General features: G+C 41.2%; 3 protein-coding genes across 6 annotated transcripts in view; 2 read left to right on the top strand and 1 right to left on the bottom strand.

Annotated features, from left to right (window-relative positions):
• The window catches only part of SAMD8 (sterile alpha motif domain containing 8), a 13596-nt gene extending 11533 nt beyond the window's left edge, over positions 1-2063 (top strand). For all 4 annotated transcript variants that reach the window (XM_041404849.1, XM_041404851.1, XM_041404848.1 and 1 more), the window contains exons 6-7: positions 668-818; positions 1726-2063. In XM_041404849.1, coding sequence (XP_041260783.1) covers positions 668-818; positions 1726-2030 — 456 coding nt within the window. In that variant the 3' untranslated portion in view covers positions 2031-2063. The remainder of the gene's footprint in view (positions 1-667; positions 819-1725) is intronic.
• Positions 2064-22963: 20900 nt separating this feature from the next.
• On the top strand, positions 22964-34997 carry VDAC2 (voltage dependent anion channel 2). Its single transcript, XM_041404713.1, has 9 exons — positions 22964-22985; positions 26658-26729; positions 27701-27750; positions 29965-30117; positions 30207-30259; positions 30700-30927; positions 32062-32212; positions 33102-33159; positions 33970-34997. Exons 1-9 carry the CDS (start codon positions 22979-22981, stop codon positions 34059-34061), a joined length of 864 nt encoding a protein of 287 aa, XP_041260647.1. The 5' UTR covers positions 22964-22978; the 3' UTR covers positions 34062-34997.
• Positions 34998-50672: 15675 nt separating this feature from the next.
• COMTD1 (catechol-O-methyltransferase domain containing 1) lies at positions 50673-57012 on the bottom strand. Its single transcript, XM_041404947.1, has 7 exons — positions 56876-57012; positions 55491-55615; positions 54368-54473; positions 53493-53611; positions 53173-53227; positions 51634-51767; positions 50673-51052 (listed from the first exon to the last, which is right to left on the bottom strand). The coding sequence occupies exons 1-7, from the start codon at positions 56955-56957 to the stop codon at positions 50900-50902; spliced, it is 774 nt and encodes a 257-aa protein (XP_041260881.1). The 5' UTR covers positions 56958-57012; the 3' UTR covers positions 50673-50899.
• Positions 57013-71228: the final 14216 nt, after the last annotated feature.

The following is a 71228-nucleotide window of genomic DNA, read 5'->3' as shown; positions in this document are numbered from 1 at the left end:
GTTTCCTTGTCCTTGCACTAATTGCCATAGGCAGGCAAACATTCCTAGGGGTCTCAGAAGCACTTGCCACTCTGGAGAGTATATGGTTATTTGGGGAAGGGTGTTCAGAATGTTTCATACTGTAAAACAGAGATAGAGGTGTGTGCACTTAAGCTACTAACTTCATGAAGAGAGACTGAAAGGGAAGTAATAGTTTCTTTGTCTTGTTGGTTGCATGGTTTTGAAAAAAAACCCCAACAAACTATTACTATTTGACGCCTTCTCATAAGGGGTATTCTTAGAACATGGGATTTTATGGTTTCATCCTAACTTTTAGTTAGGAGAGGTTTGAGCTGAACAAATGGAAAGCTTGATAATGATACCTTTGGGAGACTGAACACATTAAAAAAAACGTGACAGGCTCTGTGGGTAAATCACTTGGAACAAAATACTTGCTCTAATTTCCAGTATTCATAAAAGGTATGATGAATACAATTAGTAATTGCAGTTACTAATGTGACTCAGTGCCACAGTGAAATCCAAAGGTGTGCTAACCTGCATTTTAATAAAAGGCACAACTTGATAAATGGTATTAAATCAAACATAGTGCAATACAGCTAACTTTAGGGATATACTATTTGGGCAGTGGAGTTGGAACTTAGTAAAGGTTAATATCACTGTTTTTCAGTTGTATGGCAATGTTTGGGCCAAACTCCAGCGGGCATTTGCAATATGGAGTGGCTTTGGAATGACTCTGACTGGAGTGCATACATGTGGAGATTATATGTTCAGTGGTCACACTGTCGTCCTGACCATGCTCAACTTCTTTGTCACAGAATGTGAGTACAGCGTGTCAATACTCAAATGTCCTTAAGAGTATGTACAGAGGTGTGAGAGTGTAAACATTTGAATGTCCTTAAGTATTACGAGTATCTGCCTCTTGACCTCCTCAAAAAGTTCAAAGTGTAACATTTAAGCAAACAAATACAATTTCAGATTGCTGTGCTCTTTCTCAGGTTTGTGACAGCCAAGTCCCAGCGAGGAAAGGAACACCACCTCCTTGCATGGTGGGGATGAATAAGGCACTTTTCAATGAGCATGTGAGCCAAGAAGTTAGAAAGGCTTCCTGGCTTGCTGCTGGGAGAATACTTTGAAGATACTTAGGATTGTCTGTTACTATTCCCTTCCCTAGGTATCTGCCACTGACTCCTGTTGGCCAAAACACCTGGCGAGGTTTCTGTACATTTAGAATAATCCATAAAGCCAAACACCAAACCCCATAGCAAGTGAGAATAGATGAAACAGCAGAACCCTTCTGTAAACACCAACAGTGATTTGATACATGTTATAGCAAGCAGAGATAATTAGTTTGAGTTCAGCTGTAATGTAATGACTGCAATCAGGGTAATGTAGCTTTTGTTATGTCTTCCTCCTTGTAACATGGGAAAGACATGATTTTCATTAAAAGAAGTAGGTTGAACAAAGAATTCTGATTTGTAGGGTGCTAAACCATTTAAGGATGCTCTTGTTAATCCAGAAGTGCATTTGTAAATGAAGTAATGAACTGATAGACATATGTAACTTGTGTGGTTGCTTTTGTTGGATTTATTGGACCTGTATACAACATTTTCGAATGAAGAGAGTAACTTCGTCTCATTTTTGGTTGAAAAAACTATACAGAAACTTGGAATGTCTAGGCCTGCATCTTGAGACAGTCAAGGTTAATCATGTTCTGTTTTCTCCTAGATACGCCAAGGAGCTGGAACTTCTTGCACACCTTGTCCTGGGTCCTGAACCTCTTTGGAATCTTCTTCATTTTGGCTGCACATGAACATTATTCTATAGATGTCTTCATTGCCTTTTACATCACGACAAGGCTCTTTTTGTATTACCATACATTGGCTAATACTAGAGCATATCATCAGAGTAGGAGGGCAAGAATATGGTTTCCAATGTTTTCTTTTTTTGAATGCAATGTTAATGGTACTGTCCCCAATGAGTATTGCTGGCCCTTTTCAAAACCTACTATACTAAAAAGATTAATTGGTTGAAGACTGTGTGGGTCAGTTCAGATTTTTATGAAGCACTATGACTAAGATTCTACAAGGCTAGCTACAAGGGGGAAGTCAAGTAACATTTTTCACTCCATGATCTCCTCCTTGCCTTGTTTCTTGGATTCTTAGCCATAAAATGGGGTTTCCATGCTTTACAGGGACGTGTTTTGTTTTCTCCTTGAGAAAACAGAAAACAATGCAGGGATGGGTGAAGGCTATCAGTGAAGCACGAATATAAACCAGAATACTGTTACCCTTGGTAAGGTTCTGTGTGAATGTTTATGGACCATTAACCTGAAATATGTATTGAATATAACACACTCTCTACAGGTCCAGATAGTCTTTGTTTCCCGAGTGCCAGCTTTTACATATACTGACAAAAAAATTAGAACTTTATAAAGCCTTTCTTTGAAAGCAGTCATAAATTTAATTTTTAAAACAAACTGTGTATATTTAAAGACTGAGGAGATCTGTGTCATAATGAAAAAAAACAGTATAGTTCCATGCTGAGAGGGTCTCTTAATTGTTAAATCACAAGTTTGACAATATAAATGGTCTGTATACAGGTTGCCAAAAATGAAAGTCTGCCTTGTGGTTTTGCAGTGATGATATTTTTTTAAATGAGAACTTATTTAGTCTAGTCTATCAGTTGTCTGTATGGTTGTTTTAGCACTTGAAAGTTTTCCCTTTTGTGTTTAAATGAGTTACAGTAAGTGGAACATCCACTGAAAGTAAACTTAGCTTTAGTGAGTTTAAAGCCACAAAGTAACTTCTGTGTGGTCTTAATTGCTTTATACCAAACTCATGCATGCTTTTCAGGAGCAGTTCTTTAATGTTGGCAAAACAGAACAGTTGTTTTGTGTATCTTACTGTCCTGTAAATGGATGGGAAAAATGCATGTAGTAACTCTTTCAGGAATAGTGATAATAGTGAGTATTGGAAATAGTGCTTATTTTGATGTATGTTTTAGCACTCTGGTGTCAACAATATGGTGAATATCTCTGGATATATATATGCACAGTATATTTGGTTATATATATAAACACACAGTATATGTTTTTCTAACAACTATGAAAAGAGGCTAGTTCTTAATTTAAGTTGCTCATTTACTACCTTGAAAGATACCATAAACAGCTGAGTTTTGCTTGTTGATAAAAACCAAACCATAACCCACAACAAAACATCCCCCAAAACCCCAAACCAACACTCTCAGTCCATAATGCATGAGCAGGGTCACACAAGGGATGGTGATCTCTTAGGCAGTGGATTGTAAGGGGACAATACTAATGTTGTCTGTAGAGCCTTGAAATTAGATTTGTGGTAAGTGAAAACTGATAGGTACAAGGTACAAAATCATAAAAATGGCCTAGACCTTTTAATTTGATTATTGCAACTTCTGATGTGCAAATGTAGTGTAAGTCAGTTTCAGAAAGTTACACAAATAATTCCCAGCTTGGTACCAGCTGACCTAATGGGCACTATGTACTTGTGTGTGCATAGAATCCACTTGGAATTTGCAAGCTTTTTGTTTGGGGGCTTGTAACCTGAGAAAGTTACACAAATAATTCCCAGCTTGGTACCAGCTGACCTAATGGGCACTATGTACTTGTGTGTGCATAGAAATGAATCCACTTGGAATTTGCAAGGTTTTTTGTTTGGGGGCTTGTAACCTACTGTGGGCTACTCCTTGCTGTATTGTGTTCCTTTTATAAACCTTGATTGTACTAACTTGACTACCTAACACTCTTCATAGTATATTACTTTTCTAAGTTAATTTAGCTCCTATTCCACAGAAGAATTATGCATCTTGGAGTATCTCTGCCAACTTTAATGAGCACATGTACACTGCACTATTACAGAGATTTTTATATTTGTAACATTCCAATTTTTTTAGCAAAATTGCAGGTTTAATAATATATTGTTCAATCTACCATAGCCTGATGGCTTTTGCCATCCAAATTGGGGAAGTATACTTACACTTAAAAAAAAGGAGAAAATATTCTGAAAGATTTAAAGACTTGCCATTTGCTGCTCTTAACTTTCTGATTTCAGAAAGGCAATTTGAACATTCCTCTTGAGACTTTATAATGAAAAAGTTCTATTTCTTAACTTATATTTGCCTTTGCAATGCACACAGTTATGAATGCTGTTTTTCTAAACTCTAGGAAACATCTGTTCTCAGGATATGCAGGGATTGTAATCTGAGCTATTTGGAGAGGTATGCAATTAAACCTGCAAAGCTGTTGATTATGAAAATAACCATTTGAGTAGTAACTGGCATAACTGCATCTAAACTGAAATACTATTCTGCAACTCAGACGTGCAGGAGAATTTTCAAGTACAGCCCAGTGTAACAATGTTTACAGAAAGTAAAGCTGTCATTTCAATAATTTTTTTTGTAGTGAAGTTCATATACATTGAAACGTAAATTCTTTGTTCTAATTTAATTTTTAAATTCTGTTAAGTAAATTGTGTTTTAAATCAGCCTTGTCTATCATTGTTTTTTAAAAGAAGCTTTTTGTTTTGTGGTGTTTCCCTTGATGCTAGATACCTAAGTCCAGGATAAGTAATAGAAAATGGTTGGTATTGTTAGCTTTGGAGTGGATTGAAGCATGATCAGGGTAATTGTCCTCTGCTGTTTTGGAAGTTCATTGTGTCTGTCTGTAAACATGCAAGAGGAAAGCTTGAAGTTGATAGAAGACATAAAAATGTGATCTTGCTTCCAAGAGAGCACAGGTCAGTCTGTAAAGTTAGGAATGTGAGCTTTATTGTTAATTAGATGGAAACAAGTTGATGGTTACTGATAGGCTTAACATTTTGTACGTCATTTGGAGTCAGTGTTTTAAAAGAATTTTGCAGCTTCTGTTGCTGACAAGCACTTTTAAGTAAAGGTAGCAGAGCACCTTGGGCCTTGGATTTAATGCTTAGTATGTTCAGGGATGTCTTTATGTTCACATGCCACCACATACCCATCCTTTAACATGTTGCACCTCTTTTATGCTAAGTTGTTTTCTGTGGTCTGTGTGAGTACCCACATAATCTGAACCCAGAATAATGAATTTCTTACTCTGTAATGCCAGCAAGTGCAACAACATTAGTACTACAAAGTGCACAAATGAATCAAGTAGCAAAGTCTGAAATTAGTAACCATATATCTATAAAAGAAGGGGAGGGTCACTTTTTTTTGCTAGCTTAGCAGATTTAGTAATATTTGAGACTTGGCAATAGGGTTGAGCTCTTCCTAATAAGTTTGGGGATATGTGTGCACACACCTGCAAGTGATAGACACACAGGCTCTTCCCCCATCATTTTTCTTTGTTTTTTTTTCTACCTTATGACACAGTTTCTTATAATAGTTTTCCTAAACTTTTTGCCTTTAGTTTTTAATTTCTGAAAGATCCCTGAAGTGTCTTATGACATTACACCTGCACAGAATTAGACCTTCATAGATGTGGTTTTTAACAAATTCTGATTACACTGACAAAAACTTATGAAAGGGTCTTTAAGCAAGGTTCTCCAACTGATCTTGAACAATGCTATAGAAAACTTCCATATATGCAGTTTATCTTCATGTCCAGTGGCAAACATGGTAACAGACCAAGTGTCAGTACAGAAATGTAGATAGGCTTTTTTTGTAGATAGGAAGTATTTAAATATCCAAGATTAGCAAGAATTGGATCCCATAAGTGCACTGTTTGACTTGTATGCTTAACTTCAAGAAAATTACTAAATACTCTTGACTTCAGTGAGTGTTACCATTTTAATTTAAACATTTTTTTGGATAAGGCCCAGTGCATACTGTGTGGTATCCTGCTACAGTAATGTGAACAGGTAATGTCACTTTCTTTTTTTATTTTCTCCCCTCCTATCTACTGCAGAAGAAAACATTCCAGTAGAATTTCAAAGAAATTTCTACTTAACTGGGTTCTGAAAGAAGAAATCTGTCAAAAACCAAAAGACTAAATAAAACCTTGATAATTGCCTGTGTTAAGAAGCAAGGGTCAGTTAAATTATTTGGGGGAAAAAGTTATTTTTGATGCAATCATGTTAAATCATTTAGAATTACTGAAACCCTCTAAGGAGGATAAAAGCACAGGTTCCTATAATCTTTTCTATACAGCTGTATCTTGTGTAGTGCCAAAAAGAGAGGAAAGAGCTGGGCTCAGACACCAGTAAGTCTTTTGCAGCAATTAATACCTCCTTGCTTTTTAACCATTGCCTGCATGCTTAGTGCTATACTTGTCGATTACTGTTAGTTTTCTGATGTATGAAAGCCCATTTTGTTTTCAAACATCAGTCACAGAAAAAAAAAAATCCCAAAGAGTAGATTTTATGGACCTGGAGTGTAACAAAAAGAACGTAAAACAACTGTGATAGTTTTTCATCATGTCCATGTAGTTCCTACTGAAAAGTTAGGGAGAATTTGCAGTAATCTACAGACAGTACCGATTTTTTTTTTTTTATAACCATGGGTATCTTTTTAGAAATCTGACCTGTAACTTCAACTACCACCATAGTCTTTTCAAGATAGAAGTATATTTGACAGAAGTCCTAGCAGTGAGAGAGCTTACCCTTTGAATTATTTTGTGCATTAGACTTCAACAATAAGGGTTAATTGATAGACCACTGGTTTATAAAATTATAAAATACAAAATATTTCTGATCTGAATTTGACCTTGTCACTATTCTAATTGAAGCAGTATTCCTGGGGGAGAAAAAGTTCTTTGGAGTGAACCTACTGATGTCTCGTTCATTATATGAAGAAAACCACAAAAAACCCTCACAACTCCTCCAACACTATGGTATTGTGAACACTGAACCTTCCATATAGCAGAATCCTGCAGATGTACCACTTGTGTCCTAACAGATTTGCAGTGAGTATTATGTACGTAATTCAGTGATAGGCACATTTTAAAAGCCAGTTTGTAATAATTGTGTAAGAACTTAAGGTGATAAATGTGGAGCACAATAACCTGACCTATTGGCCCTGACTGTGTAGTTAGAAAGACTAACTGTAACTTAGTTTTGCTCTTTCAGTTCAGTTTCGTCAAAAAATGAGAAATTTTGTCAAATTTGAGAAACCACAAACTGCATTGTACATGGTATTAATAAGGATGTAGAAACATGGCTTTTCACACGGAACTTCAGTTTTGTCCTGACTGACAAATAGTGTTATCTAATGGCTAGAAGGTATGCCAGTGAAGTGTAGAATACTGTAAATAAGTAAATATTGTTTTGATTCTAAACGCAGATTGAATTAATATATTGTTTTATATCTTCGTTGTGTTAAACATATTTAAAAATACTAAAATAAAATATTTGAAAGATGACAAATGTGTGATTTATTTTATATGAAAAATAATGGCTCATTGTCTCAGTACTGTGACTGTGACAGTATTCCTGAGCACAGGTATGATGGTGTTATGAGGTCTTGCTTCAGTATGGAAGTAAGTAATGCTGACAAAATATAATTGGCACATGCTGTGGGAATTTGCTACAAGTGCATATACTTCAAATCATTTCTGGAGAACCAGCTGTTGTGGGTGATACAGGTTTACAGCTATGGTTTTAAGTTTTCAGCTACCTATAAGAGGTTTGCTTTTTCTTTTGGCACTGATCTGTGACAGATTCTGGTAAAATTACTGGTAAAATTTCTGGTAAAATTACAGGGAAACAGCTGTCAAATGCTAAGTTCCTGTTGCTGTCAAAATTGTACTGAAGTTTGATACTAGTATAGGATAGGTACTCACTGGACTGCTCATAGAAATCATTTGACTTGGACAAAATATTGACAGCCGACTTGGTAACAGTTCTGTTTTTTTCTAATAGTGTCATTGGTTTATCAAAAGGTTCTTTTCAATTTCTAATGCCACAGAATGCAAGATTGATTTGAAAGAGGCAATGCTTTCCAAATAAGGATTCGATTTAAATATTAAAAAATTCACTTTTTCCCCCCCTCACTCTGCTACATGTAGTCATCAAAACTGAGACTGTGTCTCTTGACCACTGATAGATTCTCAAGTACTATAATTGGAGGTTAATAGCCCTAAAAAGAAATGGGCAGAAGGAAGGAAGAGGAGACAACAGCAGGCAGCAAGTTTGCTTTTCTTACAGTAATACTGAAGAAGGGTCTTTAGGCAATGTAGGGAATAGCAATTCATAAATACTGTGAGGTAGAGTGGAGAATGAAGCTCATGTGGAGTACAAAAAATATTCAAGAGGTGACTGTCCACTAAGGAATCTCTCTGATGTGCAAATGGAAGCTCCAGAAAGGGGCTGATAACATTAACCTGCAATTTTGCTGGATTTTGCAACTCTGTTAAAAGTCTCATTACAAAGACCCAGAGTTTTTTGATTCAAATTGTTTCCTGATGTTAGGGGTTTGTGGGCTATTTTTGCCAAAGTTAAACAGATAAGACTTCTGTATCCTAATGACACTTCAAAAGATTCCTTGGTGAGTTTTTTTAGGATTGCAGGGAAGTTTGTAATACTGAATCTGTACAGAACAGATGCCTATGTTGTTTACATAGGCATGAAACCTGTGACACCTCATAAACTGTACAGAACAGATGCCTATGTTGTTTACCTGTGACACCTCATAACAACATTTGTGCATGATTCTGCCAGAAATGCAATGAGTGATGTTGTGCCCATCCTCCCCTGCTCCAAGCAAGGAACCAAGCTGCATTTCATGTTACAGCAGAAGGAAAAAGGAGTCCTTTTCCTTCCTGTCCTTCCCTTCCTTCCTGTCCTGCTGCCGTGGAGGAGCAGGGTTGTGGCAGTGCTGTGCTCCAAGGGGCCTTTCAGAGGCACACTTGAATTCCGTTTGCTCCAAGTGGCAGTTTGACCTACCAATGAGCCCAGGTTGCGGAGAGAGAAGACAGCAGTAACAACATAAAGCACAAGCTTCATCTGTAAAAACACAAATGTTCTTTTGCTTCAGGCTCCAGCCAAACTAGTCAGTGCCCAGATTAGGCCTGGGTTCTTGCAGTCCTTATTTTGCTTCCCAGTGAGTCCCAGTGTATCTTAGCAAGCTCTGCCTTCTTTTGTGAGACACTGACTAGGCTGTGGAGGATGTTGCCTTAGCTCAGTTTCCTGGTGAGTGATTTGAAGGCGTGCTCTCCTGCTCCCACACCAGCAAACAGCACTGCAGGGCGCCGTGGGGCACTGCTCAGTACCCGTGCTCCTCAAGAGGACAGCAAAGTTTGTTAACGAGTGCTTTAACGAGGGTGCCAAAAAGTGATTCAATCTGTGAGTAACAGGGTTGCAACACTTGGCCAAAGGCTCTACTTCTTGTTTCTGTCCTCCCAATTAAAAATAGCCCCCTGGCTAATGCCAGGGAATGTTAACAGCCCTACATGGGACAGGTGCAAGCTGCCAGTCAGGAGGCTGGAAATACCTAGAAAAGCACTTGCTCTCCTGTAGGATCTATGAGATGATCATGAGGAGAGAGCAGAGGAAAAAGGAGAGAGGTTTGCAGCAGATTCTGCTGAAGGTGGCCCTTGCTGAAGGCCTCTGGCTGCTCTGGAGACGTCTCCTGCCCAAAGGTGCTCTTCTGTTTTGTTCTGGTTTCCTCTTAATCGGGCTGTTTCCCCAAGCTGTGGGTTACCACAACTGAAAACCAGAGCTTTAGTTAAAGGCTGGTGTCTGCTTCTGGCAAGCTGGAACATGGAATGCCACTCAGGCGCTCTCTCTGTCCCAGCACTGCAGAAATGCTGTGTTGATGATTTGGACTGGGATTTGGGCAGCGGGGACAGGCTGGTGTGAAGGCATGACCAAGTGAGGGCTGTACTGATGTGTGCACATTGACAGGAATGAGGTTTATATGCCAGAATTCTTTTATTATCTTCCAGGAGCAGTCTCCTACAGGAAAGTTACACCAGTAGCCAAATCCACAGACAGGCTCCGTCTCAGGCATTATCTCTACCACATGCAAACGCACCTGCCCTGGCTGGTGTGGTTCACAGATGGTTCACAGCCTGTGTCATTTTCACTTTGGCTTTCCAGGGGTATGTGGACTTTATCATCTGATGGCTGTTGATTTGCCCTTGGTGTTCCACATACTATTCATAAATACAAATCCCTGCTCTGCTTTTCCTATGGTGTGGGAGAGCTGGCAATGAATGACTGAATAGCCCAGACTACTGCAGCACCACGGGAAGCCACAGGATCTTCCCTGCCAGCACATGGTGTGGTGAGCATGTCATCCAGAGGAAGACCATAGCCTGAGCTTACCTTTATTCACATTTTGCCGAGATGTTCAGTTTCAGCTGATCCAATGCTGCCATGTGAGATGTAGGAAGAATTTACACCTAGAGCTGCACAAAGATTAAGGACCTGTCTCTGCTGTTTGAGTTAATCTGAAGAAATCCCCCACATAAGGCTAAATGCATATATCATTGTCATTGTTATTCTTGTTTCAGCTCTTAAGAGGCACTGGTCACCAGATGCAGCTGTGCAAGATGTGGGAGTATAAACCCATTTGGATCCTGGGGCAGTAGGTGGTTGGGATGCGGGTCCCTGGTATCTCAAATGCCAGTCTGGCCACTGAAGAACTTTGAGAATTCATTCTCAGAAAGCTAAGAAATTTGCTGGCTTATAAAGGAGGATTTCTTACTTCCCTTTGTAAGACATGAGGGAGCTTAACTGAGTGTGGAGTGACAGATACATAAATTCATTCAGTGTTTCTGAAGACATTTATCAGGAGTAAAATACAAGTATTTTGGTCTCTTTAATCAAGAATGTTGACTTTCTTAAAGATTTTATCTTAATGGTTAATAATATGTGTTGTCCTTGAAAGGTTTTTTCTGTTTTAGATCACTAAGAGGAGTTTAGTTTTCTCTAAAGGTTTTTGTACATTGAAGTTTCCAAGTGGAGAAAAGAAAAGGCTGACGTTTACTTGGATTCAGACCCATATTTTCTTGATTCCCTTTCCTCCTTTTCTTCCCTCAACACAAAAGTCTTAGGAAAAAGCCTGTATGGCATTATCCATCTTCTAATCATCTTCCCTGGGATACTGTCCTGCTAGATCTGTGCTAGGCATGAACTAACTTGTCAGCTTGCTACAAACACAGGCAGGGTAACTGAGGACTACAATCCTATTTAGATAAAGAAACCTAAGACGGGGTGTGGCTGACAAGATTGCTGAGTCTTCCAGGACAGACCTGTGGGGAATCTCGTGGCAAAAACCTCAGAATTGTGCTCTCAGGTTGAGGATCCTGTCTGGCACAAACCTTGTGTGCTGCTACATCCTTTTTGCTGCCTGACTATAGGTCAAAGGTGAAAGATTTTTGGAAGGCCTTTTCTTCTGCCAGAAGTGATTAATGGAAAGCAGACGGCCAGCAGATCAGAATAACAGCTTGAGTGCCAGGATCCTGCCAAAAGAAGTATCCTTGTGCATTAGGATTACTGAGCACTGCCTTTTGTCATTTGAACATCTGTATCCTGCTCTGAGGATTTCAAAGCACATCTGAGATTCATCCTCTTGGAAAATGAAAGGACAGTAGTCCCAGGCAGGCCAAAGATTGCAGTGGGCTAAATCAGACAAGCCTATTATACCGCCCTGGCTTCTCAGAGAGCTTATTTAAAACAGTGAGAATATTTTCAAATAAGTCTCCTATATATAAATTCCCTGAGCTGTAAGAAATCAGGACTACAATAAAAGAAAACAAACACATTACTAATAAAGCTGTCTATTTGTGCCTGCAATGAAGAACTGAGTAAAACTAAAAAAAAAATCACAAACAAAAATCCCCAAAACAAAACCCAACCTCCTCTCCCTCTACCCCCCAAAAAAATCAAACCCCAAAAAACCAAGAGAGAGAAAAACAACGTGTGTGCAGTTGTTCTTGGTCCCACGCACGGTGCAGCGTAAGCCAGCTGACAGAAGCCTGATGAGCTGTGAGCTGCTGGCAGTGCCAGCTGCAGAGGGAGAAGACGAGGCTGTGGATGGATTGGCAGGCTGGATGCTGCAGAGAAAGGCCAGGGAGGCAGAGGTATCAGAAAGCATCCACAGCAACACTTCACACTACTTGCACTGCAACTTGTGTCAGAAGAAAGCTGCCAACTATATTGAAAATGGTGCTGGAGGCATGAAAGCCTGGAACAGAATGTTCCCCTCCTGGGAATGACCACAGCTCAGCTGAGACACCCCAGGATGAAGTCCTACACAATATGACTCGTGTTATATTTGGCACTTGGTGCAGCTAATCTTATGCTATATTACTGAACAAATGTTAACAGCCATATAATGGCACAAAGTTCAGAAGTCCACTGTATCTGAATCAGCCTGGGCTGGGCTTGTGGATATACAGCCTGGAACTGCATTTGATTAATGCAAACCCCATCTTTATTTCAGGATTTTTGGTTTTGTTTTTGTTACTTCTTTTTCATAACCTGAGAAATTGTCAAAAATATTGGATATCACAGGGTTTGATTTCCAAAGGGTAGATTCTTCAGCCCTTCCTGGCTTGCAAGTGTTTGAAAAAAACTGCTTTGTTCACACTTGCAAAGTGCATTTACTGCTGCTGGGTGAATTTTCAGTGATGGCAGGACTCTGGATGATGATGCCATCAAGCTGAGGCATGTTAGGCTGCTGCTTGATGGAGCTGTTCCCTGTGTCTAAACAGAACTGAGATCTCCATGTAAAGCATTTTGCAAGCTTTATCTTTGTCATTCTCTAGCTTCTATTTTAGTATTCTGTACAATAAATCTTATATTGTTATCTTCTGATCTTATTACAGCCTTTTCCTGTGAATATCTAATCTTGGTGGATGGATCTAGCACATTGAAGGATGATTTTTAGGTAGCTGCTGATTTAATAGTACTGGAAATGCAGGATTGCTAACACCAACCATGAGATTCCCTGCATAGCTGAATCTCTATTACTTCTATTACTTGCCACCTTGGTACAGAATAAACTTTTTTTTCTCTTTTTTTTTTCTCTCTGAAAGAATTAATATATCTAGGTTATTCTAATTAGTAGCTTTCTATTACAGTCATAAAAAGTTATAAATTTTGTCCCTCTTACCAGGAGAAATAGGGAGAAGCTATATTACCAAGAAAGCACAGCAGTTCAAACCTGATTCAGAACTATAATTACTGTGGTTTGGTTGAATCTCCAAGCCTGTCTGCAGGAAAAATAGAAGCATTGAAGTAAAATAAGATTTTTTTTTTTCCACAGGAATATCTGGGGTGGGATTACTTAAAGCAGTTTGGCACGTGGGACTGAAGAACTGAGAAGTCAGATTTAGTGCAAATAAGACAACAGAAAGAAAAGCTTCTGAGTTTCTTAATTCCTGAAATGTACAAAGTCAAATATCCATTAACTGAAGCATACCAAAACCATTTCTGTTTCTCAGTTTCATGGGCCCTGTCAGACAAAAATGCCTGGATTCACACAAGGAGACCCTTGGATGTGCTGGATGACTGTAATATTCCAATGTCAGTGTCTCTTAGGAAGCACTTAAGCTGTTGATGTTCACATGGAAAATACATTTGTAGACAACCACTACAGAACAGCAGGGTTTATAATATGTTCAGTAATTTTCTAAAATGTTGGAAGCTATTTCAGAAAAAAATGCTCAACTTGTTTCAAAATATATATTTTCACTACATTAATGAACTTAATATGTAGAGTGTACCTAAGTTTTAATCAAAATGCAGCTGGAAATGTGAAGTTAAAATGTATAGATAATAATTTGTTGAATTAAATTGTAGTTCTTTGTTATATTCTATTTCTTAAGGTTATGTTTTCTGTTTGAATCATGTGAGTTGCCTGGAACCTTTCATCCTGGATCTGAAAACATCCTACCAGAAAACTTTATCTCTACATGACAAAAATGGAGCAAAGGCTCTCTGAAAGGACTTCTTCCTTGTGACCACTCCTTATGATCAATGAACCATGTGCTATTTCTCTATATATGTCCTGGCTAGCCTCTTAATGTTTATTACTTCCTTAATCTGCTGCTGGGTTAATTGAATCATTGGCCCATGTCCTGCTGCGAATGCCCATGGAGAGACAGAGGTCTGTTTGGTTGATAGCCCTCAGTGACATTTTTTAGAAATATGTATTTTGTGGATCATTACTTGCAGATCTTTGTCCTAAAGATCTGTCTTGCGTTCTGGTGATGGCACAGATGACGTGAGTGACACTGAAATTTTCCACAACCTGCACCTGTGAGCCCATCTGCAACCACACACTATCCATTTTCCACAGCAAGGGCTTTTCAGGTCTCTGCAGCATATTGTATCTGAAAGCCAGAAATTTTTAGCAATAACTACTTCCACTAGTAGGCAGTAGCATCAGACAAGTTTCTCTCCAAACCATAGCATAGGAGAAATTTTTTAAATGCCTGAATTCTAAAAATGTGGTGAATGTGTTCTGAGGGTGTGAAACAGGTATACCTAGACATGTATTCCTTCCAAGCAGGAAAGGGACAGCTAGGAAGTAGTTTAGTGTTATTTTAGAATGGTGCATGATTTCTCCTCGTGGTTTGGTTGTATACGATAAAATGGCCTCTTTAGACTGTGACATGTCATATTGTTGTACCTGTCTTGTTACCTTTGAATGTGGAGGATTTTAGTGTGTGTAGATTTTTAAGCAATATCTTATCTGTCTTTCTATTACATGCTGTGTTAGTTTTACACCTGGGTATGCAAGTTTTTCAATGTGACATTAAAAAATAAAAGTTATAGTTATGTAAGGGTTGGAAAGCAGGACAATTTTTTCAATGTTCACTTTGTGCTGGGCTGTACAAAAGAGGTCAATGTCATTACTCCCTTTTTGCAGAAGGACGAAGAGTCTTAAAGAGAAGTGAAATTAATTGCTAGAGGTAAACGTGTAGTAAAGCCCTGATTTCTTCATCCTTGTCAGCAGACACCTTTGCCCTCATTCCTGTCACAGTTCATTATCCCCTTGTATTTGTACTTACTCGTGCTTCTGTCTGTCTGCCTTTGGATTTCACACCCTTCTCTCTTTCCTCCTGAACACAGAAGGCATTTAGGGTTCTTATGCTCCTGAATGATTACATGTAGGGACTTTCCATTCTGCTCAGAAGCACAGCCCAATTTACAATACAGGGTTAAATTGCAGAAATCTCATTTCCCTGTTTCAGCTGTGGGATGCAGTATGCGCAGGTGCTCTGGGGAGATGGCTTAGACCAATTACATTAAGTGCAGAGATTAAGCCTGTGCCTCCAACAGCACACCCTTAACAGAAATCAATTGCCAGACTGTACCAGGGGAGATCCTTCTGAAATTTATAGGTTGAGTGGGTGAGTTTTACTAGACAGCAAAAGGGCAATTTTTTCATGTGATGTCTGAATACCCACCTCAACATGTAATACACAGAGCTGTCTCAAATCATTGTAGGAACTATTTCAATTGGGCAAACAGCATTTTTCCTTATAAAGCACTGAACATTTTAGTTAAAACGTCTGCAAATATGTTCTGACTTACACAAATTTCTGGACTAGAACCTCCAACATGATTAAATAAAAATGAATCAATGAAATAAGGTATTGCTAAAATAAGACATTTTACTGGTGGTGATTAGGCAGATCTAATTATAAGAACCACTATCATAAGCTCTGCTGCCCTGAGTCCAGCACTGAGCACCTGGACACTAACTAGAACATGATTGTACATATGCACTCAAATTTCTGTGAAAGAGGAAAAATTCACCACAGGTCCTTTTTTTTTTTTTTTTTTTTTTTTTTTTTTGTGTGTGCGTGTGTGCGTGAGTGAGAGGGTGTGTGTTCTATTATCTAATATTCAAATGAAAATGCAACCATTAAAGGAGTGGATGAATCACAATTGCTGGCAAAGTTTGCTTAGGTTCCATGTGCCATGGAAGGGTGTGGACTACACAATTTTTCAAGAAAATCATGCAGGCAGAAAAAGTAATAAATTCACTACTTTTATATTTGGTAGCATGCTTGCTGTCAGAATATAGCTGCAGATAAATGACTTCTTGTAGGTTTGTCCTATCAAGACAAGCCTCTCCTCCCAGGTAAGCAGCTGTGTCAGCTCGTTCCGGGTAAGCTCCAGCTGATCACACACCGATGGGTTTTCCCTCATCTCCATCTGCGTTGTCCGCTTCCCCACGGGAGGCGCTGCCGGGTGTGCAGGAGCACTCGGTGTACTCCGGCATGTCACAGAAAGAGGCTGCCAAGAGCCTGAGCTCCCTCTCTGTCGCTGTCTCCTTTTCCAAAGCCTGGGCTGTCTCTCAGCGCTCCCAGCTCCGTCTCGGTGGCGCAGCCGGCCGGGAAAGCCTGCGCTCCGCTGCCGCGCTCCCGCAAGGCAGCGCCCAGGGAATGTCAGGGAATGACAGGGAATGAAGCGCACAGGGAAGTGCCGGCCCTGCCGGGGTGCAGCACAGAGCGGCAGCGTTCGGCCGGCACTTCACCCTTCACTCCCTCAGGACAGAACTGGGGCCGCCCCTCGCTCGCTGGGGCTGTGCGGTGGCTGCTCCCGCTCGCTCGGGTCCGGGCACCGCACCCGGGAGCCGAACGCGACAGCCGCCGCCGGCAGCTCCGCCTCGTCCTGTCACACAGCACCACATCCTTCCCGCAGCACATCTGCTTCCAAGAATCTCCTGCTTTCCCCTTGTTAACGACCCATCGATCTTCCTTCCCACTCGGAGGGGCTGGTGCCTTTCGGCCTCCGGAGCCAAGGCACGTTCCGTGTCACAGCTCAGCCAGCCTGGCCCGGCTGAAGCTTCCTCGAAGTCCGAGCCCATCTGGGGCAGGAGCTCAGGTTCCAGCAGCCTGAAGCTCCCCCAGCCTGGCTGTTGCAAATGGCCTGCCATCACCTGCTGTGCTTGTAAAGCCTGCTACAAACAGGCACCTTAGAAAGAGAGGTGACCTCAAGAAAGACCTGCTTTCGGGGAGAAATTGATTGAAGTGTGATTGGTAGGACAACAAATATTCTTAGGATTTTAGCATTGTTAATTTTTTAAGAAGGAAACTTAGTCGTTCAAAAGCAAATGGCCAACAACACGTTCTGTTACTGCAGAGATGCTCTCAGGTTTATCAAATATTCTTAGGATTTTAGCATTGTTAATTTTTTAAGAAGGAAACTTAGTCGTTCAAAAGCAAATGGCCAACAACACGTGCTGTAGAGATGCTCTCAGGTTTAGAGCTGTGCATCAGAGTAGTTTACAATAAAGACCACCATCAGAATACTCTGAGCACAATAAGGACACCCTGTAAATAATGTGAAACGTTGTGAAGAGTTGCACTTTTTTTTCTCAGAGAGGGATTTGCCTGTTTTCCATTCCCCCTCTCCAAGCCCCCTTCTGAACACAGTACAAACCTCTTGGGCACAGTCCTGCGCATGTTCCTCCTCCATGGCTCAGTTTTGTTTTGTTTCCACCAAGGTGTTATTTACAACATTGAGGTTTAACCCTGGAGTGGCTTCAGTGAGAGACAAGGCCATAAAAACATTGCTCAACATCTCATGCATCTGTGTCCCTCACTGGGTCAAGCTATACAAGGAGAAAAGCAGTGTCCTGGAGGCAACCAAATTCTTTTCAGCAAGGCAAGTGCAGTCTTGGAGGCCTGTTGCTCTGAGTGTAATTCCTTTGGTGTAAAGTGCCCTGTGTTTTCTAAGACCTGTAATCCTCAGTCAACTTCTTACAAAAAACTTGAGATAACAGAACCATCTGTAACCTCTAAAACTAAGTGCCATGCATCCATCTGACACAGTAACTGCTACAGCCTTCACCATGAGCTGAAATGTCATCCATACAGTAGCTGAGTAGTTGGTCTCATATTTATTTCAGGTGAAAACTGTTGCGCCAATCTCTCAAACCTATTGTGATTTGGAACACTGGGCATGTCTCTCTGAGCTTCTCTGTGTGATGTGCGTTAATTGTTGTGTTTTGCTTGCAGGTCAGCGCTTGACTGTGTGATTGCCCCACCCTTTCTTGAATTTATCCCCTGTAAGGAATGAAGCCTATTAATTAACTTATTTCAGGGTGACAGGACACCTGATGGTTTGTAAATCTATCAGGAAGATACAAAATGTCTTATTCCTTGAAGATAAAAAAAACCCCCAACAACAAGAAGGCAGTGAAAACTGCAAGAAAAAGAAAAATTAAGGAAAATGTTATTATTAATCAAATTAAAATACAGAATGAATGAGTACAGGCTCTTCTGCATGGGGTTGTTTTCTATTTCAGTTACTTCTTGCCCTTCAACAGAACCTTTTCTACATCCCTCTTGTTATTTATTTGGGAATAAGATGCTTTAGTATTGAACATGTACTAGAAGAGCATGCAGAGTCTACACAGGCTATAGTGTCTCCACAGGAAGGATTGGATTTTTAGATTGCTTTGCTTACAGAGCTATGGGCAACCACCTTTCATTCGTTATGTAGCTGTAAGGTGCTCTGTGTCTCCATTAACCTTAGTAGGTACTGCAAACAAGTTGGTTCCCTTCTTGACTTCCTCAAATTTGGTTTGTTTACTTTCTATAGTGGGTCTAATGCTGGCTAAATCCCCATGCATTCATTAGAAATTATTAACTCATTTCCTGCTGTGAGATATGGATTAGGAGGAGGAGGGCAAAACAGTCTCAAAACTTTAAAGGGTACAAAGAAAACTTTATTAACAGAATTAAAAGAAGAATTATAAGAAAATCAGAATAAACCTTCAGAACACTTCTCCTCCCTCCACACCCTCTTTTCTTTCCCAATGATGTGAAGAGAGAAAACTTGGGACTTTCAGTCAGTTTACCACCTCTAAAACAGTTTTTCTTAATTTTTTCTTAGGGAGGGGAGTCTCTCTTGCAATGCCATGGAGACTTCTCCACAGTAAACAATTCTCTCCTGGCTTTTAATTTCCATGAATACCAGCTGCCTGGAAATCTGCAATTGTGAAGTCCCTCCCATCTTTTCTGCAGCCTTCCCACAGCTGCATTCATGGGCCATGTCAATTATTGGGGTGCTATTTTTAAGGATGAGCTGTTCTAGCATAAAAACAAAAGTTCTTTTAATCCATCTCTGGGAACAGAGATTTTCTTCTTCTATTCCTAGGGCAAGATTTCTCATTTCTCTCTGTTCAAACTTTTCATTGGACCACAGCTACAGCAACATCTGCTTATTTCAACACTGATGGTTCTGCTCATGGCTGTAGTTAGAATATTACATCTCCCCAATGCATTCCATGAATTACAGGGAAAAAACAAAGTTTGATATATCAAATATACCTTCACCATAGCCTTACAAAAAAAATTTCAGCCCAAGACTGAGGTATCTCCTCAATCCCCTCCCATCTAGAATTTGACTCCTTCTTTACTGTCAACAACAGCATCCCATGTTATTTTCTCTACGTGTCTTCACCCCTTCCTTTTCCTGACTCAGGAGAGAATTAGTGATCGTAGGTTCATTTGTTCTCAAGCTTTATCAATTAAAACAGTAGAGAGTCCTGCAACATTTAAAGGCTGATTTTGTTCAGGCTCCACAGTTCAGGAATGGCTGTGTCTGTTGCTGCTGATCACACGGTACCTGCCAGCACTGCCCAAGCTGCGCTGGCTACCGGCATCACCACAGCGCCTTTCTTTCATGTGGGGCACTGGAAGAAAGAAATAACCTGCTGTCACTGCTTTTGTCCTTCTGTCTGCAGTGCAGCTGGTTAAAAGCAGCTAAGCAAACAAAGTCCACTGCGAGTCATGCTGAGACAGCCGTGGGCGCACGGCACCGCTGCAGTTGCGCTGATTTCGGCCACACAGTCCCGGCCATGTGGCCGCTCCTGGTCTGGGATGGCGGTGTCCGCTCCTGGGCCCAGCAGCTCTTGGCCTCGGGGCTGCCCTCAGCGCCAGCCATGGGGCCACTCCCAGCACTGGCCCCCGGTAAACCAAGTTCATTTGCGAGCCATGCTGAAATAGCCGTGGCCACGCGGTGTGGCTCTGGCTGCACGACACTGCCAAGGCCGCATGGATCCCGGCTGAGCAGTCCCGGCCTCAGGGCCGCTCCATGCCGTGTGGTTGCCCACGGTGCTGGGACAGTCTGGGTGGCATGGCCCGGCAGCGGCAGAAGTCACAGCCGAGCTGCATGCCGACCTGGCCATGGGGGCCCGGCCTAGTCTGGCCTGTTCCAAAGCCAGAAGCCAAAAGCTTTTCCCGGGCTTTGTTCATTTTTAAAAGGCGCATTTCCACAGAGGCGTGTTCACCTCTTTTAACTGGGTGTCAATCTTCAAAGCCCGGCAGCTGATTGGCTCTTCAAAGCCCAGCAGCTAATTGGCTCTTCAAAGCCCGGCAGCTGATTGGCTAGGCCGCACAGGGCCCCACCCCCGCGGCCTGCGGGCTGGCCCTAACGGAAAGCACGGCTTTGTTAAACCACGGCGCTTTCCCAGCCCTAGCGTCACTTGTTAATGTTAGCTGCTGTTCCTCTGAGCTAAGATGTCATCTTTGTCAGCTTATTTAAATGTGTTAGCTCTGTTTGGACCTGTTTAAAGTGGGTCTTAGAATCTGGTTTAAGTTAAACTTCTTCCTAGTAGTTTAAGCTAAAATGAAAGAAGGTTACCTAAAACTGCAGAGGAAAAAATGGAAAGGCATTAAGTGTGTCAGTCTAGTGTGGGACTCTGCTGGTTGCACTCTTAGGGCATTCCAGAGGCCTAGGTTGCATATAAAGGCAGTTGTAGGGTATCAAACAAAAGGTTTAGAATATTAGATTAGACAATCTAATATCCCTGCCTCCGGGACGATGAAGTAAGCAATTATTTAGTCAGCACACCCCTATAAGAAACAGTCTAAGAACAGGATAAACTTAAATGATACTTCCATTTGCAACTCAGGGATTTTCTGACTCCAAACAGGCCATACAGCCATATGTAATTCTTGAATGGATTGGTAATTAGTAATCCTTGCTGGATTTCTCTTCCACAAGCCTGTCTAGTTTGCCCTGGAGCCCATATAAACATTTAACTTCTTGTGTCAGGTAATCCCACTGGATTGCACTCCTTCATGGAAAAAACCCTTGGCTTTGTTTGTTCTGAATTTGTTTCTTGGTAGCTTCAGCTATTTTCCACCCTTTCCCTGCTGGTTACACTTTCTTACACTTTCTTAATCTCTGCTATATGCCCTAAATCAGCTTGTTTCAGAATGAGGCAGCTGTTCATTGCTAGGCCTTTTGTAAGGTGTCTCCACTGAATCATCAACTGAAGATCTGCATCAGAGGGGAGAGCAAACCATGACTTCAGGCTCGTGTCAGAAGTGAACGTAAGTTACCTGAACTGTGTGGTGGACACTGGTACATACTGTAGGCACTTCCTCTCTTTTTGTTGCTCACACACACTACTTGTGTGAGTAATAGTAATATAACTGTGATGATAAACTGTGGAGAGAGTAGCAGTTTGTGTTCAAATGGCAGTAAACTTACAGCCAGTGACCTGTGGGTTGTTTTTCTCCAAGCGGTACCAGTAAAACACGTGACTCTGATGTCAGTTATACATAAATACAGCTGTATTCATACAAAATGGTAACAGTTCAACTGCAACTGGCCCCAAAACCAGAGAGCTGCTGAATTTCAATAGAAAGCCAGCCCATTCAGAGGAAGTGCACCTACACAGGAGGTGTGTGCACTAAATGGTATGAGGAAATTACTAAGAAGAAAGGTCCAGAGTAATTCAGAAGGCTCACTATTGCAGGCCTGAAGCTGTACCTTTTTGGTGCTCTGAGCTTTAGCAGATATACTGAGAGGAATAAGGCATGGTTGTATGAGGCAGGGGCAGGGCAAGAGTGAGTAAAAAACACTGGCAGGCAGAGGCTGCTGCTACAGAAGCCTGTAATGCAGAGGAGTTTGTGTGCTGTTGTCTGTCTCAGATTATTGCTTCTGCCTTGTCTCACACAGCAAGTGATTCATTGCTTTTTTTGCTCAGGGCGGGGCAGTAATTGCTTTCCTAGACTGCTAAAAATAAAGCCAAACCATTACTAAAATATTAATCTTTAAAGTGGGAAAATAAAAGGCAGAATGCTGATGTGTCCTATAAGCAACTGAACTTGTATTCAGAATAGATTTATAGTACTGGTATGAATAATAAATGCATGTATTTAAATAATGAGCAACCTATTCCACAATCTATTTTTACTTAATCAGATCTCTGTTTATTCCTAATGTGTTTCATGTACAGTAAGACACACTGAGTTTCTTTTCCTACTGTTATTTATGTTCTTAGTGTGGCTTTCGTTCTTGATTCATCAGCACGTATTTATCTGTGCAATGCCAAACTGTCTTACTTAAAACTGTCAGAATGAAACATCTCTTGGGTCTTTTGATGTGAAAGCATTGGACTTGCACACACACCAAAAAAATCTGTTGCTTGTCTTTTGCTATAACAAGCAGGTACTGACTGGCATTATGTTGGATCTTGCTGCTAATCTGCTCTCTTCTTAATATCCTGGAGAATTACTGTTGTACCAGGTGTTCTGGAAAATGAATTGTGCTATTATGTATTTTTCATATCACACAAATATATTTTTTATTTGTAAATGAATTTTACTTTATTGAGGAATTTGAGATCATGTCATAATCCAAGCAAGGACAGAATATGAATTTTAGAAATGGCTATCTGCAGTTCCTTGGCCTTGCAGGGGTCTGCATTGGTGACTCGGTGATTGCTCCTGCAGAGCTGTGCAGCGGCTGCGGCACAATAGTCGTGTGACTGTTCTCCAGCCATGATTTATGGTCACACAGCACTATCTAGGAAAGGTTTCTGAGGGTTATTGCTTCTCTTGGCCTGAGACACGCTGTGCTATTATGGGGGGGTATCTGTGCGTGTGACTGGAGGAGGTAAAAATGGAGCTTAGGCAATAGGAAAGCCTGTGGCAACTTGTCTGCAGCAGGCACGAAACCTTGTTAGATGGAGCACAACTGCCAGAGCAGTGGGACAGCCACCCTGCGGGTGTCCCGGTGTGTCTGTGCCCTTCGGGCAGCAGCAGCAGAGCATGGGAGGTGTGCTGTGTTCAGTGGCACTGGACAGCAAGGGCAGCCCTGCGGAGCGATGCTGGGCACTGCGCCATCGCCATGAGCTCCGCGGGCGCCGTTCCCTGAAGGAAAGGGCTCCCGAGGGCTGTAAGGAGCAGGGGCTGTGCCCGGCCAGCTCCACCTGCACAAAGACCCGCGGCTGTCGGCGCTGGCCGCAGCTGAAGGCTTCTCCCGTCCGTGTGCCGGGCGGGAGGCGGGTGGGCCCCGAGAGGGTGACCGGTAGTTTCCCAGGAAGGGCAGCGGCGCGTGGATCCCCGTGTATGTACCGCCGAGGGCCGCCCGTCGCCATGGAGAGAAGAACGTTGCCCGGCAGGCCGCAGGGCGGACGGCTCCCGGGCGCGGCTGCTGCGGCCACCGTGCAGCTCCTCCTGCCCCGCGGGCGGCCCCGACCCCGGCCCCGGCCCCCCGGCCCGGCCCGGCCCGGCCTGCGGCCGCATCCCCGCTCTCCCGCCGCTGCCCTTCCCCTCCGGGAGGCGCTGCTTTACCACCCTCGCCTCGCTTCCTGAGCCCGTAGTCCGTTTCCAGATCTTGTCCTTAAAGTTTGTGCATTGGCCTGGCCAATATTAGGCGTGCGTGTCCACTTCCTGTCTGAGAGTCGGGAGAGCGTTAATGCAAGGGAAAGGAGGTGGCTTTTTTTTAAGCTCTCTGTAGTATCAGTGTAAGCCTGAAGGTCACCGTGTGTCCGATGTATTTTAACAAACTAATTTTTAAATAACTTCAATTCTTCTGTTGCTATTTATTGGGATACTGGGATAATTTCGGCGTAGTTGTTGCTTTTTTAAACTGGTGAGTACACTTTTTAAAAATCTATTATAGGCTGATGTGATTTATAGTTTGATCTTGAATATCTTGAGATCTTAAAATTGTTAGAAATCCTCATTGAGGTCTGTGGCATTGTTTAATTGTAGAGCATGAGAGTTTTGAAATACTACCTCCAAGGAGAACTGTGATGTAGTAATTCCAATAACGTTAATACATTTTTCTGTTCTTGGGGTGATTTATTTTTTCCTATTATCGCAGAAGAAAGCATGGCTCCTGAGTAACAGAGTAATTAAACTTTGTTCATCACGGTGGCGTGAAACAAAGATTAGGGTGGAGCTCTCACTGGGCTGAAGTATATTCTTTACTTCACGTCAATTATTTTTCAGTTTTTACAGCAAACCTCTAGTTGCTAAATGATGCTTATTGTGTAGTGACTTCTAATTAGTAGTTTTTAAGTGAGAGTTGCTTCAAAATAGGGTTGAAAAAATTACTTGTGATTCTAAGAATTTATAATCAAACCTATCGAACATTGAAGGACACAGGACTGATTTTTTATGGCCCTGTTCTCATTTAATGAGTGTTCTGATAGTGATACTGGTTTATCAGACTTTTCCTATATCCAGAATTGACTCTTGGTCTCCTGTTTTGTCCTCATCCGTCCCTGTCAGTATTATAGTATTGTATTAGAACAGTTGTACTCTTTTCCAGCATTTAATCACAAAACTTGCATCTGTAGACTGGAATGTCTGACAAATAGTGGTCGGTTTCCCTGAAGTGGTAAGGATGCTTAACTAGGCCAGATAAAATGGCAACATCATTTTTACTGTAATAATCCTCTGAATTTTGCCACAGCTACAAATTTGTTAATTTCTCAGGACATTTCTGCTTAGCATAAATCTCTTGTCTGTACTGGCTGTCTAGTCAGTTTGGAAACACTGAAAAGGGAAAAGCTCTTTTATTTATCCTGTAAAAGCATGTCTGTGGTAAAGGCTGATATAAAGCTCCAAAACTAGAAATAATTAATTTTCTGGCAGTGCTAGTTAGAGGTGAGATCTATTCATTAGAGCTAAACCTTCTCTATAAGATGTTAGGCTGCTGAATTGTACGGGTGCTGCACAGCAGAACTCTGCAGGCGAGGGTTCTCACACTCCCTTGTAATTGGTCTATCAGCTGCTTCCTATGGGATAGATAATAGGAACCATTCAGTGGCCTGTCACTGGGATTAGGGTCTGTTCTTCTATGTACTTGAACTTGGGCTAAGCTTCTTTAAACCTCAGATGCTTTAAGCCATTTTCATGTCTCTTTTTAAAAGAATGTTTAGTGTAACTCCATGGAAAACCAGACTTGTTCTTAAGCAAGTGATAGATATCTTGATATAGTGACCTGGTTGTAGAGTTTAGACATCTTTGCTAAAGGAGTTTTTTCTGAATTTGTGTGTATGTGTGTAAATATTGTTTCTCAGAAGAAGTTGAAATTATCCCCTTTGGGCAATAGGGAGCTGAAGCAGGGTACTCTGGAAACCTGCATTATGAATTGTAGAAAAATAAGGAATGGTTTTCTGCCTTCCCATTGATTGCTAAAGTAATTTTTTTTTTTTAAATTAGTAGCAGTTCATACAGTTTGGGTGTATATGAAATATTTGGGTGTAATTAGGGTTTGGAAGTTAACATGTGAGAGCACTGCCATTGTTATTTTTCAAACTCTAAAGATAGATGTTTTTTCATTTACGTAAAAAGAAAAAAATCAATCCACCACAAAAGGAAGATAAAAAGTCAATTATGTTAATCTGAGTCTCTCAGCTAAATAAATGTGACCAATGAGTTTGAGAAGATAAGATTTTTTTGTTTGCATGTGTTTAGCCTTTTCATGGCCTTGTCTAGTTAGTTTCATTTTCCCCCCTTTCACAGTGTGGGGGCAGTTATTAATATGCTCAGTTTCCTATATTTCACAACTTTAAAATACAGGGCCTCTGTAACAGCAGCCTCTTGCTGTTGAAATCATGGGAAAACAGTCTTTGAAGGAAGTGCAGATAAGAGTGCGCGTTCCCAGGGAGGAGGGCGATAGGGCCTGCGTGAGACCTTAGCCTGCTGTCTGTCCGTGACAGAGCTGGCCCACAGCTCATCTGCAGTGGCAGGTTCTTTAACAGCAGGGCTGCCCGAGGCTCCCTGTCTGAGAAAGGCACTGGTAAAGAGACCTCCCAGACCCCACGCTCCTCCTACTTGGATGTTTTAAACTAACAGGACAACTTCCCAAACCTAAACTCTGGTATGTTACTCGACTGATTGCTGGTTAATGGCATTAGATCTTCTTGTTAAAATTGTATGTCTGCCATGTAAAATATGGGGCAAAAATGATGTTGGAGAGCACGTATGCTCTCTAGTTACGTTTTCAAAACTAAAACCTTGTGGGTACTTTCAGGTGGTTTTCATAAGCACGTGTCAGCTTTGACTTTGTGGAACTTCAGGGAATAACTGTTTGCATTACAAGTTTTTAGATTTCTAGTGTCCAGCTTTTTGGCAGTAGCTATGCCAACTCTGGAAATGTGAGTTATTGGTTAATTTCTGGTAATGAAAGACATGGAGGAATCTACCTGAAAAATTAAGAACTGGGTGGTCTTGTAGTGCCTTTTCTCTGCAGTGTCTCTTCTCTGCATAAGCTGAGAAAACATCTCGTGTTCACAGTGGCCTTCAGTGAAAATTGGTGTTTCACAGAATACTGTAGTATCATATCAATTAATTTAAAGTATATAATTATATTTATTAATTGTCTTTATGTAGATGAATCTGCCTTAAAGACTATCTTGAAAGAATTGTGGTAGCATTTTTTCATGTGTGCAGTGGCAGAAGGTTCATTATTAATTAGCCCTTTACCTTTCAGCTCCAATGGCGATTCCTCCATCGTATGTAGACCTTGGCAAACCTGCCAGAGATATCTTCAATAAAGGATATGGTAAGAAGAGTACCTTTTATAAGTGGTGTTTGAGGTGCAACAATGAATTGCCTTTTTAAGTCTGTATGGAAAACTGAATGATCAAATGCCTGTGTTTTTGGGGAGGAGGAGGGTGTGCTGTGTTTTTTATCTTTACCACCAACCAACAGATCGTGTAAGCCTTTTTGTGGGTTGTTTTGATGTGAAGGCTGTTAAGTCTTACTGCTTGAGCCACATAAATGTCAGGGGTGCACAAGTATGCAAGAATGCCAGCAGCAAGTGTAGTTTAACTTAGGAGCACTTTGTTTACTGGGCTGTCTGTGCCACAACATTTATATAGCAACTGGTTATATACCAGTCTAATGTAGCCTTTTTTGGACTAGAAAGAGGAATGGCTATTGGGGTAAAGAATCCTTACACATCTTAAAATGCTTTAATACTAGATAGCGTGGTTAAATCATTCTTTGTCACAGTGCTGTTTCTTTCTGGTCTTTGGAAATGTGAGGTTTTTTTCACTAAGACTGTTGCTTGCCTCTCTGGATAACAATGTGAATGACACTCTCATAAAACCTACTTATATTACAGTTCCATTGGTTGTGTATTTCCCAGTGACTTTGATTTTACAGTTTTTTACTTTGAGATATTTTGTCTTGGTGCAGAAAGAGGTGTTTTATGGGTTGGGATAGCTCTTTGAAGGGCGTTGACTATGATATGAAAACTGTTCCATTCCAGGAACAGAAAAGAATGTATTTTCTTTTGGAAGCATCATTTGGTAGTTAAATATACTCATGTAGAATTGAGAGACACTTCCCTACCTTGTTTTGGAGAGTCCTTCTTTACCTGCTGTGGCATCTGTAAGTTGAATGTGGCTGAAGTCACTCTATTAGCTGTTTTTATATATATGTGGGACACTGCTGAGCCTGAAAGACCAGCTTATTGAAAAATGTGCAGGGCCTTAGTTAATCATGTAACTTTGACTTCTGTTTATTAAGGCTTTGGGTTGGTGAAACTGGATGTGAAAACAAAATCTGCAAGTGGAGTGGTGAGTTTAAGTAACTTTTATTCATTATATTTTTTTTCTAGCTATGTTCTGATACTTAGTTAAAAGGGGCACATTTCAGATGCTGTTAAGTATTTTATAGGTTCTATAAATGACAAATATCTGGTGTTAAATAATTTCAGAAGCCCCTGAAGTTCTGAATGTATCAGGAATATTGCCGTGTTTAGTAATCTTTTTATAATAAAAGGGCTTATTAATTATTCCTGGCCTTACATGTGAAGGTGAACAAATAAAGGATTTTAATATACCAATTATAGTATACAGATTTTATTTCTGAAGTACCTTGTGGTACTGTTTGGAGATTTCTGGCATCTTTGTTCTCGTATGAAGTTGTTGGCATTGAATAAGCATGTTGAATCTTTGGCTCCTCTAGGTACTTAAGTGCTGCAGTAGTGTTCCATGCAAGATGTCTTATCATGCAAGCAGTGCCCCCTGTAACTTTTATCTATTTCTAGAGCAGACTTTGTGAAATACAATGGTAGATCTTTTTCTCCCCACAACTGGAGCCTGAGCACTGTAACTTACTGCTAGAAACAAGGTCTGTCCGTTATGTGCTCTGTTTTTTCTAGAAGTCTGTATGCCAACTGAAACAGAGTTTGCAAGAGCCCTATTACAGAACTAGTTGTTCTTACTGTATTTTGTTTCTTTGGAGGACTACCATTTATGCTGGTAAAACTCTGAAAAATCCAAGTCCTGATGTGAATCCTGGAGCAGTGCAAGCCATCCTTCCCAGGAGGAGAAACTGCTGACATATATGTATTACAGATGTTTTAAAGCAGAGATAAGAAGAAAATATAATAATTTGTTTCTTCTGAAGCTATTGCCCCAATGGTTACAGTGACATAGACCCTGTGCAGTAGGAATAGCACAAAGTGAGAAGTTAAAGCTGAAGGTATTTGTGTAGTTCCATCCCTTGCCAAGAAATAGACCTACTAGAATTATGCAACTGTGTGTGGTGTTGCTAGCATCATACAGATAAATGTCCTGGACGTGGTTACATTTGATCAGCCACCATTAAAGAACAGTCTCAACCATGTTTATTTTGTGTTCTTGAGGCTTTTACTGTAAGAGTGCCTAAGGACTTGCAGTTTCAAATCTCTGTTTCCTTCTGGGGAAGGTGAGTTTGAGAAGTTTGTTTGAAAATAATGTTGTGTATGGAGGAAGACAGAGATTAAAATGTTTATTTATATGTTTTAAAAAGTTGAAATAATGGACTTCTTAAATCATGAGGGCAATAATACTTCACTGGAAGGAGCTCTTTGAAAGGTATTTGCAAACCTGGCTTCCGCTTCTCATTACCTTCAGTTTTTGAATAATGGTACACAGAAACTATTCATTCTGTTCTTTGTGAGAATCTAAATAGTGAGAGACATCAGTGTTTACTTCCTTTAATAAAGAAGTGTGAGTGATACTGTTGATTTCCAAGTTACTTTCAAGAATTCCAGGTCAGATCATACCATACTATAAACTCAGCCTGTTTGCTAAGCTCCCACTTCAAACGTTATTTCTGTGTGTCATTGAACCCAGGTGCCAGGGCAATAGGAATTTTATAGGTGTTAGTAGAAGGTGTGCCTATGGCTGGTGTGAAAGGCTAGTGCATTGGGAAGACTGGGAACACTTTAAAAAACAGTTAAAACCCCAATCCAAACAAACAAACCAAACCACCCACCCCACCACCAGTTTGAAAAATGATGCCATTCTGTGATGTTTTACAGGTGCACTCTGTAAAATGTAAATACGGCACTAAATCACAAAGTACATATATGTGTGTCAAAATCACAAAATACATATGTGATTCTTGAAGAATTTTACTGGAGTTGTAATATGTGACTAATAGTGCCCTTGCCTTTTGGTTTGATTTTGAAGTTGCTCACTGGGCATCAAACTGAACCTTACATTTCAAGAATTTGTTGCTGCTTTAGAGGAGAGTCCTTTTGGTGGCTACTGTCTTACTTAGGAGTTAATTTGCCACAATGTACTTTTTGTAATAGTGGCAGTAACACTGCAGTTGAGATGGGCATTGTGGGGAGGCCTCCATGTGGGCGTGAGTCATTAATTCTTGTCTGTGCTATTCTCCCTTCTCCCCTGCAAGTCGTCTACTGAGTTTAATGTTTTTTCCACATAACATCTTAGTGCTTGCTGAAGGAAACACTGTGTAATGCTTTCAGGATCACATGTATCTTGTGTGCTTTTTAGGAATTCACAACGTCTGGTTCATCGAACACAGACACTGGAAAAGTGAATGGGAGCTTGGAGACCAAATACAAGTGGGCTGAGTATGGTCTGACTTTCACAGAAAAATGGAACACAGATAACACTCTGGGAACAGAAATTGCAATTGAAGATCAGGTAATAGATTAGAAAAATATTTATTGGTTTTGCTGCTGTGTAAGAACTGAATTTATAGCTTTATCTTATCTTCTTCCCCCTTCAATTAGCTTGCCAAAGGCTTGAAGTTGACATTTGATACAACTTTCTCACCAAATACGGGGTAAGAATTGTTAACGTTACTACCTTTCCTTACTGAGTAACAGCACCCATGGTCCATTGATCTGGTCTGTGGTATTGACAGGGCTTTTGGTATGGTTTGCTGTTGATCCAGCTTAGCAAATCCCAATGCTAAAGGCTTATGCTCTTTACCATGACATCACTGTGGGGTTAGTATTGCACATTTCACAACTTTGCTTATTTTCTGGGATAGAAGTATTGGAAGACTACAGGAAACGTGAAACTGTTGCTACATTCATCAGAAAATGCCTGCTTGCCATAGCCCTGCGTGCTCTGAATGGGCTGGCTGTACTTTTGCCTGGTCCAGGGGATGCATGTGCAAGACATTGAGCTACGTTGTGTAGAGTCACAGGGTTTGAATCTTGCAGGTCATTGAGGAATATCATGTATGCTTGTCTTAATATAACTCTTTCTCTGTTTCAGAAAGAAAAGTGGTAAAATTAAGTCAACTTACAAACGCGAATGCATAAACCTAGGCTGTGATGTTGACTTTGATTTTGCTGGGCCTGCAGTCCATGGTTCAGCTGTCTTTGGTTATGAAGGCTGGCTTGCTGGTTATCAGATGACTTTTGATAGTGCCAAATCAAAATTGACAAGAAATAATTTCTCTGTGGGTTACAAGACTGGAGACTTCCAACTGCACACTAGTGTGTAAGTACTGAAAACTTCTCCAGCTTTCCAGAAGCAGGCTTTCTTTACCTTCTAGTCAAAATACAAATGCTTGAAATATCAAGAGGTGCTTACAAGGCCATTAATGGAGTGCATTTTTCAAGAGGAAACTAAATAAATGTAAATGATACTTTATATCTCTCTTTTTCAAAACAATAAACACGTGCCACTGGTTAGCACTTGTAGCATATGTGGTACAGTTTGCCAAATACTGAAGCATGTGCAGATTGGAAGTGCAGTACTTCAGTTATGCAGAACTGATCATAATGCTTTTTCTGGCTATTCCATTATATTGAATCAGATTACAATTTAAGGGCAGTAGATTTGTTGGAGGTAGTAATTAGTTTTGCATTAATGCTGTAGTAGTTCCTAGAGCAAGATTAGAGCATTGCTTCTGGACTTCTTATGGAGGTTCATCTTGCTTGTCAGGGATTAAGAATGCATGAAACAGTGTAAACAAGTGTAAGGCGTCTTTCTGCAGACTTTCTGCCTTTAGATCTTACTGCAATCTGATCAAAACTTACTGAAAAACACAATGTTTTCAATCTAAGTTAATAAAATTGGTGGAGTTGTAGTGTGTTTAGACAGTTAGAAGTTTGCTTTTGAAGGGAAAGCATGGGGATTGTATCTCTCTGAATTCATGGAAATTGAGGAATATAGGAGAAAACTAAAATACTTCAGAGTCTGGACTGTAAGAATTCCATTTCAGTTTACTAATGTAAAACAAGGTGGCAGATTTTTGAAAGGTCATTCAGTGCTCTAGGAATTTCACTTACTCAATAATCAGAAATTCAGAAGGCCCATTTTGTAACCATTAACACATATTGGTCTGTTTTGTAAGGATGTGATCTAGAATTTTTTTCAAGGACTTTGTTTGGCAGTTAACATGAGAATTAGCTGTAGCATTCCGAAATACCTTTTTATTTGCATTAATTACTGCCGTTTAATTTTGCTGTGAAGCCTTTGTTCATCTTTCTCTTTTCAAAAAATGTGAAACAACTCAAACTTTTGAAATTCTTATTTGAATAAACATCTGAAGTAGTAAAAAAAAGGGACTAAAAAAAAGGAGTGGATTATGCAAAAACAGGAAGCTAACTTTTATTTTAATTTGTGCAGCAATGATGGTTCCGAATTTGGTGGGTCAATTTACCAAAAAGTGAGTGACAATCTTGAAACTGCTATAAACCTGTCTTGGACATCAGGTAGCAACAGCACTCGCTTTGGCTTTGCAGCTAAATACAAGTTGGATTCCACTGCTTCTCTTTCAGTAAGTATGGCTGTAACCTGAAGGGTTGTGCAAAGTACAGTCTGTTTTCAGTTGCTGTGAATCCCTGTGTTAATAGTGCAAAATAGGCTGGGAGGCCTTGTAGGAATTACAGTCCAGGCAATTATAATTAAACCAGCAGTATTTAAATTCTGTCATGTTGCTTACAGCAAAGTCTCATAGAATCTGACTGTCAAATGTGCTTATGTTGGAGATCCTGCTGTATTTATAAAAAGAAAAACACAATTTAAAAAAGTGTTTGTGTCTGGTTCTGTAAGTTTATAGAATTTTTTGTAAACCAGTTTTTGGGGAGCTCTGTCAATTCTCATTGTAAGAACTCTGGCAATACTGGGTAAAAGTTGATAAGCAGCAAAGTTTCCTGTATGTTACAAAGTTGGAATCATTATGTTGAGGAAATGATGTAAAGTGAGATAAATAATTTTGTACATATTGTTCATGATTATATTTCAAAATGTTTGCTGCGTGATGGACAATATACTAATTCCTGTGTAATATGAACATGGAGGAGTCCTCTGATGTGGGATCTTTTAGGAGACTGATGATACATGGTAAATGTCTCTGGCCTTCTGAAAAAGGGGAAGTGGGGAAATTCACCTCTGAAACCGTGTTTCAGTAACAGTTCTTCCTGCCCTTACATTCCCTCTGCTCTTACATGTTACGGCTTCAAAATATGTTACTGCTTCAGCTGTAAGTTGAAGGACGAGGGCATAGCTGGAAGAAGAGAATTCAGGAAACACAGGCATACTGAAAGAACAGATAACATTTGGTTAAGCTGATAACGGCAGTGTTGCTGTAGTTATTGTAGATTCTAAATGGTAACAAATAACAAATCAGTTTCAGCATTTCAGTTGCCTTTTTTTTTTTTTTTTAGGGAAAGGTGAACAATTCTAGTCTAATTGGAGTGGGTTATACCCAGACCCTGAGGCCAGGTAAGAGCTATCATGTGAATTGTATCACATATGTATCTTCTATGCATCCTAAAGAAAATAATTGAGTTCTGCATTTATATGCAATTTTTTTCCTTCAGAATATTTTTTTCTTTGAAGGCCAAGTAGATGTTTTACAGTAGCTTCAATCATGCATCAAACCTTTATCTAAGCAAGACAAACTCTATTTTATCTAATGGTATTAATATAATATATTCTTCACTGATCTGTGTGGGAGTGGACTGTATTATGTTTGACAGCTTAGCTTTAGGCTAGGCAAAGCATGTCTTCTTTTTTCAGACTGCTTTGTCCAGTCATACTATGTTGAATGATAGCAGGTCTTCAAATTATGATTGTCAAAACTCCACACTTCCTGCTCTTCATATTCAGTAAAGAAAACCTCCAGGCCTTAACTTGTTCTGCTTAAGTATGAAAGCACCTGTTAAGGCTGTATTACCATTGGTTAGTTCCCTGTTTGAAAAATCTAGTTTCATTCCATCCCTTTATAGGTAGGAGTGTCTGTCTATGCACAGATTTCCTCCTTTGCATGTCTTAATGCAGGAAAGGAGAACTCTTGCGTATTTAGCAATTAGAGACTTTGTATATTGACATTATAACTGTTTACAAAAATCTTATGGCTTTCTTCACATGACTAACTTTCAGTAGATTTCATGGGTAAATGTATTCCCCTCTAAAAATCTTTAGAGGAAAGTAATTGTATAAAAACAGAGCTACAACTGGGACTTGTGATGGCAGAGGTTAAGTTGCATGAAATCTACTGTGTTGTAAACATGCTTCTTAAATATCTTACAGGTGTGAAGCTTACACTGTCCGCCCTGATAGATGGAAAGAACATCAATGCTGGTGGCCATAAACTTGGTCTTGGCCTGGAACTGGAGGCTTAAAAAGGTGAAGAAACTGCTGCAGAGAAGGGATATCAGAAGAATTTGGCCTTAAAATGTATTTCCAATGTGACCAGCAGGCTTTTTTCCAGAAAGGATGACCTAGAACAAGAGCTGTATTTGAAGTATTTAGACAGTTACTTGTTAGCTGGTTTCTAGTTAAATTGGTTACCCATCTAGTTAAAATTCTGCATTAGTGCAGTCACTTAAACATTATTTAAATGTATTTAACTGTTTAATGCGCTACCCACAAATAATGAAATAGACATTTATGAAAACTGTACAATTGTGTGCATGTTTGTTTTTATGTTCCTTTTAACATTCGATATTGCCATTGAATGAAAAATGGATCACTGGATGTTTTGAAATGAGGTCAACAATTTTGTTGAATGACCTGAACTAGAAATACATTTGGTATCCCAAGACAAATTATGAATAAAACAAGTACACACACATACTTGTGCCTCAGATATTTTAAGAGTGAAGATACGAGGGTAGTGCTCAGTTAAGTTTTAACTTTAAGTAATCCAAGAAGTAGTGCTCTGTACCTTTGTGCAATTAAGGACCCTCACCCATGACAATACTGAATATAGGTGAACAGTTGGATTCCTCAAGCAAATTGAATGTGCTTTTCTGTCAGGTAAGGTTTGTCACGACACAATGGTTTATTCCCCCTGTGATCCACGAGCAAGATGTACTGTGTTCCTAGTTGGCCTTCTGATGCAAAAAGTGCAGATCGGTGTACTCGGCACACTGAGACATTTAGAAATGTTCCTTGAAGAACCTCACCACAAACACACCTTTTGCTTATATTTGTATGAAGTGAGATGTATCTCTGCAATGGAATGTAACAGTGTAATGGTATAACAGCCTGCTTATCCCAACTGCTGTGAGAGGTTTCTGCTTAAAATGACTGAAATAAAGACAATTTTAAATGGACACAGAGGAAAATGCATCTGATCTTGCTTTCCCTTACTAATAAATCTTGGCAGATACCCATTTTAAGTCCAGAAACTTGTAGAATAATGGGAAAACTCTCACGTTTTTCCAGAATAGTAATAAGAGAATATAAGCATGAGGGATATTTAGTCTATGGACCTAACATCCCTGAAGGTCGAACTAGCTGTCAATGCTTTTAATGTGTAATATGTTAAATACATGTAGTTGCACTGCTTACATTTAAGAGTTGGAATTTACTGAGTTTGTGGGAGTGCCTCGAGCCTACTTAAGACACTCATAGCTGAGAAGGGTGTCTTGATACTTCGTCTTGCAGTCAGTGGTTCACAGCAGCTCCCTTCATAGTGCAGGTGGCTGGCCCATGATGAGGAAACTCTCTGCTTTGAAAGCATTACCAGTTGATATTGGATTAAAATTAATGTCCATAAAAGTATCAGTGATTTGCTCGAGGTCTTGTTCCATTCTGTATTGTTGCCCTCAGACTGAAATTCTCACATGAAGCACTCTGTTATGAGCTGCCTGTGTTTAGGCTTTAGCAGTGGAGTAGCTGAGCCACCTTCTTTGCAGAAGACAGAGTAGAGCTTAAGCCTCCAGCTCAGGCTCTTGTGCAGACTTGCTGGTGTGTTTGACTAGTTTTCTTACATGATAGTAAAGCATTTGTGCTGTGGGGTACCTTTACTGATGCTATCACTAAATGCCCTTGTCTGAGTTGCATTTCCACCATTTAGGGTAGAAGAAGTATGTAAGGTGCAATTTGTTCCTGTTATTGCATGTTGTGCATATTTTTAGTTTGAGGTGGTTTTATGTACTAGACCACTTAAAAGCTAGAAAACATGGAGACAGACAATGAATTTTTTTAATGTGTTTTCAGTATAACCATCTTTGGTGCCTCACAAAGACTGGGCTTCTGATACAAAACCACAAAAAGAAAAAAATTAAAAGCTTCAAAAAACCAAACCAAAACAAACCAAACAACCTACCAAAACCAAAAAAACTCCCTGAAATGTGTGCCTGTATACATTGTCCAGCTGCAGCACCCAGACAAATCAATGGATTGTGTCTTTTGGTTATGAATGATGCCTTGTTTCTATCCTTGAACCAGTGACACTGATGTTTCTCAGCTTTTGAGGGGGCTGTAATTGACTTTTGTTTTTGGTGGTAGTGGTTTGTGAGTTTTGGGATTTTTTTTTTTTTTGTATTTTAGAAGCAAACACTATAACCTTTTTCTTCAGTACATGCTCCTCTAGATATTTTTTTTCCTGAGGTCACAAAATGGGTAGGTGAAATAAAAGCACATATTGCTGAGTTTCTCTTCAACTCTTAAAAATTAATATGGAAAACTTGAACCTATTCATTTTACTCTTTGTATATGTGCATGACTTAACTAGCCCTCTGCCTTTAAGTAGTTGTAGTTGTTACAGTGCTGACAGGCAGCCAGAGAAGTAAAAGGGCTCTGCAGTAGTTAAGAGAACTGTGAAAATGTGAGTTTTTCTAAAATACTCTGTCATAAATCACTACTTTGAACATTAAAAGGAAGTTCAGTGTCTTTTTCTTAATATCTCCTCCCAAGTAAGGCTTATTGAAAATGGCTTTCAAACTTACTTTTCAACAGTTACAGAAGCTTGTGGTGTAATTGGAGTTTTGTGTGAAGGAATGTTGGTGGTTTATATAGCTCCATTTTATTAAAATACGTAAAAAGCCTTAACGATAACTTTCAGTGCCAGACAGCCTTTCCTCAGGTGTCCCGAATGAACCCCCCCACCACTTGAGATAACCAATGACCAGAGCATGGTTCTGCATCTTGTTTGTGTGAATTGTAGCATTGCATTCCTGCCTGGTACAGCTGGAGTAGGGGGTGTCTGTGTACATTGCAAGGAGACTTAATCACGCTTTCATAAATAAAAATCCTTTCACATGAGATTGTGATGCCCTGGATTTCACGAGTTACTGTCTTGAGTGTCCTCAATGTTTATGCTCTTGCTGTGCTGCAACCAGGTTAGTTCATTTAACCTTGCACTCTTCACATGGTTCAACTGGATGGGGTATATTCCTAAATCTGCCTCTTGCCCACTGCAGTTGTTCAAAAGCAGGAAATTTTGAACTATTTTGGAATGGGCCCCCAAGCGTTGTGAGAGGTTTTTACCTTTCCCTTGGCGCTGGATAAAGCGAGGCAGCAGTAAGGGTGCTTGCTGCCCTCTAATGTCCTGTTGTGGTGTTCGGCTCACTGCTGCAACACGCCGTCGGCCGGGCACAAATACACATTTAATTCATGGCGGCTGCTCTCCTAGGGGAGGTAGAACCGGGCAAACGAGACAGCTCATGCGCGGATGATTCAGCCCTACTTCTACCAAAGGTCCTTGTTTCCTTATCAAACCGTGAGCAAAGACAGAAGCAGTTCTATGCAAGGCGAGGCAGTAACGATAAAACTGCCTCACACCTGTAGCAGTAGTGTCTTAATGGCAGGTAGAAATGCTTCCTGGGAACCAGCTGACAGGCAGGGAGACCCAAAGAAAAAGCTGGGTGGGTTGTCATGTGGCATGAACAGGCTAGGTATATTGTAACTGCTTTTATTGTGTATGTCAGTTTCCCTTTGCAGTGGAATGTTTCTGTTCCCAATCTGGAATAGTAATAAAAACATAGATTATATCCATTAGTGTAGTGTGCATTCATTGTATGTAGTGGTATTTTGTTTCTCATTGTTTCTGGGCCTGCCTTTTAGTTGTGTTTTGGGTCCTCCTTTCCACATGCTGCTGGATCAAATGGGAAGCAATAAACAACTGGATTTTTCTGAGAATAATGTGCAGCATCTGGTACTTCAGCTGAAAGTTTGATACAAATGCTCATGTAAAAAGTGGAAAACTTTTTTTTTTTTTTTGGCAAAGCAATTTCTGAGAATATGTAATTAAAACTTATGAAAATGCTATTAGACAAAGTGTGAGGTGTTACATACTGAGATTTGGTTCATGGCCACCCTCATGTAACTGCTGGTGTTGGGAAAAGTGCTGACAGACCTTTAAAGATGGCAAGCCTCAACTGTTTAAGCTCCAAATATTTGACCTTTATTCAGATCTTTTTAAATGAGGATTTTCTGCTGAGCCAAATACCATGGCAGTACTTGCAGAACACTTGCTGGTTATCTGTAGGGCACATCAGAAATGCTTTGTGGGTTTTTTGTGGGATATTCTTTGTGCTGGATCCATGAGAGAAGTCCCTCATGCTGAAGCAATGACGCTGTTTAAGGGTTTGGCATTCTTAACACTCACTTTTTTTTTGGTTTTGTTTTCTCTGTCTGTGTTCCTATGGGCATTAAAACACTAAATGGCCATTACAGAAATGTTCCTTATACTCGCTGTGCTCCATCGCTTCACCCTGAGTTACCCGAGCTCCGCCTGAGAGCCGCCACGGAGGGGAGAGCTGGGGTAGGTGCGCACAAGGAACCAGAGAGCTTTGCCCTCGGATTCTTAGCCGTCTGTGGTGGCATTACTAAAAATACACTTTTAAATTACTCTTTCGTACACACACGTGGCTCCTTCCTTTGAGAAATGCTAAATTTCGCTGTGCCGTGCTTGGGGTTTGGCTGCGGCGTGGGGAGGGATGTGTTTGACTTCTGCACAGTCCGGGATATTTTTCCCGGCAGCTTCCGAGAGACCACTGTTCCCAGCCTACTGTTCCTCGTGATCCGTTGCAGTCCGTGCCACGGCTCTGGCGAAGAGGGGTCGATCGGCCCCAGCCGGCCGGGGCCGCTGCCGCCATCGCCGCCCGCCCCGGGTCCGCCGCGGGCTGCGGGCGCCACCTGGCGGCCGCCGGTGCTCCCTCACGCCGCCGTTGCGCCCTCAGGAGGAGCCGCTCCTGCGGGCACCGTGCCCAGCCCGCCGACCGAGGGAGGCAGCGGGAAATGATGATGGCAGCGAGCCCGAGCTAATTCTGAGACGAAGAAATAGAATTAGAGGAGGAAACGCCCCGCGTACGCCAGCATTCAGGGTGCTCTATCCCTGCGACTGAGACCCGGGCAGCGCCCGTCGGCTCTGAAGGAGCAGCCAGCGCTGTTCCCACAGCCTGCGGCAGCTGGCTGCTAGGAGCCTCCACTCCCGTCTAAACGGAATTAATTAAAGCACCAAGTTGTCTTCCCGACTGCTGCTCAGCCCCTGACCTGACTGTACTTTTCTAGAAGAAATCCTCGAATGCTCGAGATACCTTGATTTCCAAAGAGATGTTCTGGCCATCCTTGGCTATAAGATACACTTGCTGGCAAGAGGACAGGGCACACCAGCTGCCAAACCCCAGCAGACAAAGGCGAAAGATTTGAAACATTACTGACTGGTGATATTCCCACGTCTGGTGGCATCAGGCAGTGTGTGGGGCGGGACCAATGCTGTGGTGGCCACAGGACATGTTAGAAGTGCGGGCTCATGGCCGCAGCCCAGGGACCTCACAATGCTACAGTATGGGTTGCTCACAAACTCTTCCCCCATCACAATTAATGGTAATTTATTAATTGCAATTTATTTAATTGCAATTAATTGTGATTTAAGTGTCAACCAACCCACTGGTGCATGGGGACAGGAAAGAGAGCCCAGCAAGTCTGCTGAGGGCCTGTCCCATGTGGATGTGGCCAGCGGTGTGCCCAAGTGGCCAAGAATGACAATGGCATCCTGGCTTGTATGAGAAATTATGTGATCAGCAGAATTAGGGAAGTGATTGTCTCTTTGGGCACTGGTGAGGCCACACCTTGAGGGCTGTGTCTACTTCTGGGCCCCTCAGTCCAGGAAGAACGTTGAGGTGCTGCAGCATGTCCAGAGAAGGGCAGCACAGCTGGTGAAAAGTCTACAGGGTAAGTCCTATGAGGGGCAGCTGAGGGAGCTGGGGGTGTTTAGCCTGGAGAAAAGGAGGCTCAGAGGTGACCTTATCTACAACTACCTGAAAGGAGGGTGTAGCCAGGCTGAGGTCAGCCTCTTCTCCCAGGCAAATGGTGACAGGATGAGAGAACATAGCCTCAAGCTGCATTACGGGAGGTTTAGCTTTGACATTAGGAGGAATTTCTTTGCAGAAAAGGTGATTAAATATTGGAATGGACTGCCCAGGGAGGGTCTGTCCTAGGGGGTGTTTAAGAAAAGACTGGATATGACTCTCAGTGGTCTTGTTGATACAGGGGTGTTTGGTCACAGGTTGGACTCAGTGATCTCAGATATCTTTTCCAACCTAATTGATTTGGTGATTCTGTGATGCTGTGGTGAAGTTCCAGTCTTTGCTGTTTGAGCTGCTGGTGCCATGGGGCAGAAGTGGTTAGTGCTGCTGTGAGGAGTGACAGTACCACCCCCTTCACACAGAGGGCTGTTAGAAAGCTGCTGTGCAGAATATTTCAGATGAAGATGGGGAGCAGACACAACTTTTGTTTGGGCTCTTTTGTTCATGAACATACAAAGTTTTTCTTTCCTGGAAAAACCAGAATACTAGAGCATCCATGATGCTGGGTAGTCAATTACTCCCCCAGGCTTCCCACGGCCACCTCCTGGCTGCTGCCTCACCTTGTTCTCTTTGGGGACCCTTGTTGTTTCCCTTCCAAGCAGAGCGTGCAAACACCTCTTTGCCAGTCATGTTTAACCCCTCAGCTCCTGGGGAGTCAGAGAAATGGGTTTATTGCCAGCTGTCCTGGGGCTGACTCTGGGCCCAGGACAAATTGACAGCTGTTTTAATTTCTCTAATTGTCAGCATGTGCTTTGGGGAGCAGGGTGGGGGGTATTTTTGCTTTCTCTTGGTAGTGGGTGCACTTGTGTGTCCCTTAGCCCTGATAGAAGCCTGCCCATTGTGATGGAGTGTGTAGCAGCTCTTGCTGTCATAACTAGGAGGTTCATTTGTTGGGCTGAACAGAACCAGCTTGACAGACATTCCTTGGATGTGGCAAGCCTTCTATGCTGTCAGCTGCAGACTTTGCCCTGAGAGAGATGGCACTAGGTAAGTGTGTCTGTCTGTGTTTCAGGAATCAATGTTTTATGAAATGTTTTTAAGAGAACTGCAATTCACAAATAGTTCTTCATGGTGCTGTAATTTACTACGGATGTAGGCTAATATTGGCGTCTTAGAATCTTAGAAGGCTGATCTTCTTCCACTGTGTTTGAGAAAATATTTTACTCTTGTGTTACTCTTTTGAAGTATCTCAGGAAATCTGCTACAGCATTCAGTCTTGGTGCAAGACTGGTAGGCTTTTGGGTGAGTTTTAATGCTTTGTAGCACAGGTCCTCTCTGCATTTAGAGTATGTGAGCTTGTGTTGAAGTTGTTTGCAGTTAACTTAAATAGCTTGAAGCTCCCCTGGTTTAGCTTTATCATGCCCATGATCAGGTAAGTTCATGGGTGAGCAGTGATGTAGCAGTTTTGATAGCTTCTCTGCCAGGACAGCACAACCTAGCTAAAACACCTTCTCTTTTTCAAAACAATCTGGCTTGGGAGTCCCATTTCCTAACATTTCCTTTTCTGTGTGGGCAGCTGCAGCAGAGATGTACACAGAGCCCCAGCACAGTCACTAGTAGCAGCTTCTCCTGGGCACAGCTTCTCCTAACTCACAGCACACCCCAATGCCAGAGGCTGATGTTTTGCCTCTCTGGGTCTGGCAAAGCATCACCCACTGGTGAGCAGAGAGAACCGGGCTCATAGAAAGCATGAACCTACTGCCTTACAAACCTTTTGTGTTAAGCTGATTGTGTTTCTTGTTGATGAAATGAGATTGCCCTCATGTTTCTGTCTGGGATGTCCTGAATTAAAACCACGGTGTGTCACATATGCCTGGTCTGGTGGGGCTGGGACACCTGGTGGCCACACTGCAGTGTGAGGCTGTGCTGTCCTTGGGGGGGAATAGGTACAGCCCTGCCTTGGCCCATGAGCTGAGCCACCTGCACAGCAGCTGGTGGGTACCTGAGGGCAGGGTTACAGGCACAAAGACCTCGGCCTGCACAGCAGCAAGGGAGAGAACAGCTGAGGAGCAGGAAAACATTCAAAATGTGAACTTTCCAGAAGAAGGAAGGCTCTAAATTTAATACTTTACAGGATAACTGGGGAAAACCTGTTGTTACTTCTCCTCAGTTTTTCTTTCCTTTGACTTACAGCCTTTAATCCCTTGGAGAAAAAGTACAGGGAGTTAGCTGAAATGATTGTGTTGCTGTAGCTGTCACATTCCAATTTTCTTTTATGAAGTAAGATAAACCCAAAGCAGGAAGTTAAAATACTTAAACACAGAAAAGGCAGTTGTAACTCGTGCCGGTGATTCCCTGATTTTGTCTCCTTCTTTTGCTAGAGAATTGTGACCACAGCACAAAGCTGCTTGGCCCTTCTGAGATCTAGGAATGCTCCACTGGAACAGACTGCCAAAAGCCAGCTATTTTCCTGTTTATAGGTTTTCAGTTTATTAGCCTGAAGGCAAAAAAAAGTAATATGAAACCAAATAAGGTCAGGAAGGACCACATCAAAGGTTGAATGCAGAAATGTTTGATCATAAAATTAAAATATATATTATAATGCTTACATGTAGTAGGGGCTGTCAAAATTGATTGCTTGTGCAAGTTTGATTAGTCTTTTGCAACATAGTCAGTGCTAGGCTTTGCAGCCTTAATCATGTGGCTTTAGTGTAGTTTATGTAGAGATGACCATAAATGGTTCCTAAGGTCATCAGGCAGACAGGTCCTATCTGCATGGCTAAAGTATTCATTAAGAGTTTACCACAGTCTGTGTCTGGAAGTTTAAATATACACTTGAACTTAAGCTTAAGCTAAAGGGTGACTTAATATATGGTGAGTGACAACATTGAAAATCAAGAAAGGAAATTTTGGTAGCAGCCATCAAAGTAACCAAAGCTGCATGAGAGAGGAGTGTGACATGGGCTTAGTGGTTGGTACCTGAGACACCTTCTGTAATGACAGAATGTGTCATTAAGTGCTGGGTCTGTGGTGTTGATTAAATGGGTCTGTGCTTTTGCCTCCTTTGAGTTAGTCTTCAGTGGTACCTTGGATCAGTCTCAGAACTGTGAGGATGGTCTGATCCTATGCAGCAGTACTTGACAGGGGCCAAGGGAGCTCAGCTTTGGCACTCTGGCACAGATGTTCTGCAGGACACCTTATGGGGTCTTGATGGTGCTCCTGACCTGAGAAGAGGGACTACTGCCTGTTGGTGGGAATATCTCCTAAGAAATTACTGTGCCTAAAATCCACAATAGCTGGGGGAAGATCCAGAGGTGGTGATATAGAAGCTGGCTCTAAACATCTGTGGAGAAACTCCAGATTTTTGTACAGGAATAATTTTGTCAGGACTTTGACCTAGTGTGTGTTGTTTTGTAATTGTACTTTGACAGCGAATTAATGCTCCTCTTCACTGGGGAAGTCTTTGAGGCTCACTGGAACATAATCTAGCTCTACTGCTTAAAAGAAACCATGGAGGGCTCTGCTTTTTCTTTCAGGTTGTTAATCTCTTTGATGTAATGCATGATGGCACAGTAGTTGCACAGTTAACTGTGGCTTTCTGCTTTGGAATAACCCCACCAATTACACTATATAGAAAAGACAGATTAAATGTCTTGGGAGAGCATTTTACACAGCTGACATTTAGATGGCTGGAGGATGTTGAAGGTGACACTGGAAATGACGTGCCAAAACTCTGCTGATGTGGCCAGGAAGCTGAGGATACACTGGTAGCTGGGTGGAAGCTGGTGAAGGCACCTGAGGGACCCCTTTTCACCTCTGTGGAGCTGAACATTGCCAGAGGTGGAGACAGATGTGTCCCTCCACACAGAGCAGCAGAGAGATCTCATTGCCCACTCCCTGCCTGACCCCATGTAGTCTTTACAGCTCTGCTTGAATCCAAAGGTGTCTATTGTTGTCTGACAAAGCTTTCCAGTTCTGCTCATTGGAGCTGTTTCTGCTCCTTGGCTTTCCAGGTTTTGATTTGTAGCAGATATCAGCAGCATTGACTTCTGGCAGGCAGATGGAAAACTACATACCTTATGAAGTAAACATTGAGAGCTGTGAGCCACAGCCTGTGTGAATTTCACTGTGGAAAGAAAAAGGGTCAGACATGGAATGCAGGGTAAAAATAATGCTCAAAATCAGCATTTTTGAGCTAAATATTGCAGGTGTTTTGGGTCTTTTTTTGTTGGTTGGTTCTTTCTTTTGTTTGGTTGGTTTTGGATTTTTTTCCTATTCCAAGGAGTTACATGCTTTGCTTACATTTAAAAGTAAACTCCTAATGTTGCTTCCTAACACCCTACACAACAAAAGATACAAGGTGACATCATGGACAAGGATAAAGTTCCTTAAAAGTAAGCCTAAATTTTACCTGCAGCTGTTATTTCTATTTGAATTTGCAGGCATCTATTTCCCTTATTGTGAAGGTTTCTTTGCACCTGTTTTAAAATGCATTTGTTTCTTTTAGATTTGTGTGGGGTTGGCTTTTTTTTTTTTTTTTTTCGTGGCTTGTTTGCTTTTCTTTTCATGCTGGACAATTCCCCCTTGTCTGTTGCTGGGTGTTTGGCTGTTGTACTACAGGACAGTGACATCTGGGCCATAACCCTATGGACTTCTCTGGCCATGCCACATGACATGACAGCCTGGGTATCCTGTGAACCAGTCCTCTCTGAGAGTGGATTTCTTCTGTTGATGTTTTGTATTTGTGGATTTGATTAAAAATCTTGGTGTTGTGAATGTACAGTAGGGCTTTTCCTTGGCTAATGAATGCAGTGGTGTTGTGTGGGCGTGCAGTATTTCGGTATTGCATTTACTTGTGACGGCAGCAATAACACTTTCTCATTAACTATCTTCCGAAATCTAATTTCATGATGTCAAAAAGTTACTACTTTCATCTCACCAACATAACCCAAGTCCCTACCCCAGCATAACTCAAACGGTTGCTGGAAAAATGCACAATCTCTTGGTTTTTTAGTAGGTGAATAGGAATAAAATTATGAGCCTTTAAACTAAATAATAATTTTTTCCTTGTAGCCTGAGATCTGTTCAATCAATAATCTTTCTGCTAACTCTGGGGAGAATTTTAGTTGCCTCCATAAAATGTTTTAATTATTTAAAATCATAAAATATAAGTAGGTACAATTTGCTTGGAACTCATTAGGGAAATATATGAATAAGAAGCAAAGATAATGTTTGGTTCTGCAGTAATTTAAAGCAGTCTCTAAAATATGAAATCTAATCCTGGAAAGCAGTGACTTATCATCAATGTTTATTTTTCTTATAATCAGAGTAAATATTAAAGCAGCTAGTTATGTGCTTATACCTAGAGTATTGCACTGAGCCAAAAAGGAAGATAAATAACTTGTCTGAAATCCCCCATTCATTTCTCTCTTTTGCAGGTTTTATGTTTGCTCATTTCCTTTTTCAAAATATTGCTTTAGAAATTATTATAAAACAGGTGACTTAGAAACCATGAGTAGCTGCAAATGCATGAGGCCAATTTTGTGTGATTAGAATTATGCAGAGGTAATGCTTTATATTTGTGCAGAGCCTTTTCATCTAGTGCAGATCACTGGCACAATATGCAGCAGCAGAGAAATGGCACAGCCCTGGGAAAGGCTTAGCAGACCAGAGAGCAGAGCAAGTGATGAGTTAGGAAACAAAAGAATTTCTTCAAGCTTTTCTGAAGAAACTTCAGTGCTCACTGTGGCAGGAAATGCTCATTAGCAGCTCTTAGGTGTGCACAGAGGGAAAAATCAGCTTTGTCATTCTCTCACTCAGTACTTGTTTGGGATGACATCAGCAATCCCTTCCTGATGCTTCTTGTATTTGTGATTCCCACATTTTCATTCTGGGAAGGCCATGATAGTGCTGCCTCTCCCATTAAAATGGTAGGAGCATTAAAGTCAAACGTGCTGCAAACCACACAGAAATGGGCCCAGATCATTTGTGTGTGGGGTGCTTTAGATTATTCTGCTGTGTTGGTCCGGCTGTTCTTTGGAAGAAGGGATGGAACCACTCAGCATGGTCACCTTCCTCAAGGTAGTGCACAGCTGGTGACACAATGGAGGAGACCTGGGCACTTTCAGTAGATGGAACGGATAAAACCAAGCTGTATTAATCTCATCTAGTAGGGTCTTGTGGTTAACCCCAGCTAGCAACTAAGCCCCACACAGCTGCTCCCTCACTACCTCTGGTGCAACGGGGAGAGAATTGGAAGGGTAAAAGTGAGACAACTTGTAAGCTGAGATAAAGACATTTTTACAGCTTCTGCTTTGTTTATTAAACTAAGGAATTCATTTACCACTTCCCACCTGCAGGCAGGAAAGCCATCCCCAGGAAAGCAGGGCTCCATCACACGGAACTTGGGAAGACAAGCACCATCACTCTGAATGTCTCCCTTTCCTCCTTCTTCCCCCTCATTTTATATGCTGAGCATGATGCCATGTGGTATCCCTTCGGTCAGTTTGGGTCAGCAGGCCTGGCTCTCCCTTGTCCCAATTTTTCATGTATCCCCAGCCTGTTCCTTGGAGTAAGGAAAACATCAACACTGTTTCCAGCACAAACCCAAAACACAACCCTGTACTAGCTGCTATGAAAAAAATGAACTCTCTTCCAGCCCAACCCAGCACACAAGGAGCAAAATCTCTTAAAACAGTACTGATCTCTTAGCTTTTTTACTCCCATTGTGACCATTTAGGATTGATTTCTTCAAGTGATAAACAGAACATAAGCAGGGATGCAGCCAACTCTGTGCTACTACATCTTCAAAAACAAGCCAATTATGGCACTTGCTGCTGTTGCCACTCCAGTATCAAGATTGCAGTGCTTGAGATATGGCATATCCCTCAGATCTGAGCTGCAAAGGCTTCTGGGAACTTCTCATGCCTCAAAGAAAGGAGTTGGAATGAAGTTTATTTTCATGTTCCTTTTTCTGTGTCCTAAGGCCTTTGTCACAAGTTTGCTAATTGTGTTCCATGAGCAGCAATTCACAGAAAGTGCTGTCTGTGTGCAACGCAACTGAATTCAAATAGACTAAAACCACTTAAGTTTGTTAAAAGAAGGACTGACAGTGGTGTCAGAGGTTCAATAAATACCTGAAAGTTATGTTACACGCAGTAGCCCAGTTTTGCTTTAGACCATTGCTTTCTCTGGTAACATGAGAGACTTAGGATACTCCCTGCAATGTCCCTGCAGGATTAAAAGCTGTAGCATTGAAAATGCAGAACCGAGCCTTGAGCCCTGTGTCTACCCTTGGACAATGAGCTGGTTTTTTTGGGGCAGCCTTCTCTCAAGATTTCGGAGCATTCAGTCTCAGTCCTGCTCATTTAATTAGCTAGTAGAGATGCAAAGCCTACTCTTAAGGTCTTCAGTTCCCTTCCCTGTCACCCATGTAAATATCATACCATACCATTTTGAATGTGTCTTTGGAGCAGGGACTCAGTTACCTAACCAGCAGCTAGGATTACACGCTTTAATTCTCATAGTGGCTACTGGGAGTTACCACACTAAGGGGAATTATTTTTTCCATTGTTGCTCTCATTCCTTTCTGTTTAATGACCCATCCTTCAGCCCCATTTGCTTCTGAGCAAGTTCCAGCTGTACATTTGTCCCCTGTGCTGGCCCCTCTGGGATCCTCTCTTGCAAGCAGAAGGGATGTTGGTGTGGCAGGGCTGGGAGGGCTTGGGCAACAGCTGGGCCCACGGGTCAGCTGTTCTCCAGGGGCAGAAAACCCTGAGCCTCTACAGCGCGAGCAGTAGCTCAGGCAGGTGTATTACCTGAGAGGGGTGAGCACACCCAGCAGACCCACGAGCTTCCATACATGGTGTCTCCATCAGAGAGAGACAAAGACTTGGCATTGCATTAGTGGGTGGCCCATTCCCATCAGCTAATGGAAGTCTAATTTCTCATCGCCCCACAAATTCCTCATAGCTGATTCGCCACTTGAATTAAACCATGATTATATATTATCAGCAGTCATTTCATAGTAAGGTTGAAGGATCAAATGCAGTTAGCAGTGATGAATTCCAGATGTGCAGGACAGAAGCCTGAAGAGAAGGCCAGTTTCTGAGTAACTACAAGATAGAGTAATGTATTCTAAATATTTGATTCAATTAAGCTGCCTTCTGCTCTTTGTTTCCGCTTACAGATGGCTCATCAATCTATAGTTCAGGGACACATTGCTATTCTTTCTAATGGTAATTAGGTGATCAGGATGGAGACAGGTTTGATGAAATACTCACATTATGATCTGCATATTTAAAGTGGAACAGAGCCCAAAGCAGAAGCAAAATGATAGCTGGCTGCTGCACATGGCTTTAGCCTCAGGCACTTGATAGGTCTTCCTCTAGCATAGGTAATGGGGACTTTGCTAGTTCCCACCACAGAATGAATAGTTATTTTTTAATCATTCAACTATGAGTGTCTGTATCTGGTTTTGAATGTTGCTAAACTCTAGTTTCTTGCAAAAATACTCATGATGCTTGTCCATTTTTGGTTCAGCTTCACTTGGAGGGTTCTTGCAACCTGGAAAGTAGTAGTAAAACAGTTGCAGAGTCTGTGACTGATCTCCCAATGACTTCTCCATGTTTGGGAAAGGCCACCGTGGTACTTTTGGGGCAGGGTATGTATTCTTAACAGTTTCTAGCTTGCTCATGTTTATCAGCCTCTAGCTTCTGAAAGCAGGAAATTTCAGAAGATACCCCTGCTGTTAAAGTGTCCCATTTTGTGTTTTTAACCCTTAGGATTCTTTTGGTATCTACTGACAAAATAAAACTGTAAAGTAGAACATGGTCAGAAGCTCTGTATGCAAATGTGTTTCTTTTAACCACCACAGAATGAATAGTTATTTTTTAATCATTCAACTATGAGTGTCTGTATCTGGTTTTGAATGTTGCTAAACTCTAGTTTCTTGCAAAAATACTCATGATGCTTGTCCATTTTTGGTTCAGCTTCACTTGGAGGGTTCTTGCAACCTGGAAAGTAGTAGTAAAACAGTTGCAGAGTCTGTGACTGATCTCCCAATGACTTCTCCATGTTTGGGAAAGGCCACCGTGGTACTTTTGGGGCAGGGTATGTATTCTTAACAGTTTCTAGCTTGCTCATGTTTATCAGCCTCTAGCTTCTGAAAGCAGGAAATTTCAGAAGATACCCCTGCTGTTAAAGTGTCCCATTTTGTGTTTTTAACCCTTAGGATTCTTTTGGTATCTACTGACAAAATAAAACTGTAAAGTAGAACATGGTCAGAAGCTCTGTATGCAAATCTGTAACTCCTTTAGCCACTCCATCTGAGAGCTGTTATAGCCACTAAGAATTTAATAAGGTGTCATTTCTTTTATGCAGAGAAGAAATTTGAGGAGTGCAGAGGTTTGAAGCTCTGAGGGCAAATCTGTACTCAGAAAAATAAATTGGGCAAACCATGCCCTATTTAAATTCTCATTTAAGGGCAACACACACCTTGTCCTGGCCTTCTCCCAGACATGGATTTTGCAGTCACTCCTCAATTAAGCAGATCCTGATATGCTTTGCTGAATCAGGGTTTTAAGCGGAAGTGACAGAAATAGAATTGAGATCTTTTCAGTCATAACCCTGCTCTGAAGCCATCAGGCAATGCTTCCTTCCTTCATTGCTCTCCACCGCAGTGGGAGCAATGCTATGGGGAGTGTCTGAGACAGGCAAGAGCCATGCTCTGAACTTCTGCCCCTTACCAGAACCCAAGCCACCCAGCTGAAATTTCAAAAATATAAGCCAAGTATACAGTCTTCAACATTCTGAGACTTGAAATTTTTGTCCCCCAGTGCCTCAAGTCATTCAACTGTTTAAGCAAATGGATTAAGTATTCTCCTAGTTCTGATACAGCTTCCCTTCAGGATGTCAACAAAACCGAACATCTCTTTCCTCTACACATATGATACCCAGTGTTATCAGTCCCCCAAAAAAGTTACCAGTGAAGCTTTTGCCTGTAAAATCCTGTTTCAGTTCCTTATTTAATCAATTTTTATCTGTACTGAAGAATTGCGGGCTGAAATTTTGTTACATGCTGCCTAGGGCAGGGAATCTCTGTTTGCAGTAACAGTTTGAATAGCCAGTTCACAGAAATATTGCATCCTCATACAATCACAATCCTTCCGTAGGCTTGCCACCAATACTCTGTGCTTGCATTTTTCTAGGAAACAAGCATTTAGCAAGTTGCTTCTTTGAGGTGGCAAGGGGGAGGGATGCAGGAAAGAGGGAGAATTGTTTTGGTTTACTTCTTGCCCACTTGCTTTTCCTCATACTGACTTAAAAAAATCTATCTGCGCTGTTACCTAGGTTAAAGAAATCCAGTTGTGCAAAAAAGTTTTAGAGAATAAAGACATTGTATTGTGAATACGGTTTGTCCTCTGGCAAGCTTTTAAAAGCATTTTTTTTTTCAGATGATGTCTTTTTGAGGCTTGTTCTGTAGTACCCTTCAAAGATAAGGAATGACTTAGAATATTTTTAGTCTGAGAAGGCTAGCAATCTTCTTGATGTCATTTCATTAAAAATCCATTTTTCTATTATGGCTATAAACACTAGTAAACTGCACTTCTTTTCCTTTTGGTGGTACTGACCGATTATTCCGCCGCTCAAGAGGCTCTTCTAGGACAGAAAATCACTTTGTTGCATTGAGGCACTTGGACAATCTATAGAGGGGGATTTTTTCAACCACTGTCTTACAAGGACAATTTCACATAAGTTTATTTCCTTTATTACAATTGAAGTAAGATACCATAGTAGATCTCATAATAAATCTCTCTTCTCTACTTAGCTGCCCTTAGGATCCAGCTGCTCCTGAAGTCTACTTTCCCAGGCTATGCTATCCAGTGGAGTTATAAGTTAAATTGAATTTTTGATACTGTTCCATCTCAATTTTTCCTGATGATTTGATTGATATTTCTCATCTGCTGGGCTTCCTCGAGTTACAACTTGAATGCTAATGTGACTCCATCTCCCACTGGGAGCATGCTGATATTGACACGTGCATCTCTGAGAAGCTTCTCATTGAGGCGGTGGATGCTCTGCGCTGCCAAGTCATCCTTCCTTGGTTTTAGCACCTTTCCATTCCAAAAGACCTATTAAAAAAAGAAATATGATGCACATCCTTTGTTCTAATATGGTCCTTGGACAACAAAGGAAGCTTTGGAAAAGTTCCTGCGTATTTCTTAGACATAGATATTATTTGTTATATTTCAGACGTATAATAGTCTCTGACATGGAACTCTCAAAAGTAAGTGGGATTGAGAGTCCACCGAACTTGCTAATTGTACTTCTACTATAGATTTGAAGCCAAAACAAAAAAAAATGTATTTAAATATAGGTTTTTTTAAGAGCCCTATTTGGCTGCCACCATAACCCCAAAGGTGCCTGAAGTTTAATATCCTTTGTTTCTTGTAAAAGTAGTTAATTGATAACTTATTAATAGTTACTGATTACAAGTGCTACTTTTGATCTTGTGTAAGTACTGTACATACTATAAATGCACTACAAGACAAACGAGAATAATACAGAGCATTCTCTGTAATGAATAACAAAAAAATTCTATGTTTTCTATTAGTGTTTTATATAGCTTAATTAAAGAGTTTATGTTGAATTTTCTTTTTGATTGTGCTATGTGTAACTGCCTGTGCATTACCATCAGAACTGCAGTACTTACATTATCGATAGCTATTATTCCCCCTTTCTTTATGAGGCGCAAGCATTTTTCATAGTACTCATTGTAGCTTTCTTTATCGGCATCAATGAAAGCAAAGTCAAAGGTTTCCACTTCTCCATTGGCCAACAGTTCATCTAGATGAGCAACACAGTGAGCTGTTATATCCTGGTTAGTGCTGTGTAGGAGGAAGTAATTCATTTGTGTCAAAGCTCTCATTAAATGTTTTCTGCTGCCTTCACCAGGCAGCCTGTTCCTCCACAGGTAATTACTAGAAAAGCTTATCCCACAGAAACCAATCTAGACATTATGTATGCCATAAAACACGCAGTTACTGAGGTCTGCATGCTTAGGAGTTTGTGGAATAGCTCCAAACCTGAAGGATACAGCTGGGACTGCTGAAAGGTACAGCAAAAACAAGTCAAGCACTTTGAAACTGGACATACTCTACACCTTCAGCTTTTTTTTTCAGCTGAGAACTGTTTTCTGGAGTGGATTAGAATTTTTCTCACTTTATGAAAAGGTTCTAAATGCTAATCTCTCCTTGGAGATCAAGTGCCATGATACAGGTCATGAACAAACCCTGTCAGAGATATTTGCAGCAAATAACTACTGTAAGTAGTTCCTCTCTGAGCCAAGGCAAGTAGAATTCAGTTTTAAGTTCTCCTAGACAGATTTCTTGACTGAGAATTCCAAATTGCCAGTTTCAGAGGAGGTGATTTCTGTCTCCTAAGGTCCTCTGCCACCGCTTTAACCTGCCCTTAGCTGTCAGCAGATCTTTTTGTCTGAACCAATGCCTGGACAAAGCTTTGCTTTGATAGACTTCAAGGAGTGTGCATACCAGCAAACTGCTTATATTTGCCTCTTTAGAAAGGATGGATTTGAAAGCAATACAAGGTTATTTGGTGGATCTGGGGATCCACCAAATACCTTTGCTGGAAACCTTCTGCATCCAACAATCCTAGAAAATGTCTTGCATTTTCAAAACATTTATTAGTATTTCCTCTGCCCCATATTTTCTCTTTCCTTGAATGAGATAAGTCATTGCCTCACTAATGGCCTTGCATGCTTTTGGAACATCCTAAATTTGAACTTCTCTGAACACAATTCAGCCTAAGTTATATACTGGCTTCTGAATTTTTTTTGCACCTCAGCCCTTTCAGGGTACTCTTCCTCTCTTAACAGAGGAATACTTGCTCAGAATGGACAATGCTAAGAGAAATTTGGCTTTGATTAATCTGTTTTCATCAGCTTTCCAAAAGCAGCTGACAATAGTATTTGATAAATTAAACGAAGTGATGGACAGGGCAGGCGAGTGACCAGTACAGCCCACAACACAGGACAAGCATTTTCTTCCTCTCTACTAGTAGGTAGCAAATCTGTGAACTCCTAGATTCTTACTTTTTAATATAAGAGAAGCTGCCTCCCTCTTAGCAAAAGGGATCACATTCAGAACCATATTTGGTCTTAAATTTCATCACTATTGTATCCCTCTTCTATTTCTAGGGAAGGGGAAACAATCTGTTATTTCAGGATACTTACCAAGTGTTTGAATTGCTGGCTTAATCCGCAAGTCAATTTTATGCTCTACTCCTGCCTAAGATGAAAAAGAACAAAAGTGTTGATAAAAATGGTCAAGAAATAACCTGTTAGTATGCTGTATTCAGGGAGTGACTGGGGTTCAGATAGTTTTCCTATTATTTCTAGGTGCCAAACACCACTTATTTTTCTTCCCAAACAGAACTCTGTCAGCCTCCTTTAATGCTAAAAATATTTCTGTGCGAATTTGCAAGTCTAAAATAACAAAATCTCTTCACATGTAAAGGCACTTGTCCCCACTGTGTACAGGAGAAGCTGCTTACCTCCTTCCACAGTGGCCTTCCAATTTTGGCATAGTCCTCATTTACATCACAGGCAATAACTTGGCCATTATCTGGCAGGACAAGTGCCATACTCAAGGCATTATAACCTGTGAACACACCTAGGAAAATCATAAGAGACATCAACACTTCTTGTATTGTGGAAAAAGGGTTACAGGGCTCTCTTTAGGAATAAGAACCCCAAAGGAATCAAGGAGGGCAATTTGTTAATAGACAGTAAATATTTTTCATTCTTTCTTCCATTTTAATATAATAGTAGGTTGAGAAGTTTTTTTTTTTTTTTAGCAAACTTAAATGTTAGCTTTTTCCAAAAGGCTCATAGACAAACAAGGCAGAGTCTGGTCTTGAATGTGTAACTCAGAGAGACTGGATGAGCAGCAATATACCAGGGAATTGTAACAGCCAGGCCAAGAATGAAGATGGTGGGAACTCATACCTGGCTGCTCAGCATCAGCCTGTCTTTTAGGACATCCTGGTAATATAGGTGTGTCAAGCAAAGTGGATTTGATACAGGGCCTGTGCAGCAAAATATCGTCTTCTAGCAAGGTGATAGAGGAAGGACAGAATATATACTCTGTCCTGCAACTGTTGAAGACTCAAGAGATCTGTTTAGCTCACTTTTTCAGATTGCCTCAGAATGGATGAGCCATCCGTGCTGATGCCAGAACTACTTAATGCAGTTAGACAAAGTGGCAACCAAGTGTAAATCAGACACTCCTTTTCATGCTGTAGTTTGCCCACCTGTTTTTTAACAGTTATGCAGTACCTTCCTGTATTTGGATATTTTATATTAAACATGGCTGTATTTTGGGAATGATAGTCAAGAGTTTTATTTTACTACGAAGTGACACTCTTACCTATTTCAATAACTTTCTTGGCTTTAATGAGTTTGAGCAAATTTGCCATAAGCTGAGCCTGCTCACAGGACACCATCATTCTGCCCCGGGGATGATCAGCAGTGAGCTAGGAAAGGGGAAAAAACCAAAACCATGTCACATCAAACAAAAACCAAATCTATCAAACCAATATCCTAAAGAAAAAATCCCAGTGAAACTCCAGGAAAAACAGACACCTCTGTCTTCTCATTCTAGATTACTCTGTGAATGGAGCTAGATGGAGCCATCTATGAGCCATAAATTGGCTTGAATTTGACTATAAGTAAGGAGGATGTTAAGTGTGTCATAAGCAGAGGATATTCAAAGCAGTAATATGCTCCAAAATTACTATGGCTGTGGCAAACCCAGCAATCTTTGTAACTAAACAAAGAATCATAGGCGAACTTTCACTGTAAAAGTCCTTTATTTCTGTGCATTTGCACAAACAGATACACTTGCTTTAAGATGTGTAGAATGCTTTAATGAACTGCTAGGTTCTTGTCTGCCAAAGGTCAGACCACGTAGTCCAGGCCACACAGTGCAAACCTGGAGAATCTGTGCCCATCCCAGGGTGGAAGGGCTCTTGGTACTAAGGAATGGGGCAATGGGAGAAGCAGGGCTGTGCCATGACAGCTGAAGAGAAAGTATATCTTCCTATTTCCTTTCTTCTCCTTTCTAGGGATCATTCCAATCAACCTGTTCCAGCAGTTAGCATTTGATTTCTTTTATACAAGAACAGTCTGTCTCACCTGAAATGACTCAAATCTGAGTCAGGATGTCTGGTCTCATTTCTGACACTGGAGCCTGATGGAAGACATCACCTCTCTGAGCTACAGGTTCCTTATATGCCAACCAAAGTGAACAGAAGTAATTTTTTCAAGTCCAAATCAAGTGCAGCCCTAACACATGGCCTTGGAGCCGAGGATAGAAAGACATGTCTAAAATATATGCCAATACTATTAAATAGTCATGTAGGTAGCCCTGAACATAGAAGTCTGGGTATTACCAGTTTAAAAAACCCCTCTAGTGGGTATGCAAGTAAGATGGAGCAAGGAAATGTGACCAGGATGCCAGCAGTTCAGGAGGAGGTGTGGGCGATACTGACCAGACGCAGCTTCTTTAGAATTGGATGTTCCCGCAAGGAGTGATCCAGTATGTACTGCCGGAGAGGACTATTCTTCCCCATCATACCACTCGGGGTCCCAAAAATGAAAGAAGGGTATCTTTTACCTATCAAACAATAAGTAATAAGAACTTTTATACTTTTCAGTTATTGCCATTTTAAATAAAGTGAACACTGAAGTATTACTAAAGGTTGAAAAGTTCTCCTCTGTAAAACAGCCATGAAAATGGAAAATGCAACATAGCTGGACAAGCAGGTGGACTGTAATTTTTTTCCCCTTCTCCTTTTTAGCCTCTAAGATGTCCAGTCCAGGCCTCGAAAGGCTGAAAGGGGAAGGCTTCAGAACTGTATTGTTCAGTGGCCAATGTGATGGTTACACACTGCCATAAACTTACAGGAAAAGTAACCCCATCAAAACTCAAAGGGCAAGTTTAAAGAGATACATGAATGACATGCACAATTTTCTCAGTCTGTGCTCCTTCTTTTGCAGATGAACACACGCCACCAGGTTTTAGCCCCATCAGCTGATGGTTCTTCTCAAACCCTGTGCTCTCCTCATGACACTGTCCTACCCTCCAGCCAGGGGAAACGTGGTATTGCAAAATGCCTTGTTTAGTGTGAAACCAGTAAGCAGACAAAGTAAGAGCTGAAAGTTGAAGTTTTAGTACATGTCTATTTAAATACAGGACTGAATGCAGCTTTCATGCCCAATGTTTCTTTTACCAAACAGATTAACTATTTTGAAGAAATAACAACAAATTCATTTCCACATCTCCTGGTAGTTGTTTGCTACGACAGAACACTTTTATTTCGAGGGGTTTATTTTCTGTTAATGATTCTACTTTACAGACGATCACGCCAAGATATAGATTATTTCAACAACTTGCCTTAAATCAAAGATTAAGCAAGTGCCCGCGTTACAAACCCAACACCAGTCTTCTTCCCCTCCTGGATCATGGGCTCGTTCCGTTCTTCCCGGGGAATGAAAGCGAAACTGCTACCAGAACAATGCCGTGCCCAAGGACCACACCCCGGCCCTTCCGGGCTGGCCAAACGAATGCAGGCGGGGGACCGGGCGGGGAGCGTGTCCTCGCTTTTACCGGACCTTGGCCCGGCCCCACACTGCCGGATTACAGGGAGCGGCTTGGACTCTTAAGAACATCATTTTATTTACTGCAGCAGCTCAGCAAAATAAATCTCTGCCCGCAGAGCAGCCCCAAGGGGTCTGCTCCCCGACGGGCCGCCAGGCTGCACCCGGGACTCCTGCCCGCCCTGGGAGGGACCTGCCGGGCGCCGGTGGGGACACGAGGAAGGCGCAGCCTTCACGTCTCCGTGTATGTGGCAGGGCTTGGGGGGGCGCCGCTTACCTGCAAGCATACCCGTGGCAAAGGCGACCCCCAGCATCGCCGTCCCGACGGCCACTTCTTTGGGCACGCTGAGAAGCGGCATTTTGGAGCCGGGAGCGAGGGCAGCGGCGCCGCCGGGTCACGCGCGGCGCTGGGCGGTGCGGCGCGCTCCGCCTGCCCGGGAGGGCGGGGCCGCGCTGCCCGTGGTGGCGGCCCGGCGGCTTCCCTTCGTCTTGGTGGCTCCTGGGGTCCCGATTCCAGGCGTGCCGGATGCTGGGCTCGGCTCGGGCGGCCAGAGGGTGGGTCCCCCGCGGGAGGTGTGCGCCTTTCTCTCTGCGCCTTTCTCTCAGTGACGTACTCGGTTGTGGTGCGTAAAGTGACAAAGACAGCACCCGGGGTTAGTGCCACCACCTCCTCAGAGGCTTGTTCTGGTACAGCTTCACTGTAGTCTTCGTTTTAAAACACACCCAAATGTCGTGTGCTCGTAATGGGCTCTCGTGGAGGAGCTTTTCACAGAGATATGCTCGTAAGAGGCTTGGTACTCCAACTAGCCCGGGGAGAGAGCTCTCTCCTTCCCCTAGAACACAGCTTTCTTTGCAGCTGAGGTGTGAGCAATTACTTGCCAAAAACGTATAAGATATTTGGAATTTCAGTCTTGTGACCTGTGAGTGTCCAGATGAAAGGAGTCAAGGAGGATTCTCCAAGAGAGGGGGAATGGGGCCTGTTTTCCTCCACTGCTGTTTCAGCCCCCTTCTGCGGTATCTTCCAGGTGAGGTGGAGCAGTGCCCTTGCCACTGCTTAACAGCCTTGTTGAGGGATCTCCTCCCTGGCCGGATCTGTTGCTGAGGGAGTTGGATTATAAATCAACAAGTGATTGTGTAATCTTTTTTATGTCAGCCTAACCTTTTTTGTGCTTCTGTGCCTTTTGGAGATGGGCTGGGACTTCGGTTTTCATTTTGTGAAGTATTGGTAATATCTGGGTTTTGGAGAACACAAGCAAAATATGGAAATCTATCATTTTGACATTCTGTGGGAGATGAAATTAGTGCCATTTCACACAGACTAGGAATACATAGGAATGGATTGGGTTGCAACTTGGCCTCCACAGATGTAGGATAAAGCTGGTAAAAATTCCATTTTGGCACATAGTCTATCTTCAGAAAGACAGATGAATTGTGTGTTGGTAGGTTTGGATGAAAACATTTCAACTGTTTCCCTCTGCTAACAAAACAAATGTCAGTGCAGTTAGAAGAAAAAGATGCTTTTTAAAGTACATCTTAAGTGTGGGATTAAGTATATCACCAGGGTATTTATGGGAAATGTGTTTGCCTATCACTGCCTTTTTACTGTGTTAGAGCTTATTTACAAAGACTTGCCCCCAGAGCTCTTGTATTTCTTTTGCAGCAACTAATCATGCCACTCACTAGGGAGTCTGCTGTGATTTCTGATTTGCAGAACAAAGTAAGACATATGATCTGTCTTGGCAGATAAAATAACTTCCAGTTCACTTCTAAAATTTATTTCATTTTGAAAGCTGTGAGTGTTGTTGGTTTCATGGTGGCTTTTTTCATTCAGTATCTTGTCACTTTCTCTGTGTACATTTTGCGTTTGTAAATGAGAGCATTTCATCCCGTCTTTCAGAAGATGAGTTATCAGCATGTGCTGCAACATGTCAGTTTTAGGCCGAACAGCTGTAGGAGGAAACAATTCTTGCAGCGGCCATAAATCAGATTTGTGACGGTGCGGCTCCATCTAGTGATTCTTCTCTACAACTGCAGCATAAGGGAGAGGAGCTGTGGGTTACTCTGTTCAATGAAACGCAGTGTGCAAGCTTCCAGTGTTGTGCTGATCTCTCAGCTCGAAGAGATGACCCATTTGGATATCTCTGGGAACGTCAAGTTTCTGAAAGCTCCAAGGGAATTGGTGAACTGAATTGCTAATATACTTGAATGTGTTTCTGAAATTCCTCCCACCCCCAAGCTTTAATCCGTAATAGTTTACCTTTGCTGGAAGTGTCAGGTGTTTTACTGTACTGGACAAGAGGTTATTTCCTTTAGATAAGGAAGTCGATTTTCAGATATCTAAGATATAATGAAAAGCTTTCATGAGAGAGTCAGAAGGGTTATAATCTTCCAGCTGGATAGAATGGAGCCATCAGCTTTTCTTTGAGCCATTTCCATTTTCAGTTTACTTAACTGTATGATATATATGGAACAGAAAACTTTGATTAACAGATTTATTAGACGTATGCTTACAGTGTGCTGTGGCTGCCTGAGCATTTAAACATTTTGGTAGATTTCTGCCTACTCCTTGTGCTAAGTAAGGGGAAGGCTACCTAGAGATTAAAAACCGAGTATAATATGGGCTTGGATACAAACCCCACTGCTCCCTAAATCTGTAAGGTCAGTCCGGTTGCACAGATTTCATGGGAGTTCAGGATTGCTCCCAGTGCTGTAGTCAGGAGGCATATTTTCCATGCCTGAAAGTGCCTTGTCTCTTGGACTGCATTCTAGGAAGGGTAGGAGGGCTTTGGCAGCATATTCAGGCTGGAGCCAGAACACGATTGCATTTGTAAAACATATGGAGTAGGACAGACAGGATAGGGGCTGACCTCAGGGTGTACAAATGCTCACTTTATTCATATTGATAATCTATTCAAGGTTTTACAGACACTGGGTAATTGATATATGCAATAGACTGTTCTCCTGGAACCTTCTTTCCAGGAGTGTTTTTCTGTGTGAGAATGTTGCACACCATCTGCCTCGGTGTCATCTGTGTAGACTTATTGTGGAAATGGGACTGGCAGGGAGTTAGCCTACTGATAAGGCTGTCATCTCACTTCTGGGTTTCTGCCTTTCATTTGCAACTATTTTTACATGGACCAGTTGTACCTGGTAACTGAGGCACCACTGTAAAATGCTAAATGACTTGCCTTGGGTATAGAAAGTTTTTCCTTTCACTGTCCTCATAATTTACTTTTTTTTCTGTTGTTGTTTTTATTTCCCTCTTCACTCTTCCATGTGTCAGCTACCTGAACTCAACCTGTTCTGGTAGGCTGTGCCTTCCAGGTCACTGGTGATGTTCTGTGGCCTGCTCCAAGGTGGTGGTAAAGAGTAGTGAGCATCTTGATTGTCTTTCTGCTGCACTAAAAAGAAGTAAAATCTATGTGTGTTTCAGCCTCTGTCCAGCATGAACATCTGAGAATAGATGACTCTTTTTAAAATCATACTCGCTCTGTGGTGGAAAGTCACTGTGTATCACAGGTATCCCAAAGGAAGTATGTACAGGCATGTTTGAACAGCTCAACTCACTGGAAATAAGCCCTACACGTATAGTTGCCCTATACATTTGTTGAAGCTATATTGGCTTATGACATTGGAAAGCATTCAGTTGAGTTGCATGTGGTGTCGGCTTCATTCAGGCTGCAGTGGTGTGGCTTCAAGCATAATTTAAATGTTGCTTACTTAAAATCTTAGTTATCTGCACACTGTTCTCTGTTTACAGTGAGGGTAGCAGTTACACAGTCCTCTAAATCATGTCAAAGTGTTGAAAAGCAAGTGTAAATGCTACATGTATTTAGTTTAGTGAGTAAAGTGGAAAAAATGTTTGATGCTTGCGTACAGTTGAAAGAGAAGCCAGCTGTCTTTGTCCCCAGAAGCTTACAATGTGAATGTAAAACCATGGTCATGGGCAGGAAGTGTAGGGAATTGGATTGTACTGAGCTGTGTGTTTGGCAGTAGCCTAACTCAAATTTCTTAAGAGAAATCAGAGCAAAGTTTAAAGGATTGATCAGGAGGAAGGAGAATGAAGTTTGGAGCTGTTTAAAGTATGAGTGCAGTATGAGTAAAAGCCCAAAAACAAAGAGAAACCAAAGAAGAATGCATTAATGCATTCCTATGGTCAGGTTAATTGCTGAAAATGCTGATTGGGTTGAAATTCTGGGTGAATGGGGTTTGATGAGATGAGAGCTGGAGGAAGAAGTTGTAGTAAGCAAGGTAATGAAACCTGAGACAAACCTTTTAAATGTGAAGATGAAAATAGAATCTTGAAAATATGTCAGAATATTTCTGCTTGTTTACGCATAGCTGAGAGTGAGGGTTGGAGTGAAATGAGGGTTGATAATGAAGAATTACAGGTTGAGTGACAGGCAAAATAGTAATTTTTATCTATATTGATGGTGCAAAAAGTTTGTAGAGCTGAGGCTGACCTGATCTTAGCCATCCTCAGAGAAATGTTTGATACAGATTGGGATTTTAACCTGGTTTAAGAAGATAGGAGGGAAGAGGCATATTTGCAAGTTGTCTGCACGGACACTGTGGATGAATACGTGCATAGGTTGGGCCAGATACTCAGAAAAGACATCAGGCCATGAATTCCTTACTTTTTAAGATATTTACAAATAAGCAGACCAATAAGCATTCAATTGTATTTTTTGAAATATCTTTTTATAAAAAATTGAAACAGAACTTATTTACCATATTTGTGTGTTCATTCATCTGTCTTGGGCATTGTACATGAAAAATGTGTATATTTTATAATTTTACAGTCCATAGTGTATATCCCCTTGCAAGGTCTAGATAAATCACTGGGTGGTATATTTTAGAGGACTGTATGTGAAATTATTATTTTATTCACAATTGAGATTTCTTAGTTCTTCTAATTGGTTTTGCTATGTATTTGTCTGTTCCATCACTGTTATCTTTCTAGTATTATGCTTAACATTTAATTTTGCAGTTCTGTAAAGCAGGGTATACCATTTACCAGCATAACCTACTTGACCTCAGAGATCCTAATTCCAGACGTATTTGTTATAGCAATTTTTTTCCCCATAAATGTTCATTCATCTTCTCAGCTGAAAATCTTGGAATTTTTAGAATGGTACCTTTTCTAACAAAAAAAAAATTGTGATAAATGAAAATGCTCTCCAATTTTTTTTTCTTTTTGTTGAATTCAGTAATTTGAAATATGACTAATAGTTTCCCAAATACTCCTCATTGCTTCTAAAGTCATCTGGATTTTTTATCAGATGAACTGTAAGTAGCAAAGCTTCCTTTAATGTGATTCATTGTCCAGCTGGAGGGTAATCACCGAAATGGAACACAGACATGAACAATGACTTTAACTAAGTTGGTTCAGTTACTTTCATCCTGCTCAGCTACTTCTATTGCATTCAGTCTTTTGTGGGAGCTTTTAAAGTATGTCTTTCGATAACAGCTTGTAAAGGCTGTGGTACCTTCACATCTATTTCAAGGCTAAGATATCAACATTTCAAATGCTGCTGCTAAGAAAGCAGGTGATTCATGAGCCCATAAGCCTTAAGCCATTAAACTTGCAAACAGCGAATGGTTTAGAAACGGTTTTCAGCTAGAAACATTTTGACATATTGGTAAATATTTTCAGGCCTTACTGGCTTACAGGCCAACATTTTGAATATATATGACTACTTTTTGCAATCTCATTACAAGACTAGGTTGAGCTTTGGACATGAAGGTATCGTGAGGAGAGATAGCCCCTGCCAAGCAGCATAATTCCCAGTGCAAAGTACATTAATGGCTTCAATGACAATATCCCACAAGTATCAAGGACTGTAAAACTCAAATTGAGCTTGACTGCGGGATACCCAGTGAAATGGCTTGTTCAGTGGCTCAGCTTGACAGATCCAATGATAGAAGCAGTTCTCCTGACAAAGAGAGTCGAAATACATGGATTAGAGGCACACTGAGTTCCTCAAAAACAGGTGTCAGATTTTTCTGAATGATCTCCTTCCAGGTCACAGTCCAGCCTCACACTTGGAACAAGTGCATGGACAGTGGTACAATGGGTATTTATTACTGAGGAATAAAGCTTAGCATTCATTTGCTCCTACAAATGGTCCCCATGTGATTGAAATAGATACAACTTGAGTGGAGCATTCTGCTTCCCTTACAAAGCCTGCTGTAAGTCTCAAGAAGCTGGTCCACTTAAGCCTTAAATTGTATAATGCATAAACAAAATGTGAGAAATGTTGCTTCTTATCATTCTGATACACATAATAAAAATAAAGAAGCAGTGAACAAATCAACCACAGCTGTGACAACTCATTAACCAGGTTCTCCCATGCCTATATATTTTTCCTCTCTTTTTTGACATCTGAAAAAAATCTATGTCAAAGCCCAGCAAACTGGATTTGTTTCATACCAGCCATGAAATGGATACCAAAAATAAAGAGTACTTTTGGAAGCGAGTGCTCTTTCCCTTCCCTTAAGGGCATTTGTCCGAGAGTGCACAAAAGCCACAGCAGCAGCATGATGGCAGGAGAGGTTCAGGACTAGGTTGTTATTAGATAGCCTACCCCAAGCATATTAAAGAATGATGAATGGTCATCTCACTAGGCCTGATTTCTAGAGAGCTCTAGGCCAGATTTCATTTCACAAGTAAGAATTTGTCACAAGCATGTAAAAACTGTGCTTGGCTGTTATCTTTGGGACTTAAAAGGAAGAATTCTTAGTAGACTATTTGTCAGCTGGAAAAAGCAGAGAAGGGGCCATCTGTGTTAATCAGCTGTGGTTTGCTAATATGATGCAGCTGGCAAGGAGGCAGTACTTACTTTAGCAGGTAGAAAACATCTGCTGAAGAGAGAGCCCAATTAGTGTCATCACCTGAAACTCCGTGAGTGGTGCATTACCCCATGCACGCTGAAAAGCCATGGTGGGGGAAATGGCTCGGATATCCCCAGGAAACAGGAGAGTGAGATGTGCAGAGAACAGCATCTGAGATTGTAAAGGGCAGCCTGCTTCTAGGAGGAAATAGAGGCAAGGTAGGAAGGAGTTGTTTAGTTGTGTGCAATGCTTTCCTGTGGGGTTGTTGTTTTTTTCTTTTTTAATTGAAGATGCAGTCTTTGTAATTGCTGTGAGCCACACGTTTGTCTCTCAAACATATAAGATGTTTGTTGTAAGTTTATGAGGTTTTGCTCTATATATTAATAATTTTTTTTATTTGTGTTGTATTTCTTTGAGTTTGAATGTTAACAAAGGACTATATGGACTTTTATCTTCTTATCCTGTTATGGCTTCATTTTTTATATATACATGTGTATATATAACTCCAGTTTCTTTTGCTATAAGGAGTGGGAACATGTCCAGTAAATTTTGTAAGAAATTTTTAAAAGAATGCCTGACAGGTGAACTGTGAGTCTTCAGTGCCACTCATCATTTTAATAAGAATGAGGCTTTCTTAGTACAGTATTTTAAAGTTATGTTTTTACTACCTTCTTTTAGTGTTTTGAACATTAGAAGATACTTCTGCTTTAGTATACTTGAATCATATTTTCACCTTTTAATCGAACTTTCTATCCATTTTGTTTTTAAGAAGTCTTTTTCTTTCTAGTCCTCTATAGCCTGAGCTTGACTTCATAAGAATCTCTAACTGAACCATAAACTACCTTTATAAATATCATTTTTCCTTGAAAGCTATATCTTACTTGAATGACCAAAGTTTTGTCATGTGTTAGATTAAGATGTCTGCCGAAAATCAATAATGCTGAGGTAACAACATTGGTTTCTGCTAGGCTCTCAATTACTTTCTCAGTTGTTTGTCATAGGAAGAATATATGATCAGTTGTTTCCCCTGCAGGCTATAAACCCAGCCTGTTCTCTTTTGATCACTTCTGCATACTTCACTTTTACTCACCTAAGTGTAACACAGATTTTTAGAGCTTTGGACTTGTGAAGTAGCAAAATGATTCTTCTGTAGTCTATTCCAAGGGATAATAGTCTCCCTGTATAAAGCATCATAAATATCCCTGGACAGCAGCTAGCTCTTTTGGGTTGCATTGCACAATTGCCATGGAATCTGTTCCTGAATTTGCCATGCTCTTTGAAGAAATATCTGGGAGAAATTTACTTCACAGTCTTTCCTTTGCACCTCATGTTCCCTATAGTCCTTTTCACCTTGCATTCCTTTTGTGGGTCATCCCTTATTCCAAAAGACTAGCTGTAAAACTGCTAGTCTTTTACAACTTTTTTTAAAAAAATCTTTCTTTCTCCCTCTCCACCGTATATCTTTGTGTGTTTTTTAAAGATGGTGTCTGGTGCCATTTTGTTCTTGAAGTTGCTAGATTTTGCCGCAGAGGGGAAACACAGTTGTGCTGTGCTCTTTCCTGAAAGCTTTACTTTGTTTATCTTTTCATCTTTATCTGAAATAAATTACACTGTACCTGCTTGATGTCAGTAAAGACTCTTCTAGGCAGAGGAATACTTCCAATAATATAGTCTCCTGTGAAAATGGGAGCAGCTATAATTGGGCAATTAGACTAAATTAAAGCTGTAAAAAGGGCAGTAGCTCCTTGTTATTGTAAGTGCTCTTTCCTTAAAAAGAGGGAAGTGATTTTCTGAATGAGGCTTCAGAAGTAACAGAGAACATATATTGAAGTTCTGTTGATATCATATCACTGAAGAGAACCTGCTTTTATTTGCCTCTAGATTTTCACGTGTCTTGTTTTATAAGGTCAGAAGCAAATGATGGAGAACAGTAAACACTATTTTTATTTAAAATTTAGAAAAAAACTCAAAAAACCAAAGAAACAAAACAAGCCTCCCCCTCCTCCCCCCAACCAAATAGAAATTTAGATATTAATCTAGCCACCTTTAGTTTCTTATCCAGGAAGTGTATGTGAGAGGTTAATCAGGTTTGGTGGCATGTACATTTGGATTTCAAGGATGTGCAGAATACTTAATGTGGCTGTACCCTGGCAGAGCTCTGATGACATATTTCACAGAACAGAGCAGTTTGGAGCTGTTATGTTTCCTAACAGGGTATTTGTAGCATGTTGTAAACAGTTACTGTTTTAACTGGGTCCTAGGCTGTGGTCCTCAAAACACGGAGTGCTACCCAACTGCCAGAAACCTTAATGCAGTTTGCCTTTGTCTTCAGTCACGTTCATGTAGACAACAGGGGGAAATGCCAGAGTACTTGGGAGCTAGGCCAGGAGGAGGATAGGTATGCAGCTGGTCATCTGTCTCAACACTTTGGAGAACATGGGTAATTACTGTGTGGCATACACCTTCCTGATGAAATGCCTTTTGGAAAATCAAAGTTGTCTCATTCTACGGCAGAGACAATTTCTGTGGCCAAATGGGATTTAGTAACTCCAACAGCCTTGTAGTCTCTCTCATGGACTGTTTAGCTTTTTGATGTTTATGTACCCACAGAGTTTTTGTATACATAAAATAAGGCATGAAATGTGGACTTGGTGTTCATTGTGCAATCAACTTGGCCTTAAAAAGGGCAAATGGCACAATGGACCAGGTGTTGTCCCATACCAATTCTAGTAAATGAGGCTGACTGCTCTTCTCCAGTTCTCTACCTTTCCCATGGTATTTGTGTTGGTACATCCTTAGAGGAAGCAGAGGGTCTTCTGGGGCTGAAATAAGCTTCAAGACCCAAATATTTACCATGCTTTAAAGTCTGGCTGTGTTATGTTGGATCAGACCTATTTCCTGTCTTAAAGCACAAAAGTGACAACAGGTGTGTTCTTAATAAACTGATGAAGTAAAGACAGTGAAAAAAGAGGCGCAATCTAAATGCTTTGAAAGAAGTTATACCTTCTGAGACCATAATGTAAAGTCATCATAAAATAGTTTGAGCTGGAAGCATCTTAAACATCATCTAGTTCCAGCCCCTAGTCATGGACAGAGAATCCTCCACCAGAGGCAGGGAATCTTTCACTAGATGGTGGTTTCTCCTTCACTGAATTGAAGGAGAAAGCTATAAGGTGTGCAGGCATTGAAGGACTGTTCTCGTCACCACACAGAGTCTGATGCAGTGTGGGAATTTAGGAGAACCTGGGGATTCCCTGGAGCCTTCAAAGCTTTGGCCTCACATGGACAATGCCAAGAACTTTTGTTAGGCATTAATATCTGTCTATACACATATTGGGTCCACCTGAGTCTCTGGCAGAGAATGCTGCTTGCTGGTATTGCAGGCTGATGCCGTATATTGTTCTGGTTTTTTCACTAACGTGCATCAGACTCTGGCTAAGCTGTTCTTTTCCAGTGTTTGATACTGTAGTTGTACAGCAAGTTATCCTTCTGTTCTCCTTGGTGTAACACATTTTTAGTGCCTTGAGCACAGAAGGTAGCAAAATGATCCTTCCAGAATCCATTTCTAAGGGACAGTAGTCTGAGTGTAGTATTGTGAAGTATCCCCAGTACAAACCAAAACCTGAGTCATACAAATGGGAATTGTACAAAGACAGAAGTGAAAAATCCTGCTTTCTCTCACTACTTTCTGCCATTATAAAGGAATTTGTCTGTTAAGTCAGTTATTATATCCTGGCACTACCAGGATAACAGAAGAACTTTGCTTTTTTTAAAGGAGTTGTGACTAAGTCGTGCATGCTAAAGTTCTTATTATTCTGATTAGATAGTATGTGTTAAAACATTGGTCATTCAAATTAACCTCTTTGAATATACCACTTATAGCCTGAATTTAAAAATAGGAGTTTGGTCCCAGTAAATTCCCTTGAACAGGGAAGGAGAGGTTCTCTGAGAAGGTTATGGTTTACTGTATTAAATAAGAAATGTTCCTGGGTTAACTGTTTTAATAAGCTTATTAACACCACATACAATTTACCTATGTTTTATTAACTAAATATGCTGCTAAGAATGGGTCTGTAAATAAACCCTACTTTTAATAACTTCGGTGTCCCAGTGGCTTTAAATGAGTTTCCGATTTGAAAATACAATGGCTAATTAAATGAGTAAGTTTTAAAAAGCTTAAAAGCTTTAAAATCATCCATGGATTTATCCAATCAGCTTGCTTAGAATTATATGTAATACAGGAGTTCTTCCTAACAGTCAGATGTAAAAATCATAGCCTTTTTGAAGCTCAAACTGAGTATTTTTGGCTTGTCAGTTTTTTGGTGGAGTTTCTAGAAGGTGGTAAGCATGCCAAGGAGCAAGCCTCCTTTCCCCTTCAGAATGGTAACTCTGTGAAGCCTCTCCTCTGTACCTCTATTCACATCTCTGCTGTCTCTGTTTTGCATGGAATCTGTCTAGCTGGTGCAGTTAGCACCCTCTTTTGACTGTTTTGTAGTGTGGTAGGATTGGGCAAATATTTAATGTTGTGTTAAGCAGCAAGATAGCTTTTTTGGCATATATTTACTTAGAGGAATATCTTTTAAGGGTAGAATTGTTACATACAGATTTCTAGCTGGCCTGTTTGCACCTGATTTCTCCCCAGCACTGATTTAACTGGAGTCACCAAGTGAAACTCCTTTCCTCCTGCCTTCCCCCTCTGTATTTACAGTCACAGTAATTTTCATCCATGCTGCACAGCAAGGTGAAGCTACTTCTCTCCCCAGTAATTAGATGATAATTGAATTTCAAAAAAAGTGCCTCCAGATATGGGATACCCCGTTACATGTTTTAGTGCTTCAAAAGGCAGTGAGTAAGCAGGGCATTTGTAAGAGAAAATGGAGAAATTTGGGCTTATCTTTTCTGTGGTGTCTCAGTCTTATGTGTTCAGTATTCCCCCATGCTGGTCAGCATTCCACTTAATCCTGTCAGCACAAGCCCTTCTTGGCGTTATCGATAACTCTCCTCTTTTTTTTAATCTGAATGTCTTCAGCTCCCTAGATTTTCTTACACAAGAAATAAATATTAAGGGGATTATTTTTTCTTGACAAATTTCTGGTGGGAAAAACCGCATGATGTAGGAATAGTGCCAAAAAGAACTTTCAGAAAATCAGTTAGTTTTGCTGATCTCTGTTCTTTTCTGGAGCTGCTTTTGCTGTCCTTGAGGAGGTCAGAGAAGGGAAAGGCTGCCCATTTCACATCTGCTGCACTGACAAGCAACCAAATGTACCTTTTGGCTAGTGGCTGGCATTTTGGCAATGCAAAGCTGTCAACTCCCACCCTTTTACAATCAGATGGGATGAATAGCAGAGCTGTGCTATATTGGCAGTTGGCATACATGGCTAAATACATGGGCTGCATATGAGTCTATTCATCTGAAGTTATCCTTTCAGATCACTGCTTAGTTTTCTAGCATAATCTTCTTGGAAAAGAGCTTGGCACATGTGTCCCCTCTTCTCTTGGCACATGGTGGTTTTGTTTTTTCTTTCTTTTTTTTCCCCCTCTGGTAATTTCCTGGTGTGCAGTAGTTATCCTAAGCAGCAGTACTGGTATCTGAAAATGAATGGGCATATTGCAATCTGGAGAAATGTCGTGTCCTTCTGCTGTGGATTCTGAGTGATACAAGCTGTGGAGGGGTGTGTGTAGTGGACACACTATAAATTCAACATTCTCTTGGCTTCAGGCAGGGATAAAAGAAGTGTACTCCCACACTTTCTCATTCTTTCCTATCCTTTTTAGGCATCTGAGAATGGAATAAGCCAGTCATAAAAAGGAGGGCCAGGTGAGGGTAGATAAGTACCTTCCCCTGTTGTAAAATTCAGCAGCAGCATTTAAATCCCTGCCTCCTCTAACACACCTCTAGAGAATCACCCAATCACTTGTAATTACTTGCTTAAAAGAGCATGGGAACAGCTGAATCTCCCTGCATTAAGGTAGCTCTTTGTTATATTTCTGCCCTTCTCTGCATAAAAAAAAAAAAATCCTCAAACTCCAGTTCATTTTTTTAGTCTTTATGATGTGTTAGTTGTGGGCAACTAAGCTCTCTAAAAAACAGGAGGAGGAGTAGAGACAGTCAGTTTAAAAGTCCTGTTCAAATGATAGCTTTTCCATCCTTTTACTTGTCCTCTGTATTTGGTTCATCCCCCTCGTTTCACCTTGTTTAAAATTATGACTGCTTTTAGGGGCAGGAGCTGTTTCTTTGCTGTAGGTGGGCTGCATTTGGCATCATGGAGTCCTCCTCTGGTTGGAGCCATTGCTTGTCACAGTAGTACAAACATGGATATGCTTGGAGGGCAGGGGAAATGCATCCTGCAAGGCAGAGAGGGCTGTGAATTTTTGTAATTTCAGCAACATCTTGGAATATAGGAGCCCATCTTTGGTGCTAATGGAGTGGCCAAAAGGCTTATAGCTTCCCTTAGTTCTTTGTCTCCCCCTTGGATCACCCATGAGTGGAAATTATGCTCCAACAGGGGGAAAATGACCAAACAAAAAAAACATCCCAGCAAAACACTACTTACAGCCTGGGGCTTGAGATCTTGTGTAGAGCTTTCTGCTGAAGACTTAGTAGAAGTGAACTCAGGAGAGGGAAAATTGTTGCTGGATTGTCTGGTCTGAATGCATGCTGTGGGTATGGTGTTCAGTCTTCACCTCTACTGCACCATTGCACACAAATAATGAAGCCATTTCAGGGCCTGGGAGCAACTTAGGAGCATTAGCATGAAAGTTTTTTTTGACAGTTTTGACACGTGCCCATTGAATTTTATTCTTGAAGGCTTCTTTTGGGCTGCTGGAGTTCTTGTACATGAGTGGTCCCTTATTCCCTAGTCTGGTGCTGATCACTGTCACAGGAGACACAAATCCCAGTTTTCCCTTTGTGATCTTAGTCATGTAGTCACTATATTATTTGAGTTGTAGAAGCAGAAATAATAGTGTGCTTGCATGCCTCCTGTATTGGGACTTTACCCTGATCCAGGGTTTTAATTTGTATAGGTATTATATCTGAAATGGTGTTAATCAAGGTCTTCTGTAATAAAAATAACAGCAGAGACTACAAAATTTCAGTGGGCTTCTCTCTCCCTCACTTCTCTTTCTACCAATGGCTAAATTGGCTGTGGCAGCTGTTGCTTTGACTGCAGGCTTTTCCATTTCATACTGAGGACTGACACATGTGGTGAGGGTTGCTTATCTGTTGAGGTGTGGGTGGGTGATAGGACAGGGCAATTTCTCAGTAAATGGTGATATGTGTGTAGGACTGACAGCTTTGATGTGTTTCCCTGTGGGGTAGAGTCCTGCCATGGAGGATGAAAGCCTGATATCTTTGGCATTTGGCTAAAAGCAAAGCAGCTCAAAGGTATGCAAAAGAACAAGAGGAAAGAGCAGAGGCATTCTCCATGGGCTATTTTCTTGTTCCTAAAGCAGTTGGAACCTGAAGGCTGTATGTAAATGTAACAGCCTGTGTATTTCATATTGGGGCCTGTAAAAATGTGCCCTTGTGTTGTGGTTTAAGCCCAGCCAGCAATGACGTACCATGCAGCTGCTGGCTCACTTCCCCACCTGTGGGATCAGGGAGAAGAAGTGGGGACATGTTTGGAGTGATGGTGTTTGTCTTCCCAAGTAACTGTTACATGTGATGGGGCGCCGTCCTCCTGGAGATGGAAGAACACCTGCTTGCCCATGGGAAGCAGTGAATTCATTCCTTGCTTTGCTTGTAGGTGTGGCGTTTGCTTTGCCTATTAAACTGTCTTCATGTCAATTTAAAG

Source organism: Onychostruthus taczanowskii, unplaced genomic scaffold (genome assembly GCF_017590055.1).
Source record: "Onychostruthus taczanowskii isolate IOZ18803 unplaced genomic scaffold, ASM1759005v1 scaffold22, whole genome shotgun sequence".
Classification (NCBI taxonomy): domain Eukaryota; kingdom Metazoa; phylum Chordata; class Aves; order Passeriformes; family Passeridae; genus Onychostruthus; species Onychostruthus taczanowskii.
Note: the sequence above shows the minus strand (reverse complement) of the source record. Positions and strands in the feature narration are given on the sequence as shown.

Excerpts from the sequence above, each read along its gene's own strand:
- COMTD1 (XM_041404947.1), bottom strand. The coding sequence starts at position 56,957 with ATGCCGCTTCTCAGCGTGCCCAAAGAAGTGGCCGTCGGGACGGCGATG. Across the intron at positions 55,616-56,875 it reads TGCCACGGGTATGCTTGCAG|GTAAAAGATACCCTTCTTTC; the intron begins GTAAGCGGCGCC and ends ATTGTTTGATAG. Across the intron at positions 54,474-55,490 it reads TTCTAAAGAAGCTGCGTCTG|CTCACTGCTGATCATCCCCG; the intron begins GTCAGTATCGCC and ends CCCCTTTCCTAG.
- VDAC2 (XM_041404713.1), top strand. Across the intron at positions 26,730-27,700 it reads TATCTTCAATAAAGGATATG|GCTTTGGGTTGGTGAAACTG; the intron begins GTAAGAAGAGTA and ends CTGTTTATTAAG. Across the intron at positions 30,118-30,206 it reads AAATTGCAATTGAAGATCAG|CTTGCCAAAGGCTTGAAGTT; the intron begins GTAATAGATTAG and ends CCCTTCAATTAG.